The following is a 72089-nucleotide window of genomic DNA, read 5'->3' as shown; positions in this document are numbered from 1 at the left end:
AAACCAAAATGAAATTCAAAAGGTGCCACTACCTCTAATCCAAAGGCGAGCTGAAATGGCGAGTGTTGAGTTGTGGCTTTGAAATTAGTCCAATATACCCATGTAGGAGCACCCAAAACTATTGTTGGCCAAGATGTGGGGTGAAGGTGGGAGGTTTTGCAAAGTAAACATAGAAGTACTTTGTTAGTGCTTTCAGCCTGCTTGTTGGCTCGAGGGTAGAGTAGGAGCATGACTTCTTGTGAAAGATTTTGTACCTAGCAAAAAGGTTGGCCAACGGCTCATGACAAAGTGGGTGCCTTGATCACTAATAATTTCTAGAGGGCAACCAAACCTATAGAATATGTTTTCATACAAAAAATTTCCATTGTGGCTAATGTGTAGTCGGAAGTTGCCGCTACCTCTGCCCATTTGGTAGCATAGTTTGTAGCAACCAAAAGATACCTTTTATTCCCTGGTTGGCCAACCGTATTGATTGGCCCAAAAAAATCTATACCCCATCGTTCAAAGGGAAACTAGGCCAAATAGATCTACAAGGTGCGATTAGCCTGGTGAGTTGGTTTTGGAGCACACCGTTGGCAGGAATCAAAGGACCAAGCCTAGTGCACTGCATCACAAAACATGTATGGCCACCACAACCCAGTATGTAGAATGCAATGGGCAATGATGTGCCTTGGGTAGTTCCATCTATGCTACCAAAGTGAGAATCTTCTAGGATTTATTGAACTTCATGTGGTAGGACACAACGATGAAGAACTCCATCTAGATCACTTTTGTAGAGCATGTCCCCAATCATGGTATAGGGCTTACTTTTAATCAGCAGTCTCCTCTTTTGAAAACTTGACATATCTCATTGATAAGAACCTGTGGATAACAAATGCATACTATTATCCAACTACCAATATGTGACAATGTCCACCTGAAAAAGAAAATCGTATGGGAGGCTGTCTTCCACCCTTGTTGCTGGATCCCTTGACTCTAATCGAAAGAGATGGTTGTCCATCTAGTGCTCTTTGCCAAGGAAAATGAAAACCTCAAAATCAAATTTTTGGAAAAGCAATAGCTACCTCCAAACCCATCTGGCTACTTGAGGCTTGTTCAGAAGATACATGAGAACATGTATCTTCTGAAGATACATGAGAACATGGTGGTCAATTATTACTACAAAATGGATACCCAAAAGATAATACCTAAACTTTTGCAGAGTGTAGACAATGTCCAAACCCTCTCTTTCAGTGGTACTATAGTTTCTTTCTGCCTTGGTGAGTAGACGACTTGCATAGCAGATAGGCCGGTCTAACTTGTACGCCTTGCTAGGTTGGGTAAGGACTGCACCTACAGCTTGTGAGTGCGTGTGTGTGCGGTGCAGTGTGTGCCGGGAAGGCGAGAAGCAAGAGACCGTTACTGGTGGAGCAAACTCTGGAAGTAGTGTGAGTGAGGTGCTCCTTATTCATATATGTATAATGAATAAGGGCATGTACACATGGACGAGCAGCTGAACAAAGGACGTCCGGCCCGGGCAAAGGGCGTAGCGCCTTTACCTGAACAATATCCCACTTAAAGGTGATGCACGGATAAGTGAGACCTACTAGCTAACCTACTAGTATGTACAAGAAACTAGGTGAGAGACTCTCTCAACCTAAGCCCACTGACTCACTCTATCAATCTACATGCATTTGTATCGGCTCTGGTAGTAGGCAAGTCTGTGTACCCATGCTAGAGCGTGCATGTAAATCCTGTAGACAACTTTGTATGGTCTGCAAAGATCCACGAAGCATCATGCTAGTGTCGTACAACTGACTATCCCTGCTACAAATTCTCCCACTATAGCTGCTAGATCGGGCCTCGACACTAACAAGTTGAACATGAGACACCCAAACATTGACAAAATCTGTGCAAACCTTGCTATACTCACCTTCCCTGTGCTATCTGCAATCACTGCATCCTCAAGACTACCCATTGCGTATGGATGTGTCAACACTGACACTAGGGAAGCTACATCCCTCTCACCCATAGGCAAAACAGTGCATCCTGGTACCAGCTGATCAGCCTCTAACATGAGCATATAAAAAAACTCCATATTTGTCAGCTCTGTCTGTGTCTTAGGGCATACTTGTTCTACCTCTGCCTGCACAAAGTCTGACAACACTTGTTGTGTCTCACTAGAGCACTACTGCTCTATCTTTGTCTCTATAGTGTTTACTAACATGTCTTGCACAACCAAATGCTATGTCTCGTGAGCATGGTGGAGCTCACCCGTGAAGGAGACACGTCTTGTCTCTCGCTCAAAGCATGCGAGCAACAAAACCAAGAGTATGCCATCTCAAACCTCAAACACATGCATAGGATATACCATGCCACTTCGGGCTCCTCTGGAAATCACTAATGAGCCGCAATGCATTTGGAAAGATTGCTCTCTAAGCACTAGCTGACAACCAAAATCTGCTAACTATCTTACTGAGATTAAGCTCTGTCTCAACTGAGGAACATAGCACACACATTGCAGCGTGTATGACGCACCACTGGGCAATGAAAACAAATGTCTCCTGCACCCTCTATGTCAAACATTGAACCATTGGCGAAGTGCACATAGCCAAGTCTCCCACTAGAAAAAGTGATGAACTAGTCACGATGCTGTGTGACATGAAAAGCAACATTGCTATCTAGTAACCACTGTGGAGAAAGTGTGCTATCCATAAACAAACCTACAAGAGATACACTCCAAGCAAGCGTGACATCACTGTCCCTGGCATAGACAGCCACTAGAACTGCCTCTCTAACATGTGTCAAAGCCGTGTCTGCACTATGCATACATCTCCGTTGCTGTCTCATACGTTTGAAAAAATGGCGTTTAATGTGCCATGTGTGACTGCAATGCCAACAACATAAGTATTGGCAAGAATGAGACCACCATCCCTCAAAAGTCACCGTAGTGGACTCTACACTATCACACATATCTACAACCATAAGTGAATGGCTATGAACCAAAGTATGGCAAGAAATTTGGGAAAATACCGGCAGAATCTCCCCTATAAAGTGAGAAAAACCTCAAGTACAATCTCAACCATAAAACATGCCAAACTGGCAAAAAAAGTGGGAGGTAACTCGATGACTACATGATCATCAAAATCATGATCAATCGCATCAAAACTGACGCTCAAATATGCCTAAAAACAACTCCACAATCTGCATACTTTGCAAGAATAAATTGGGACAAACTGCTCAATCGAGCGTAAAGCCCATAACCATATACGCAAGTAGAGAGCAAACTATCTCAAAATGCATCCCACAAGAGAAACTGCCTTCAAAAATCTGCAAAAAAACTATGAAACCTGTGACTACCTGTCTGTAGCCACACAAGCATAGGCAATCCTCACTCCTGCTATAGTGGGTACAAGAACATCAAATTGTGTCCAAACTGACAAAACTTGTCAAAAGTGGGAGTCGCGCTCGACCACTAAACCATCAAAGAGCAAACTGCAAATATGCATAAACCATGGTTAGAATTTGGGAAAAAGCTGGTGGAGTTTCTCCTGAAAACTGAGCAAAAACTCAGAAATTTCACCAAATATGCATGGAAATAGACAGTGTCTCAGTAGCAAAATCCACAAATAAAATACATAGCAATGCCAAAACCCTGGCAAAATAGCTCACTCCTGATCAAGTGGCTCTATGGATGTATACCTGTCCAAAAACACCTGTAAACCTATGAACCTACTACCTGCAAGCTACACCTAGCTCAAGTTGTATCACATAAGCATACATAGTATGAAACTGCACAAGACTATGCAAAATCTACTCTCTAGTGCTCCACACAAGCTGCACTACAACCTGTGAGCAAAATCGATAGAAAAATGGCAACCACAACCTCATTAATCAGTAAACACGTCGACTGCAAAAACCTGCCAAGAGCTGTGTGAGCTCTAGGAAAACCCCGCTCCAGAATGGGCCATCGAAGCCAAAAATGTCGGTATGTGCCGTCAAAATTAGAAAAATCGAGAATGTCAAGGTCGATGCCATCTTTTGGTGTCGAGCAAAAGCGCCAAAACTACAGAGGGAACGCTTGATGTCAAAAATTCACTATCGATGTCTTCTTCCACCGCCAGGTGGAAGTGCGCTAGACGAGTAGTGTCGAAACCGATAACAAAATGGCTAATCGCCGATGCCAAGTCGATGTGAAGCACTGAGAAAAATGCTAAAGCCAAGCCACTAAATCAGTGTCGTAAACTAATGCAAATAGCCGATGCTTGAAGCCATCAAGGAGGAATGCAGAGACACTAAGAAAGGCTGCCATAAACGGTGTCGAAACCTGATGTCGAGGCCGCCTCCCATCACTGGGCGGGAGTCTCTCATGCTAAGGAGAACGTTGTGGAAATGGGCCGATGCTAGGTGATGCCCATGCTTACTCGCCACATGTGGTCAGACACACTGTGTCTACTCACATAGCTTGCTCTCTCTCTCTCTCTCTCTCTCTCTCTCTCTCTCTCTCTCTCTCTCTCTCTCTCTCTCTCTCTCTCTCTCTCTCTCTCTCTCTCTCTCTCGCTCTCTCAACTTACATGCTCGCTCTCTTTCACTTGTACTCTCTCATTTCCTGGTTGAGAGGAGTTCTTTCTCTCTCTCTCTTTCCTCGGGCTTGTGTGAGAGCTGAAGGGTCAAGGTGTTGAGGCAGGGGGGAGGGTTCGAGGGGCTTTGGTGGGAATGAGGCCCTGCACACACAAAGGTGTGTGGAGTCAAAATTTAAAAAAATTGATTTCTTGCACATTTTCGGACTGTCGACCGCACGTGCCTCTGTCAAATCCCTGCCAAAGCTACCGAATGCAAATGACGAGTGTGTGTGTGTGTGTCACTCCCCTGCTTGGTGCAGCTCACTATTGGTTTTCCTTCTCCCAGTGCTCCCCGATAGCTGCCCACTACTTGCTTGCCTTCGATTATGAGCTCAATTGAATGCAGCACTACTCACAACTCCCAGCATATACTTGGCTCAAGCCTTCAAGGCTTTGAAATTGAGTTTTGTTTGTGTGTGTGTGTAACCAAACAAGCTCCTCTACTCAGATTTGCAGGCCCGATCTGGCTCAAGTCAACTACCCAATAGCAACTTCTAGAAGTAGTGTGAGTGAGGTGCTCCTTATTCATATATGTATAATGAATAAGGGCATGTACACATGGGCGGGCGGCCGAACACAGGACGTCCGGCCCGAGAAAACGACGTAGCACCTTTACCCCAAAAATCTCCCACTTAAAGAAGATATGCCGATAAGTGAGACCTACTAGCTAAACTACTAGTATGTACAAGAAACTAGGTGAGAGACTCTCTCAATCTATGCCCCCTGGCTCACTCTGTCAATCTACACGCAGTCGTATCGGCTCTGGTGGTAGGTGAATATGCATACCCACACTAGAGCCTGCATATAAATATTACAGACAACTATGTATGGTATGCAAAGCTCCACAAATCATCATGCTAGTGTCAGTCATCGTACAATTGACTATCCTTGCTGCAAATGCTCCCAGTGCAGTTGCTAGAACGGGCCTCGACACTAACAAGTTGAACATAAGATGCCCAAATGCTGGCAAAATTTTCACAAACCTAGTTGTACTTGCCTCCCTTACGCTATCTGCAATCAGTGCATCCTCAAGACTACCCATCGTGTATGGATGTGTCAACACGGACACTGGGGAAGCTACGTCCCTCTCACCCATAGGCAAAACTGTGCATCCTAGTGCCAACTCGGTTGTCATACTAGCATCATTGTGCACATGACAAATGATTGACCAATCACGTGTGACTAAGATGGGAGACATGTTGAGGCATTTCTTTAGACAGTTAAAATATAGCTCTTCTGCAGAGGTTCATTGGAAGGGTTGGGTTGGACTAGTGAGGCAAGACAGAGGCCTAGAAATATCCGCATACATTCTAATAAACCTTTGGTGGTAGCCACTATGGACTATGAAGCTCTGCACTCCTTTAGTATTGATTGGCCTAGGCATGCATAAGATGGCTATAACTTTTTTTGGGTCAAGGGAAAGGCCTTTAGTATTATGACCTAACAGAGTGCTTTGGGTGACCATGAAATGACACTTATTAGGGTTGAGTTTTAGATTTACCTCTCTATAGCGAGCAAAAATGAGGGTCCAAGTGCTCCATGTGTTCTTGAAAACATTCCACTGAACTTTCCTAGCCTTGGCCCGAGAAGCAAGAAAATTTTTCCATGAAAATTGGTAGAAACTTGTTGAGGAAGGGCTCAAATACAATGTCAGTTTTTTTGTTCCAATAAGCTGGTGCATTCTTCAAGACAAAGGTTCATCTTCTTGAAGATGAAGACTCCCCATGGACTAATAAAAACTATTTTGATATTGTCATCTCCTAGAATGACCATTTGATTGTTGTGACCACTAAAACAGTCCATAGAAGTGAGTAGCACATGGCCGGCTACATCTTCTAACACTCTCTCAAAAAAGGGGGTATAGGAAATCTATCTCGGATAATGACCTTATTGAGTGCCCTAAACTCAACACAAACTCTAATCTTGTTTGGATTTTTCTTTGGGGCAATAACCAAGGGTGAGAGCCATCGTGTGTGTTCAATGGGCTCAATACCTGCATCCAACATCTTATTAATTTATTTCTTGACTCCTACTGTGTACTTAGGGTTGAGCTTGTATGCTCGGCCTTGCACAAGCTTGGCATTTTCCTATAGGGTATGGAGTGAACTCCCATAGCCGGTTCGGGGTCTGTGAGGTCCATGTATGACGAGGAAAAGACATAATTCCAGCTAGTAATAAATGAAATCGTCAAATTCACACAACTGTGGATGATCCCAAAGCCATGCAGTCAGCAACACTGGGTCGGGTTCTTTTGAAGTACTTAGGTTGCCTTCTTTGACTAGATCTTGGTAGTTTTCTGGATTCCACTCTTTAGCTACATCCTAGTCATCTTTGGTCAATGCTTCCACATCATGAGAAAGAGTCTGATCAATGGGAAATTCATGTGCCTGCTCCTATAACCATCCTTTAGGAAGTTCATCCAGAGGAAAGTCATATGTACTTTTCTTAGAGCTAGCCTGCTCACTCTCTGGTGGGTGGGGTTGGTCCTGGCCTTGCCCTTGGAAGGGAAGAATCATCTATGTCAGTTTCATGCTTTGAATCTTCTTCTTGCTGCACTTGCAGGGGAGACTTCTTACCGCACATGTGGTGAGTGACGGTTTCTCCTAGGCCAAGAGACTCTACTTCTTCTTTGGCCTTTGTGTCTCCTTGTGAGGATTGCAAAACAGTGAGGGTTGGGTGTCTCTTCTAGCCATTCCAAGATCTCACTTTCTTCACTAGGAACTATAGCCAAGACTACCTCTTCGTGTGGGGTCTTCTCTTGCCACTTTATCTTCTACCTTTTGGTCTTCATGTTGTGCATGCTGAGGGAAGGCCTTCTATTGGATGGGTCGGCTCCACTTTCCAGTTGGATATATCTATGCCCTATGCTTGGTGTGGTGATCCACATAGTATCATTACCCCAATCATGAGACCTCATGAGAGAGGTGGAAGGTGGTTTTTGAGAAGAGGTTGGAGAGGGAGATGATGGTGGAGATGGGAAAGGTGATCTTTGTGGCTGAGGGGAAGGCTTGGGTGAAGGTAGAGGTAATGGTGTGGGCAAGGTGATATAAGTGAGTACAAGTCATGAATCTTTATAGGTTTTCCTAGACGTGCTCCACTTGACTTAGAGTAACAAAAATGCATAGATGCAAAAAAGAGGTTTTCTAAATTTTAGGCTAAAATCTAAGGTAGGTGGTCAAAGCAACTATAGATGCCTATGGCACCTTAAAATGTGGCCACACTATTGGCTTGCCTCAACTAACTTCCCAGGTGACTTGGCTAGCTTGCAAGACCCAATAGAGGGTCCCATTAGGCATGCCAAAACTGAGAGCAGTTGTGGATGGAAATGGTGCATAGTTCTCTCTAGTAGTGGGGTGCTCTGGATGCAGTATGCATGCCGTCTCACAAGCTAGCTCAAAACAAACAGATAGTGCAAAAACTTGAAAAGAAAACTAAATAATGAACTGAATTGAAAGTGAAACAATATACCAAACAACCACAAGCCCTCCAAGGCAACACCCTGTACATAACCAAATGACCATACAAGACTAGTTTGGCTATGACCAACTCTACCTAGTCCATGACTACACAACAAGGTACATTGAGATTTAGAGGCTGATGTGCAATGGGTGCAACACAAGTGAAAATCACAATGTAACTAGATGAGAAGACTACAAGGCTCACATGCCGGACTATAGACAACCAAGGTGAAGTGCTCCAAAGTTTAAAGCCCAAGAGTGCAAGGCAAGTGCTCTTGATGGTGACACACACAACAATAAAATTATGGCAAGACTCACAAAACACTGGCTAGACTCTTGAAGATTGTGCTTGAATCTGCTATCCATGATGTATATATAATGGATTTTCCTAATTATTGGATTTTCACTTTTCTTTTTTGGTGCATTTTGTTATTTTCTTTGATTTTTCTAATAAATAGGTCAAAAATTAATAATAAATAGCAAAGGAGCTCAGATGGAAAAAACTGAAGACACGGTGGTGATAGAAAAGACAAGGCAGATAAGCACAAAAAATTTCAATCAAATCGGCAGATGGAAGCGGGAAGCCTAAATTAGGTGGCTAGACCTACTTTTACAGAATTCTTGCAGAATGAGCTACAGGAATCCGATTGGGGAAATTTTTGAGTCTAACATAGATTTCACGGCCTATAGGACTAGCAGGGGAACTTTGGGAAAAATGGTTCGTGAAGTCCAGGTCTAGATACCCAAGGTAGGCTAAAATCACCTCATTTCCACTTGTTGCCTTTGGAGAGAGAGCCTTTCGACCCTCTTCGCGCGTAATTTTTGGAGTCCACAGTCTTCTATTTTCAGCACCGTCTCACACAAGACATGAGGGGTAAGTTCTATACTTATCAATGATCCATTTTGTATGGCCGGTAGTTAGATTAAACCCCTGGAAAAAACCCTAGAATCCAAGTAGTGCACGAAGACCTACGACCAAAAATCGACCACCATAGCTTCCTGTCAGTTCAACCAAATCGGATGAGATTTGAACTGTAACATGGCCCAACATAATAGAACATTTCTATAGCAACAGTTGACCATTCGGCAAGGGTCGAGGGGGTCCCAAGTAGAAAAGTTAGGTTTTTGACAGATGCCAGAATTGGATTCTAACTCCACAGACAGCTTACGTACGAGGTCTATACACAATGTATATGATTGGTTTTATAAAACCAATCGAGCCAAGCCCTCAAAAAGCACAAAACGTTTCGAAGGCTACATAGCGTCAGATTCAAAATACGAGGTCAAACTAACTTTAAATGGGCCAAAATTGGTTGAGTTGCTTCACGACTATGTTGCGGACAAGTCCATAGCCTCAAAAGTGACTAACCAACTCTACAAGCCATGTAGTCAGAAAAATCGGTGATTTCAAAGTCGACAAAGCACGAAGTGATACCGGCAAGACCAAAGTTTACCAGATTCAATTTAGGACTTGTTTTAGGTGTATAGAATGTGTTTAGGTCAAAATTTTCAAGTTTTGCAAGAAAAAGTTGACTGTTGTAAATAATCACGATTATTTACTTTTGCAAGATTTTGGCTTCAAAATTTTCAAGTTTTGCAAGAAAAAGTTGATTGCTGTAAATAATCGCGATTATTTTCGCAAGATTTTGGCTTGAAAATTGTGTCATCACCTCACCTATCACTTTTACACACCTATTACATGCCAAATTTCAAGTATGAGCCAAAATGATCAAATATAACTTGGAAAATTGCAAAAAAATGCAAAGAATCCTTGCAAGCCAAATTCTGAGTTATGAGTCACATCTTTTGATCCAAATTACCTCATATCACATACAAGGGTCTACACCATGCCTAGAACCAAGCTGCACCAAAAATTATTCATTTTGATGAAAAAATTAATAATCACAATTATTTACTTTTTTGCCAAGATGGGAGGAATTTGCAACTTTGCCATCAGAGGACCAAAGTACATGATGTCCTAAGCCCACTAGCCAAGTTTGAACAAATTTGGAGCTCAAAATCTCAAAATTCCTTTACATCTACTATTTCAGAGACCTAAAGCCTAAATTTGGCACCATTGTCACCCGGTGCACCCAAATGAGCCCATATTTCACTCAGAGTATCCAATAATGCCAAATAATGCCTATAATGCCAAATTTGCAAAAAATTGATAAAATTACTCAGTTGTAAATAATCGCGATTATTTACTTTTGTTGCAATTTTTTGTTTGGACTTCATGGTTTTGATCTTTACATGTTTTTATGCATCTATGCATGTTAAAAAATTAATTTGAATCAAATTGGACTCAAATTGTCAGCATTTCAGATTGAAGGACATAATCTGTCAAATTGGCTAACTTTGCCACTCTATTCACTCAACAGGAGCCATGCAAGTTGCAGAGAAGGCCAAGAAGAAGCTCTCGCAAAAGGAGAAGCTGCAAGAGCTACCACCATACCAACTGGACCCCAGTTTAGTCAAGACTACCAAAGCAACCTACCTGTCGAAAGAACAGTTGGAGGAGAACAACACTACAATGTTCACAGCTAGATTCAAAAGCGAACAGGTAGAATTGCAACTTCTACCAAAAAAAGTCTATGATGTCGCCGCAAAGCCCGAGACAAAAGAAGCCAACAACCTTAGAGAGTTTTACGAACAAGAGCCATGTGGAGTGGATTTTCAAAAATCTTATGAGCTCTTGTCCACAATTAAAGAAGATGGAACCGCCCAAATCTTTGACCAGCAAGGGAACAAAGTTGAAGTGGTCATTACAAAAGAGATAGTGGCAGAAGCTCTCAAACTGCCAACAGAAGGAATGACCATGAGGGCAAGAGATAGAAAGACGGCAGGAACCTTCACCAAAGAAACCGTTGCTGCAACATTTGCTGATCTCATCAAGAAACAAGTGGAAGAACCTGCAAGATTATACCACCAACACTTCCACTTCCTTGCCAAGAGACCGCCAAGGTACACGACACCCAATCATGTGGTTGCAACCACTTTTACACAAGTTTCAAGTTGACAACCAGGCAACCAATCGACCACACCCAATACGTGTTGTCCACACTGAAAGGGACAAATAAAGAGGGTAAAATAACATACCTAGGAGCACCATAGGTACTCACAAGAATTGCCTACCATGCTATTGGCATGGCAGACAACTTTCCACCTGCCCCAGATCAGAACACTTGGATCGTGTCTGCACAACCTTCCACTCGTGCCACAAGATCTACTGAGAGAACATATAAATTTGATGAAGAATCTGCTGAGAGCTCTCCAGAATGGCATAGCAGTGAAAGGTCCGACAATGAGGAAAGAAGAGCATGAATCGCGGAAATGAAAAGAAAAGTAGTGGCAGCACATCAGGAGGAGCCACAAAAAAAACACGCCATGTTTGAAAGAGAAAAGCACTCCTATGAACGAAGCCGCCAAGCTCAAGGCAAGGACCCTGCAAAGTGGGTACCCACTAAACTGAAAGGACCAAGAACAAAGCACCATGCTAGGAAAGAGGCCGAAGACCCCACAGAGTTATTGGAAAAAATGTATCAGGAGGCAAAAGAATTGAAGCTGAAAGAAGCCCAAAAAGCAGAACGAAAAGCTAAAGATTCGGTGGAGCAGCAAAAACAAGCAGAAGAAGCAACCGCAGAAGGAGAAGCCTAGCATGAACAAGGTGACATGTCTCCCCGAACTTCTTCATCTGCTACAGAACAGCATGATCACCCCATGCCAACCCACCACCGTCACCAACAAATAGAACCATAGAAACTGAGCCTACAAAAGAAACAGAGCCTGAATAGAAAGAAGACACTACTTAGGACCAAGCCAAAGCACAGGAACCAGAGCCAAAAAAGGTAGCGAGTCCTGTACTAGAGTAGTCCACAATGTTTGAGCAAACACAAGAACATGGAACAGAGGAAACACCTTCTAACTCCACACAGCACGAAACGGCTGAGGCATCCACGAAGCCTCAGGATGACAAAGCAGAGGAAGGCCAACCACAACCTCAAGGGCAAGAATAACCAACCACCATGACGCAACCGAGAGAGTCACAAGAGACTACCGAGACATCTAGGCAGCTCACAAGAAATGAAGATTGGAAATCAATGATGAGGTAATCCTGCAAGTCAACAAATATGCAAGGCAAATGCAGGATATGACGGAAAGACTCCAATCAACAGCACTTAGCCGCAACACAAAGGCTAAAGAACTGGAGATGGTGATTGACGCTCTCCAAGGAGAGTTAGAAGACAGATTAAATATCATCACCGATCTACAAAAACAAGTGCAGGAAATGGAAGGTTAAACTGAACAACACTAGCTAGCACGAGACAAACAGCAGAAGGAGATGGAGGAGCTATGTGAATTGCTTATGAAGCTGACAGATCCTTGCAAAGCCAAAGATGAACAACTGATAGAGGTTACCAACGAGCTTCTAACTACAACTATGTTAGTTAGAAGATTCAAGTGCAGTTAGATGTAGCAAATGTCTCCCTGCAATATTCAGAGCAGAGAATAAATGATCAGGCAACTTTTTTGTGGCAAATACGAGAAAATCCCACAGTAGCCTCGATCGAAGGGATAGATGAAGTGTACAAAGCATTAGAGAAAAACAACAAAGACCTCAAGCTAGAGCTGAAGCTGGAGTAGTCTCAACATAGAGACCTGGCTTTAATGCGGGTGCAACGAGAAGAAGAGCTGCTAAAAAAAATAGCCGAGCTTAAAAGATTCAACCAACTGAGAGATGGATGACAAGAAACACATGAAGAAGCAAGAACTTCAGAACAACCACATATAGATTTTCCCTGAGTTTCTTTCGCTGATATGGTTGAACAAGAATCCAAGGTATCTGATTCTGTTCACAAGAGCACCTGCGGCACTTCAAAAGGATCCCACTTTTTATCCTGTACCAAGAGTAAGGACCTGGCAAGCACATGATGCAATAACAAAGAAGCGGCCAACCTCGATGAGCTACCCAAGATTGCCTGCTCCAAAAAAGGGACCATCGATAGAAGAATACATGGTGAAAACCCTAACGGGCGCCATGGCATTCTTCAAAAGTCTACTAATCTATCACGTGTGTTGCTTTATAAAATTTGCCAAATGCTGATCACCTGCATCGAAGTATTTCATGAGCTAGAGCAAGCAGGCACCCTATGGATGTCATACCTTGAGGGTAATAAAGGTTTATGCTACGATCTCAGTGGCCAACCTTCTGAAGAAGTCCTCTATGGCTTCTACGCCAGATGTATGTTTTTATCTTCTCACAATATGTTGGTGTTTAAGGAAGCGTTCTACACAGGGTTCTGCACTTGGCGAATGAAGATTTTTGGGCCAGTGATGATCAGCAACCTGACTTCGAGATTTGTAGGCTACTCTGTTGTTGAGCTTAAAAACAGAGTCACTATGGAGTTTTTGCAGGTGCCAGATAAAGAGAGAAAGATCAGATACGAAAAAGCTCTAAATGCAATTAAAGACTGCATCGTCAACCATCAACCTGAAGACTATTTTAGCCCATAAAGCTGTGTCAAGGGACGAGACAGACAAGGAGGGGAGGGAATGTTAGCAGCAAGCTAGCTCGGATATCATTTTTTGGAGCTCTCATTGTAAAAACACTAATTATTTTGATAAATTGGGAATATTGTAACTCCTATTTTACCGATAAACCTTGTAATGATGAGCCGGGGTTACAAGCTTCCAGATTGTATCAACCTGCCATTACCCATCTTTAGTTAGAGCTCCCAGATTATTAGTTTTGAGCACCAAAAAACTTGGCTAAGGTACAAAAGCCAATTTTTGTAAGTTAATTAAAAGTTTTTTGGATAATGAAATACACAGCGTGAGCTAACGGCGCTCACTTCCCTCCTTCTTGCGCTTCCTACTCCCTCCTCGGTTGTCACATTGCAGTTGTGTTTATTGCATTGCAACCGCAGGTAAGAGCTCTACGCATTGACGTAAACACTCCACGGTATTTCGTAGCTTTTGGCGTCGCCGACCCGCGGCCTAATTTCATCGTAAGTAGTAATTTACACTTCAAAATAAAAAACTAAGCATAGGCGGGGTATTGGGGCACCATTGCTAAGCATTTAGGTGCATTCTGGTCGAAAACGACTAGGTAAAAAATCCATTCTGTTAATAATCGTGGTTTTTTCACTTGACCTAAAGTGGGATTTGAGACCATAAGCATGTGTGGTTAGGTCTTATAAACATACCCTAGAAGTTTCGTTACGTTTGGATGTCATTTGATGCTGTAACAAATGTGATTTGTGAGCGATTGGCTTTTGAAGATTTCTGTCACTTGAGTGTAGCTTGAGTTAGATGCAAGTTGTTTGTTGTTTTCTGAGAGATGGAAAACCTCTTTTAGCGTCTATGCACTAGTCGAGCTAGCTTCGTCCCATGGATTGACAATTTAATCGTGGTTCTTGCTAAATCTGCAATAAGATAGGAGTGAGGTTAGACACCCGTCCCACATATATTGAATCTACCTTTGTACTTTCAATAGCACTAGGAGCTGTAACTTCCAAGCTAGGCAAGGTCCTAGGGGGAAGACCATGCAAAAATTTTACACCGACCTGGAATTTGCAAGTTTTGGTGGAGATAGTCTTGTCAAAATAAACCATTGATATTGTCACCAATAACAGGGAATATGCTTTGAGAATACTCTAGAACATATGTATCTCCATCTTATCTCCATAGAGATTTTTCATGTGCAAAGTGATCGAGAATTTTCCCTATGGAGAGCCTTGCCCCCTCTCCCCTTAGGGGTTGTGCCTATGCCCCCCCCACACCGATGTCCTCATGCTGCCTGTGATGGTGGCACTTCTCTCTCTCTCTCTCTCTCTCTCTCTCTCTCTCTCTCTCTCTCTCTCTTGTTGTCTCGTGAGGCTATCTCATAGCTCACTGCACATTGGTCAACATTGCAAAGGATGACACCTAGTTGGAGGGGCTATTGGAATCCCTCCCCCCTTTATATATAATAGTATAAGAAACCCAAAAATCAACCTTTTTTTAATAAAATCATTAAGACTTATATTAAAGAAATAATATTTCACAAGAATTAGATATAACAATAAAACTTGAATGTGGTGACAAAGGGAAAATTAACTCTATTTCTTAGGTTTGCGTTTACCAAAGAATATGGATGTGTATTTTTATCCACTATTGGAAGAGCTACAACAATTGTGGATATGCATAGAAGTGGTAGATATGAGCCGACATATAGGTCGATGCGATGCTTTGAATGGTAACAAAGGGAAAATTAGCTCTATTTCTTAGGTTTGTGTTGATCAAAGAATATGGATGTGTATCTCTGTCCACTATTGAAAGAGCTACAACAATTGTGGATAGCATAGAAGTGGTGGATGTGAGCGGACATATAGGTCGATGCAATGCTTTGATTAGAGGCATTATAATGTGGACAATGCATGACTATCCTGGGCTAACAAAGTGTGTAGGTGAGACTCAAACTTGTGTGACCGGATTTATTGTCATGTGTATGGGTGCAAGGCTTTAGTTGGTTTATTGTCATGTGTATGGGTGGGCAGGGTTTCAAACAAGAAGTTACAGTGCATGTGCCACATGTGGCATCAGCCATAATGCATGTCGAGTGCCCACACTCAAGAAGGAAATCTACAAAGGTCATTGAGTCCATCTTCCAGATAATAACGAGTTACAAGAGGGTTTCTTGGGAAGAGAACCGCCTAGGATGTCTGCTTGAGCATGGTTAGAGCAAAAGGAGACTTGTGAAGATAGTCTAGTCCTAGGGGTGATGAGATTCTCTCTATGGTATGAGTTGGCATAGTGGAAAAGACTCAAAATCAATCACTTGTTGGATCCAATGCACATATTCAAGAATGTGCATAATCTATTATGGGACCATCTTATCGCCAAGAAAGATACATTGGAAGCTAGAATTGACCTTAGGGAGGCTGGTTGAATGCAAGTCCACGACTGACATAAAATGTGTCAGGTAGTTAGAATTGAACTAGAGCAACATTAAATCTATTTTGCTAAATCTACTTTGATCCCAATGCTAAATATATTTTTTTGCAATTTATTTTGTCGATGACCATTGAGGGTTGTTTGTCCCCCAAAAAATCTACAAACTTGCAAAATTGGTGCAATGGATCACCCAGTAGGATATTGATGCAGTTTCTATACCATCCACCAAACAAAACACTGTGGAGGTCGTTTGCATGTTCGAGACACGCTTCCCTACTACCATGTTGACAATTCAAGTGCACCTTCTCATTCATGTAGTTAACAAGGTGGAAATAGCAGACACAGTGTATTCAGGTGGATGTTCTTTCTAGAACATTTCATGAAAACACTCAAGGGATATGTGCATCAAAAGGCACATCCAGAGGGTAGCATGGCAGAGAGCTGGCTTGTTTTAGAGCCCCTAGTGTACACTGGAGAGTGGCTCTCCAAGGCTGATCATGCAGGGGAGATGCTGGTGCACCATTGATTTTGAGTGCATATCTAGGATTGTGATATGCAATCTTAGTGTGGAAAAGAACATGAAAGAGGATCTAGAGTCTAAGATCAATCAATTTTTCATGCTTCACAACCCACTGATGAAAAAGTGGATTTCAAAGTACGAGGATGCAAAGCAAGAGCGACAAGCTGCACGACTTGATTGGAGATGGGGAAGACAACCATCGGTGAATTATTCGGCGGGTCTTGAGAGCCTACCAACATTCATGAGATTAATATGGTTACATAATGCCTTGAAAAGTGCACAACAGTGCAGGTAACAGGTGATTGAAGAAGAGTGGGAGTACTCACAAGGATACAGCCCCAAGGTATACTTGTAATCTTAGACCTGTGGCATGTTTTTTGTATTGACGGCCACTGATTATCTTTGTTGGTTGTAGTATAAGTCATACACGGCAACATGGTGTAAAGGTTGCCATTTTAGGGTACAACGGATCAACAAAAATCATTTTACACAAAATTGTGAAGTCATGGCAAAATTCAAATAATCAAGTCAACGACGGTCCTCTGATGCAGGTCCTGTGGTAGTGGAACTCACATACTTCGGCACGCTATAAGAAATTTTGAGGGTAGACTATAGAGGTTTTTAAATGGATTTGTTTGACATGTAATGGTTCAAGATAAACATGGAGGGCTGCAAAGCTAATGTGCACAAAGGAGAGTTGGGTTTTCCTTGATGTTGACTCAATCAAGAAGTGGACCGATGTAACATTTAATGGCCTAGTAGCTTGTGTGTATCGGAAAATAGCATAAACATAGTGAGAATTTTGTTAATAGATTTGTAATGAGCATAGCAAGAGTGCTTGGATGGAGAGAGAAACAAAAAGCATAACATCTAGTTAGATAGGCATGAACAATACTTCAAAAGAGAGAGCAATTAAGCTATTGGCAACAGTTGAGGACCGGATTTACATGGAGCCGGTCCCCCCTCCAAAAGGCTTTGTATTATAGGTTTCCCCCATCAAGGGAGACATTTTACAATACAATTCTTTGTGTTTCTTCAATACCTAGCTAGTGCAATGAAGATGGAAGCTTCAAGCACTAAGAAAACACTTATAAAACACAACATCAATTCCAACACGGTCTCAGACCCAAGACCTCACACACTTCGAACATGGTGAGAGCTAGCGGGGTATGATAGTAGATTGAGAGGAAGAAGTAGTAGTCTTACAAGAAATAAGTATATCTCTTCACACAATCACCCATAATAGCTTAGCATAGCTTAGTAATTAGCATGGTAGAGGATATGATCATGCATTGAAGCTTGGCTCTTGGTTGGATTTGCATCACAAAGCCAAGAGTTGTTGGTGTAGGCCTCCCTCTTCACAAGCTTGGAGTAGATGATAAGCTTTCCATTGAAGCTTGAGAAGGAGAGAGAGTCTTCTTGCTTCACACATGCGATTGTGTGAGTGTGTGTGTGATAATGCCTTGCCAAAATCAGCCCCCTATCTCTCTTGGTCAACCCCTCTTGCAAATTACACTCGCTAGCACTCCATTGGACCCTGCAAAGCTTAGCCAATGATAATTAAGAAGCATAAGTGATAGCCTTGTGATATGTGTTCCCCTTTCCCCTTTTGTGAGAGCTTTAGGTAATTAAATAATGCAACTAAACTCTCATTGGACCCCTTTGTCTTCTGGCCAATAGAAAGCAGGCAAGCCATTGGGCTGCTGAATGCTCACCGGACCCCTTGGGAGACTGTCCAATAGTCTTCTAAAGAGATTAATTATTATTGGTTCTTTTATCAAGCGTTTTTAAATGAATTAGACTAGATTTACTCTAGCCTAATCTCATTGGTCCACCTCTATGGCCATCCAATAGGATTTGAGTGCACCTTGTGGACAACTGGTCTAGGGAGCTGACATGTGTCCCCTATTCCCTTTGTGTAAAGGGAGCCTGTGAGTGTGTGTGTGTATGTGTCTATGTTCCTCTCGCATCCCCTACGTACAGGGCTTGCCCCCTCCTATGTAGGAGTCTTGAAGACTTTGTGTACACTCACAAAGCATCCAATTCCACTAAGCTTGACCATTTGGACTTACCTTTGAATTTTTGAAACTTAGCATTTTGGAAGTCTTAATGGGCTGAACCCTAAGGTCTTTGGAACCCATTGTTTTGCATTGCTCTTTTGCAAATGGCCCCCCCTTGGCATCCCTATTTTCCCTCCTTTGGATCCCTATTGTGGCCGGTCTACCATCTTAACCAATATTCTAGCTTTTCGTCCCCTAGCACTTCCCCATATTAAATGATCAATTTAACATGAGAAAATCATTTAGGAGAATTAGATATTAGTTATTATGACAACCAACCTTAGAGACACTTTTGTATTACCCAAGCATTGTGAACAAGTAAGTCGGTAAATTTTGCCTCATCCGACTTGAGAGGACTTGTGTGCCTTCATTACTCATGTAGGATATGTTGCTCTTGCAGGAAATATTCCATCCTATAAAGCTGCAACCAAACTAGCGGTATGTTATAAAGGTGTCCACTACGGGTCTTGGCCGCTTACGGCATTTACTCACTGGCGCGTTAGGTGACCGACACGGAGGATCTCTGCCAGTGATTCTACAGCTGGACTACACTTATAGTGCCAGCCTAGTACGCTTCTAGCGAGTTCACACTTAGTGACCGCATGTACATATGTGCTACTTTTCAGCTTTAGCACTTAGTCATTTTGTACTCTCTTTTCTGTGTAGAAGAAGAAGCTTTCCATCTCTGTGTGCTTTGTGCTTGTCTTGTGTAGCTCTCTTGAATCCTCATTCTTTACACTTGCTACCTTGTCCTTGATAAAACTTCTTTGCCTACACTCAAAGAGTTTGTTGGTCTAGCTCTCACTATTGCTGCCCCATCTGCAATGCATGAATAAAAACATGGACCAATAGATGATGCTTCAGCATGCCATTAAGAAGGTATAAAATATGAAGAGACATAGAGAGGATAAATATAGAAGGGTTCATAACCACATAGATAGTGATTGAAGGACTCATAGAGAGCATGATGATCACAAGGATAGATATAATAGATATAGAGAGGATGAATCTAAAAGGGTTCATAACCACATAGATGGTGATCGAAGGACTCATAGACAGCGTGATGATCACAAGGATAGATACTAGGATATGCTAAACAGTGGGTGATGATGATGATGAACGCAGAGATCAAAGCAAGAGGGATATAGATGATAGAAATCCTAGCTCCTCAAAAGAGCATCAATGACAGAAGCTGGAGCTATTCAATGTTTACCATGGTAGGGCTTCACATAGGTAATAGATCTAAGCTCATCAAAAGCTTGCTCACCAGCATTCATGTTGTTCTTCTCCTAAACGCTAGACTACACATGAGGGATCGACATGAGGTAATAGATCTAAGCTCATCAAAAGCTTGCTCACCAGCATTCATGTTGTTCTTCTCCTAAACGCTAGACTACACATGAGGGATCGACATGATCGACATGGTAGGGCTTCACATAGGTAATAGATCTAAGCTCATCAAAAGCTTGCTCACCAGCATTCATGTTGTTCTTCTCCTAAACGCTAGACTACACATGAGGGATCGACATGATATAAACCCTAGCTCTTCAAAAGGTTTTCAACCACATGAAAGCTAGACTACAGGAAGGATTGAGATGATGTAAACATAGATCTTCAAAAGGGTAGTAACCACATGAACCTGGTCTATTCAATATTTACCAACGTAGGGTTTGACGTGTCATGGAGCAGCTACTTTGTGTAGCTTGTGGACTTTCGTGATCAAAAGCAAGGGATTGTGCAAGTGTCTCAAATTGCCACACGTATGATGATTTCTAATACAAAAGGTGTTGTCAAGGGATATCAAGATATCTGGGTTAAGGTTATGGTGTTGAGCTTCTTGAGTACTACATCAAAAGTTCGCTGAACAACATTCCATGCTATTGTTTTCCCTAAAAGTAAGACCACACACAAGTAGAAACACGTGCTTTTTGTCCTCGATGACAAAGGAAGAATCAAAGGAGCTTGAGCATGAGGCTAATTTGAAAGAAGAGGAACAACACCAAAGTAATGGTTATGGTAGACATGATAGAAAAAGTGACACGATAATTGATACAAGGACAAAGTTAGTAGAAGATATGATGATGGAGATTGGGTTAGACATGATTAATGTGAGAGAAGTATAAAGACAAAGAGACCATGAAAAACATGGTAATTGATATAGAAGGAACAAACTCGTAGAGAGCATGATAGTTGCAAGGATATACATATATAATGGATATGATGGTTGTGACAACGATGATTTATAATGTAGAGACGGAATTAATAGGAGGGATTGAGATGATAGAACTTCAAAATGGCATCAACCACAGAGACTAAATTTGGTTTAATGTTTACTAAAGTTCTTCACGATCTTTCTATCCAAAATGTAGTCTCTTGGAACATGTTGATTACAAGTTCTCCTTAATATTGATGTGACAAGGACTTGAATACAAAATTAAAAAAAAAAATTCACATGGTCATGGCATCAACTTGAATATCAAATTATCATAGAGAAATTTAGGTTCATTATTTTGTTCTTGAATAGCATGACTATGTAGTAGGAAATGGACTACGGGGTAGGGCACTGCTTCCTTTCTAATATATTTTGAAGAGACACATTGTCAACTCTCCACACCATACTTCTATATGGCATGACTCACGTAGACCATGCATTATTTGCTTTTTTATATATTAAATTTTTCACGGCATGGAAAGTTTACTTTTGTTCTACTTTAATTGTTCAGAGTTCATCAAAAGCAAGCTTTTTGAAGTGCATACTTGTTCAAGTGAAACCACTACAAAAAAGGTGTTGTATCTTTATGTATACATTGTACTAGCATGTTACACACATTAAAAGAAAAAGCGTATTTAATTCTAACCTCAAAATTACAATTGATTTTCACATTAAAAGATATGTTTCATAAAAATCTTTTATGTACATCTTGATATGTTATTTGCTAAAAAACATTCTCCAACCCTCAGGACTAAGTGGCACGGGATCTTGAATGAAGACCTTGCCATGGGATCCACGGACAAAAACTGCAAGCACAAAAGTAGAGGTACGTCCGACCGTCGGATGCTTAAAAAGTAAACTCGGACATCCAAGGTGTAAACTCAGACAAGCATAAGTACACCTGAACACTCATTCATTTCACCGAAATGAACACACATGCCCGGTTAGCTCACCAACCTGCCACAACGCCCATCTGAGTTCGAAACCCCGAGGGTGATTCGCCGCCGTTTCTTTTCCATCGTCCAATCGCCTTAAGATTCCCCCCTTCTGCCGTCCGCCATTGATCCCATGGCGGGGTCTTCATTCAAGACCCTGTGCCATTTAGTCAGGGGGGGGGGGGGGGGGGGGGGGGGGGGGGGGGGGCAACACCAAAGTGGCAATAATTATCAGATTGCACCCCTTTCTCTTGGCTTGTGTAACTGTGTACTCTTAAGGTCACTAGCGAAACGGCGCCGCCTTCGGCCTCTCTCTCTCTCTCTCTCTCTCTCTCTCTCTCTCTATCCTTTGAATTCAAATTGTTGATCATGAGTGTAGAGAGAGAAATAATGCTGCACAGAGAGATAATGGAGTTTCTCATTGCTCTCACCTGGAGCTGGAGTGGGAGAAGCATCGGGGGGGGGGGGGAGAGAGAGAGAGAGAGAGAGAGAGAGAGAGAGAGAAACAATAAAGGAAGAGAGAGTGGGAGAGAGAGCATATCTGCAACCTTGGAGGATCTGCACTTTCTACTAGGCAACAAAGAATGTCCCCTCAATGATTAGAAGGGGAGATGACAAGACAAAAAGGGAGGAAAAAGAGAGAGAGTTGGCGCACGTTTTAGAGAGATAAAATAGTGAGAGAATGTGGAAAATGTGCTTTTTTGGTAGGGGACTGAAAAGTGTTTCTTTTAATGAGATCTAAGTGAGAGAGAGAGAGAGTGTAATATATGTTAGAGAGAGGAGAGGGGTGGGAAAAAGACATTTTAAAATTCATTTATCCACCTCTTTTTTGGGTTAGTCAATAGACTATTTTCAAATACAAAATATGAAAATGGCATTTTTTCAACTTCCAGCATAGGCCTTTTTGCCCTCTCTTTTAGGCTTAGTCAAACTTGGCTTAAGCTTTAAGCATTCCCTTAAACTACCAAATAAAGAGTCCCTCCTATACCCCATTCACTTCCTAATGGTGGTTTTTAATGTACATATTGATTCATTTGTACGCATGCTATCTATCTAGATAAAGAAAACATTGATCGCAAAGCCAATGTAGGAAAGCTGTTAAAGCCCTTGATAAGTAGTTGTCTTGTAAAGGATATAATTCATGGCAAAAGATTTAATGTATTGCTGCAAGATATGGTGAAACATTTTATTTTAGAGAATGTGGTGTCTACTGTAATGAAATACACAACACACTTGTCTCCCTTCGGGTGAGCAAGAGAGAGTATTCAACTATTCAACAATCTATCTCCTCCATATTTGTGAAGAAGGGGGTTTGCCAGCTCAAGGTGTAGAGCTCGACATCTCAACACTCCCCCTCGAGATCTGCATGTCGCAGAGTCCAAGCATAGTCCGAAAACATCGAAGCTTCTCAGCTCCGAGGGCCTTGGTAAAGATATCCGCTATCTGCTCCTCTGTGCTGACGTAGACCAAGTCGATGTCGCCCGCCAACACTCGTTCTCGAACGTAGTGGTAATGGACCTCTATGTGTTTGGTCCTGGCATGGAACACTGGGTTCCTAGCCAACTGCATGCTGCTGAGGTTGTCACAATGGATGAAAATCTGCTGGTCCACCTGCACTCCCAAGTCCTCAAGTAATGTGCGTAGCCAAGCTACCTCGCACGCCGCAACTGCTGCACCTCTGTACTCGGCCTTTGTGCTCGATAAAGCAACCGTAGGCTGCTTTTTGCTGCTCCAAGTAACAGCAGCACTCCCAAAAGAGAACATGAAGCCACTCGTAGATCTCCTATCAACAATGCTACCTGCCCAATCTGCATCTGTATACCCATACAATGCTAATGGTGCATCTGCTGCATAGAACAATGCGTAGTCAAGAGTACCTTGCACATACCTAAGTGTGCGTCGTACTCCATCCAAATGTGGCTTCCTCGAAAGCTACATGAACTGACTCTCCAAGCCTACTGTGTAGCTCAAGTCTGGCCTCGTGATAGTCTAGTAGATTAGACTACCCACAATCTTCCTGTACATGTTGACATCCTCAACAACATCACCCTTCTTTGCACTCAGCTTTGCATTCACATCCAAGGGAATAGAAATTGGCTTACAATCAGCCATACCATACTTTGACAACATGTCCAAAGCATACTGTCTCTGTGATAGCCATACACCCTCTGGAGTCCTGATCACCTCAATGCCAAGAAAGTAGCGCAACTCGCCTAAATCTTTCATTACAAACTCGTGTTTGAGAAGACCCTTCACATGGTCAATCTCCATAGCATTGTCACCAACAATAATAAGGTCATCTACATATATGGTAATGACCACAATCCCCACATCACTCTCACGTACATAGAGTGAATGATCAGCATGAGCTCTCCTAAAACCAATACTGACAAGATACTTGGCAATCCTGTCATACCATGCTCTAGAGCCCTGCTTCAAACCATACAAAGCTTTGAGAAGTCTGCATATATAATCTGGGTAACCTGGATCGACATAACCAGGTGGCTGATCCATATACACTTCCTCTTGCAACTCACCATTCAAGAAGGCATTCTTTACATCCATTTGATGCATAATCCATCCTCTAGATGCAGCCACTGCTATGATAGCTCTCACAGTCGTCATCTTTGCCACTGGAGCAAAGGTCTCCTCATAGTCTATGCCATACGTTTGTGCATAACCCTTTGAGACCAGCCTTGCCTTGTGACGCTCAATGTTACCATCAGCCTTATGCTTGGTTTTATACACCCATTTACAGCCAATAGCTTTCTTGCCACTTGGCAATGGCACCAACTCCCATGTGTCGTTTGCTTCCCATGCAGCCATCTCTTCATTCATTGCATCATCCCAATGCACATTTCCAAATGCATCCTCAAAACATGTGGGCTCCACATCGTGTATCACCTTAGCCATGTAGGCTTGGTGATGCGCTAGATACCCATCATAAGTCAATTTCTGAACTGGATTTGTGACTCTATTAGATCTGCGCGGTCCTGGGTCACTCCTTTGCCCTCTAGCATCTTCTTGTACTTTCCTTACACCAGGTGTCCTACCAGCCGGAATGCCCAATAACCTTTTCCCTTTAGGAAATTTTTTATTCTGAACTTCCATGCAGGGTAGTTATTTTTCTCAAGCTTCTCAGTAACAATCTGACTGAAACCGTCAGACATCTTGAAGCACTAAGACAAAATAGCTGCAATCTGCAAAAACCTGCAAATCTGCTGAACCTACTATCGTGGTACCTGTAACGCTTTCTACACTCAACGAGTGTCCACAATCAAGCGTACATACAACCACTGTACTTGTACAGTAAATCTCTGTATACTGCACTTTGGAGACTTGTTCAGAAACTTGTGCGAGAAACTTGGCTTCTGGTCGTGGATTGTGAACGAAGGGATTGTGATGCTCTTGCTCTCTTAGCCTCTCTTGCCTGCACCAGGTTCAGATACCATGTAAAGAATGAGGATGCAAGAGAGCTACACAAGACAAGCACAAAGCACACAGAGATGGAAAGCTTCTTCTTCTACACAGAAAAGAGAGTACAAAATGACTAAGTGCTAAAGCTGAAAAGTAGCACATATGTACATGCGGTCACTAAGTGTGAACTCGCTAGAAGCGTACTAGGCTGGCACTATAAGTGTAGTCCAGCTGTAGAATCACTGGCAGAGATCCTCCGTGTCAATCACCTAACGCGCCAGTGAGTAAATGCCGTAAGCGGCCAAGACCCGTAGTGGATGCCAGCTCAAGGTGTAGAGCTCGACATCTCAACAGCAAGTGGAATCATCAACCTAGAGAAGGACGCATTCTTGAATTAAGATTGCGTTACATGCAGGTCGGCAATAACAAAACACAGTTAGCAAGCCCATGTGTTAGGTTAAAACTTGTCATGGGTGAGCATAACCCAAAACAACTGGCAATTGCATGCCATTATCCCTGCTTGGATTTGAGTCCAACACTCCTCATTTACAATGACCATGGAAAAGCTATGGGGTATTGAGTGGCCATTTGGAATGCATGAGGTCCATCATTTTTAACTTTGTGAACAATCGGTTTGCTATAGGATAAGATGATAGAACCATCAAGATTTTGTATGTTGGTCGAAGAAAGTTGAAGCTCAGTTTAACTAGGCATACTCTTGCAGCTCATGATCTTATCATTGGGTCCACACATCCTCACTTGTTTTGTGCTAGTGTGGATAATCAAGTGAATCGTTGAGATCTGGTTGAATATGACAAAGCCATTTGGTCCGATCATAAGTGATATTTGAACGGATTCTATTGCCTGACACTCTACCTGACGTCGAAATTGAGGCTTTCAAAAATGTTTACTGCTTCTCACTCTTCTGAGCAAGGTAGATGATCAGCTTTGCTAACACTTTCTCAAAATAATTGATGTCGGATTTCAGGCTCTATGCATCATAAGATTATCAATGCAAGCTATTTATTCATTCCCATCACTGTTTCATTCCTAGAGGCAGTGTGATAAATTACAAGAGTGCACATGAGGGTGCCAATTTTTTTTGGAAAGTGTTATGTAGAAGAGATGAACGCAAGCACAATGAATTTAATCATGTGGTCCACAACTAAAATTAGGTGGGCTTCACCATCTCTATCTTTGCATCAAACATGAAAAGCCTAGTCTAGACTACCTTCTTTCACAAATCATGGTCCCTTGCCAATGGAGCTACTACCACAATCAACAGAAATCTACTCATGCTTGCCCAATCTCATCAATAGACTACAACAAGAGGGAAACACCATTCTATCTTTGCATAAGAATGCGAGAGAGAGGAACAAGAGGGAGGAGAGTCTAGAGAAACACAAGTGGCATATGTTTTGTGCAAGCTACTTCTCTCTCCATTTCCAATTCTTTCACAAGCTATCCTCTCTTCTCATCTCAAAATATTCCAAAATTCTATTTTTTACATTCCAAAGCACTGTCAACAACTCCTCACTAAGAATCAAGCATAAATTCTTTTTGCCCATGTTAGCGTCTTTCATAATGCCACATGCATTCAAGATATAAGCATAGCCTTCAAGACCAAAGCATAGGCTCAGGGGGCACCTAGTATAAACCTTGTGTATAACATATTCATAGGACATTAGAAAAACCCCTTTTTAAAATATTTCTTACATTTTATGTATCTCTTTTTAACTTTTGGAGCAAATATATGAACCCTTTTTGTAAACTTGAAATTTACATCTTTTAAAGTTGACCCCTTTTGTACTTTTCAAATTTGAACATGGAATATAGGTGGTGCATATTGCAATTTATAGCTGAAAGTTTCACTTTACACTCTAGAAACAATGGTTATATAGCAAGAATCCCAATGACATGATGCAAATGTTGCCTCTCAAGTGAGAATGAAGCACATGAAAAACCACGATTCTTGCAAACAAAGAATGCAATTAAAACATTTGTCAACCATGAGTCATGACAAGCATAGTCCTCAAACAAATATCAACTTGGAAAATCATACAAAACGACATACTTAGGGATGAATTTTTATTATTACCCTTTCTATAGTACCATCATTTCAGAGGAAAATACTACATTGTTATTAGAGCTCGTAAATAATAAAACAATAATATCCAATCCAACGGATGCAATATAGTTGGACATGTAAAAATTGAATGACTAATTAGTGACATACCATGCAAGAACCTTGAAGGTGTGTAGCACTGTACAAGTAAGTGTTGCCTTCCTCAATAAATTCATGATGAGGTTTCTAATAAGGGGCAAACATGTCAGGCTTTGAGGTGCTTTGATCATTATGCATGCCAAATATGGTGCCCTCATGAGAGCTCAAAATGTTCTAAATCAGCTCCCTGCCCAAGATGTCATCTCTTGGATTGTGTTGCATGCTGGACATGCCTAGCATAGCTGTGGCAAGGAAACTCTTGACAATGTGCTCACAAAATGCAAAGCCTCTCTATAGATGCATATCAGCTATGTATGCATCTTGAAGGCATGTGGCATTGTGCAAGACATTGCCATGGGAGAGAGAATTCACAATGTGATTGCTAGTCTAGGGCTATTGGAGATTGCATTTGAAGGTGCTTGGTTGATGTGTATGGAATATGTGATGCCCTCACAAAATTTGGAAAATCAGCTCCGTGCATCGATCGATTGTAGGATAGGCCGAACATGGCTGCGATAAAATCGCTCGATCAGCTTTGTGCACGAAATGTTGTCTCTTGGAGTGAATTTTCATTGTAGGACATGCCAACATGGCCCTGAATTGTTAATTCACAACATGCGAAGCAAAAATGGTCTTTCCAAATGCAACCACCTTGAATGCTGTGGGCAAGAGAATTCTCAATAAGGTTGCTAGTCAAGGGTTATTAGATCAACTCTATGCCCTTTTTGTCATCTCTTGGGGTGTGTTGATTAGAGAATATGCCCATCATGGCCATGGCGAGGAATCTTTGGACGTTTTCACCTCTCCTTATGCAATCACCTATGCATGCACCTTAGAGGCTTACATTGCTAGTTGCATTTGTTTTCACTGGATGCAAAGTGAAAAGGGCTCCTCTTTGTATGCAATCGCCTATGCATGCACCTTAAAGGCATGTTGCATTGGGAAAGACATATATGAGATTTCTAGACAGAGGCTATTGGAGAAATATGTCAAAGGTGTTTTGGTTGACATGTATGCCAAATGTGGCACCCTTACAAAAGCTCAAAAGTTTTGGATGAGCTCTTTGCCCGAGATGTTGTCTCTTGGAGTGCATTTATTACAAGATGTACAACATGCATGTGGCTAGGAAGCTATGGGCTGGTTTCACCAGATATGAGGCAAAAAGGGCCTCTGCGCATTTGCAATCACCTATGCATGCACCTTGAATGATTGTGGAATTGCGCAAGACGTAGATTAGATTGCTAGTGAAAGGCTATTGGAAAAATGTTGTGCTAGGACATGATATGGTCAATATATATATGCCAAATGTGGTGCCCTCACACTAGACTTGAGTGACTTGCTTGGCCATCCCTTGTTGAGCATCTCCTACTAGAAACTGTTGCCATATCCATGCTAGGCATATCCTTAAATTAGCAAATTAAATCACAAAATTCCCTATTATTACACAAAGTCAATGGTCCTCGTCAACCAAAAAAGAGACTACATGCATTGGGCATGGTATTAATGGTGTACACCCTCTACACCAAGCTAAGGAGATCACCACGAGGAGACGACCATGACTTATAGGGTACAAAACTCCTAGAATCTATGTCAGTAAGATCTACGAGGCCCAAAATTGATACTCCCATGTTGGTTAGGACAGATGAGATGAGCCCGGATGATGGAGAACCCAACATCATTTACAAGTGTCAATCTACGAGCTTACAAGCACAGAAAACTTGTTGAAAATCTCATTTGGCTATTTTTTCTTTGATTTTTTTGAAGTATTGTGGGAGGATGTGGGTTACAAGGAGGAAAATCTTGTAGCCTGCTTGTGTGTGCAGGACAATGCCACTACAAAGAATAATGGCCCTGTCTACCTCCATTCAAATCACCTACTTCAAGGGCTTGCCTACTTACAACGATTGTTCCGCCAACGATTGAAACCCTTATCCCGCCAAATTTTTGTGCATTTCGCTAAAGAGGGATTCCCTGGCCGACCCTCAGGACTAAGTGACATGGGTGCTATGGGGTGGGATCAAAGGTGGGAATTGATTAGGGGTTGGATCATGGAAAGGTGGCCGTTGATTTTGTTGGGAACCAAAAAAGAAATCTAGGAAACTTTTGTAATCTAGGGTACCCTAAATTATACTTTTTGGGAAAAAATGCATGGTTGAAAGTTTTGTCTTTAAGCATTAAATATGGGAGAATATAGGACCTATAAAGTAATTAGTGGAGCGTATTGCTAAATTTTTGTTATGCTCTATAGTGAAAGCCTATGGACTAATGTTATGCTCTATAGTGAAAGCCTATGGACTAATGTCCTTAAGCATGGCGGATGTCATATTTCTAAAAAATTTTAAAGACCTATAGTGAAAGACATTGGACTAATCTCATTAAGCATGGCCGATACCCAACCCTAAACTAGGGAACCCTAGTTTACTTTTGTGTAAAAAGTAAACTAAAAGTAAACTAGAGGGATTTCAACGAGTCTCCTTATTTCTCTAATTGATGTCTCCACAAATTGATGTCATGAATTACTTTTGCTCCATTTCTTGAACATCATTGATTAGTCTACAATGGATTGGTTGATTACAAGTGAAGATAGTGCAAGTGTTACAAGCAATCCGGAATTTAGCTTCGACAATGATGAAGTAGATTCTCAAGAATTACACGTTCGATGAACAAATCCTCTTGATTTTACATCCTTCACAGGGATTTTATTAACGTAATCACGATCGGGTGATTACGTAAATAACTCTAGTATTTACACAAAAAAATCATGTGATCACGTTAATTGTGAACGTGACTTTGATGATGACCTGCAAAAACCTATAGAGCCGGTTAACCCTCCGGGCTTTCACAATTTCCCTGCGGGAACCGTCGGGCTTTTTCGTTTTCTCGGCGGGGCCATCGGGGTACTGCATTAGCTCGGCGAGCCCGTCGGGAATATGAAAAAGCCTGGCGGGCGTAATTATATATAGTAAATAGTGTGCTAACCCCGGTCTTTTAGCTAGGCAAATCCTTGGGGAGTGTATCCGAGTGCCGGGTATTGTCATCTCCTTGTGATTTGACCTAAGGTTACAGAGTCACAGGTCCTTTTTTGGGCCGGACGTGATTCTTAATTCGATAACCACTTCTAAAAAAATTTAATTCGTTTACCGACATAAAGGTACGAAACCAAAACAACTAAAAACTTGGGGAATCATGATCATTGCGAAGAAGCCATTGGTCCAAATGAGGGTTGTAATTGGTTTTGAAAGATGAGCTTATGTAAATGACTATTCGATAGTCAAGGGTCAGATGTCCTCTACTAGTGTACCGGGCATATAAAGATCCTTGAAGTTTTATATTTGAGTTGATTTACAATATAAGAGCTATGATCCTTGATTGGGTTAAAATAACTTTTATATATTGAATTGGTTGCATGGGTGGGTTACAATCCTTCACTGGGTACAAGTAGTCCCCAATTGGGTGATTATATTGAAGATTTATTTGCGTTAGTTCATGCATTGGTTTATACAGAGATTGCATTATTTATTACGATAGATTATTAGTGTATGAAATGATCAATTATATATTTTATTGCTTTCGTTTGTTTTTGTAGAAAATGAAATTAGATGTGTCTTATTATTTGCAAATCAAAGTGGACATATAAATAATCATTATAATAATAATTGCATAGAGAGATTCATAGCATTGTTATGGTTATTACGCCATGTATAGATTACATTGCAATGTGTATGGTTGCTCACAATATAGGTGATCGATATGTGGATTGACTAGCGTGCATTGAAAATCTCATATTGTGCATCATGGTTACTTTCATATTGAATGGTTTTTAAATTATAATATATATTGAAAATAAAAAAATTGTTTTCAGTTTGTAACATCTTGTTCTTTTCTCTTCAGTTTTAATTTAAAAGCAATGGAGCAAAATGTGGGCACAAGTGGTACAAAGAAGCCAAAGAATAAAAAAGCTCCTGGCAAAGAGTGGGATTATGCTCACAACATATGCGGCCGATATATGGAGTGGCAATGTAAAGTTTGTCACACAACAAAATCTGGCGGTGCACCATGTATTAGGGATCATTTTCTGGGTAGCGCTAAAAACAATTGTAGAAAATGTGAAATTATCAGGCACCTACAGTTGCAAAGCGTTTGAGAGAAGAGATCGCCAAAAAGGGTGGCAAGAAACAACATATATATATAGCTCTGTGCCTTCAAATCAAGAGTTCCCAGAGCCAAATATTAACTTCGCAGATCCTGTAGTGACGCCAACTAACCTTGGAGAGCAACCTGCGCAAGGAGAGGAAATTCCAGGCAGTATTACTTTTAAACGTCACAATGAAGGTGGACTTTGTCAAATGCGTCAAAAATAATCACATCAAAGCTTTCGAGTGCAGTCTCTAGAAGAAGCACAAAAAACACTCGCCAAAGCAATATTCTTTACTGGAAGTGCTTTGGTCATGATAGACAGCAATCATTGGAAGGCTGCTTGGAAGAAAATCGATGAGTTTGGTCCAGGATTTTCAGTTCCTTCTTATCACACGATAAGAAATGTTTTCTTGGACAAATATTACATCGAACTCAAAGAGCGTGTTGGCAAAATAATACTTGGAAATATTTCACTTTCAGGGTGTACGATTGTGAGTGATGGCTGGTCAAATGTTCAGAGAAGACCGTTGATCAATGTAATGCTGGTTTGTCCAATGCGAGAAACGTTTATAAAGGCGATTGATAGTTTTGGTGCAATTAAAAGTGGCAAATACATTTCTGAGGTCTTGATTGATGTAATTAAAGAAATTGGTGCTGCACATGTTGTTCAAGTTGTGATGGACAACGCAAAGAATTGTAAAAACGCCAATAAATTAATAAAGAAGTGCTTTCCACACATTTTTGCCAATGGTTGTAATACGCACAGCTTGAACTTGGTGCTGAAAGATTGGTACACTAGCAAAGAAACCACATGGTTCGCCAAAATAATTGATACAACACATCAGGTTGTGAAATTTATCTTGAAACGACAGAGACTGCTCGATTTGTATAGGATACGCATGTCAGTGATGCTGAAACTTCCTGCTGAAACTCGATTCTGTACACACTTTTATACCTTGGAATCACTTCTCCGTAATAAATGTGCTGTGATTAACACATTCAGTTGCGCGTCCTTTGATGAATGGCAGCTTGAGCAGAAAGAAACAGTGAAGGATAAAATTACATGTCTACGTGGCAATGTAAACAAGGTTGATTGGTGGAGGAGTGTAATGGATGCATACCATGTAATGATGCCCGTTATGTTCGTGATCCGCAATCTTGATCAAAGGGCGCCAAACTTGGGCAAAGTGTGGATGACATGGTAGTCAGTCCAACAGAGTCTTGAAAATCCTGAAGAGCTGAAAGAGTCTGTAGTAGATAAGGAGTGGCGATTACCATTCTCTGGCAAACAGCAGAAAATTTTGGCTAAGTATTTTCATGCAAGGTGGAAGAGCGCTCATAGTCCACTCCATAGCGTGGCTTACATGCTCGATCCAGAGTATTGTAATTTAGATCTGATGTCCAATACAGAGGTGGTAGGCAATTTCTATCACGTGGTCAACACATTCTACTCCAACGTTCAGGACCGAATTGATTGCATCAAAGAAATGAGTGCATTTAGATTAAAAGAAGGTCCTTTTGCGAATGATTTTATACAGGTAATGGCAAAAGAGCAATCTGTATGGAAGTGGTGGATGATGAATGGTGGAGAGCATTACTCTACCTTACATCCTCTTGAAATGAAAGTACTTGCACAATGTGCAACAAATTCAAGTTCAGAGAGAAACTAGAGTATATACAAGTATGTTCACAGCACTATTCGCATTAGACTATTAGCAGATAGAGCAGAGAAATTAGTGTATATGTATTGCAATGAAAAGATACTGAATCACATCGAAAGTGCTGGCTACGAGGAGGAAATGCCAACCTGGTTGTATGATTGTCAAAACAAAAATGAAGAGTTTCAATGTTGGTGTATCTCAATGCACTGTAGACGAAATAGAAGAGAATTTGATAATAGATGTGGAGGTTGAATTACAAGGAGAACCACAACACTCAGACTTAGAACCAGATAACAACTCAACTGATTCAATATAGCTTGAGAGTAGAATGAGCAAATGTCAAAAACCATTGTAAAAGACCTTGTATTCAAATGTGTTTTGAGTAATTACAGATGACTCGTGTACTTCAAAAAATGAAAACGGACTTTGGTTAGGTTAGCCTATAGGTTAGGTTTAGGTTGTAGGTTATAGATTAGGTAAGGCTAGGTTAGGCTAGGTAGGTTAGATTATAGGCTAGGTTAGAGCTAGAGAACAAAAGTAGAAAAGATGCAAACGAACTTCGAAGATGACTCGTGTACTTCAAAAAACGCAAACGGACTTCGGTTAGGTTAGCCTATAGGTTAGTTTTAGGTTATAGGTTATGTTAGATTAGGTTAGGTTTAGGTTATAGGTTACGTGAGATTATAGGTTAGGTTAGAGCTAGCAACAAATGAATAGTAGAAAAAACGCAAACGGACTTCAAAGATGGCTCTTGTACTTCTAAACATGCAAACTGGCTTTAGTTAGCTTAGGTTATATGTTAGGTTTAGGTTATAGGTTAGTTTACATTAGGTTAGGTTACATTATAAGTTAGGTTCGGACGTGAGATTGTTAGAGCTCGAGCTAGCAGCAAATAGTTGAATGTGAGATTGTTAGAGCTCAATCTAGCAACAAATCAGACTTCAAAAGTGCACACAAACTTCAAGAACCTTGATATATAGTCACTTAACAATAAAGACAAGATTATTACCATGTGGTCCTAATCTCCGTGCACCTCTAGACCGAGGTGTGCGGGGATCGGGCCTGGTTAGAGAATGTGAGGTTGTAGAGCTAGCAGCAACAAGTAATTGAAAAAACACAATTGGACTTACAGAGTGCACACAGACTTCAAGAACCTTAATATATAGTCATTGAACAATAAAGACAATATTATTACCCTGTGGTCCTAATCTCCATGTACCTCTAGACCAAGGTGTGTGGGGATCGGGCCTGGCTAGAGAATGTGAGGTTGTCATGTATTGTCATGTACTTAGTAGTGTGTAGTTATAATAACTAGAGTGTTTTAATTATTTGTTTCATCATTGGTAGATAAAGTATGGACGATAGGATGGCGTGTCCTTGTGCGCATTGCAAGCATCAGATCTTTCAAAAACAAAAAATCTGCGACCAACACATACGCAATCACGGTCTCTTTCCGATTGAGCAACTACAAGACCTGTGTTATCAATCTCATGGTCTAGAGACTGAAGGTCAAACTCCACAAGTAGACATTGCTCCAACTTCATCCCAAAGAAGACAATTTTCAAACGAGCAGCCATCGATTGAATCCTCCCAACCAATACCAGATGTGGCATTTCAATATGTAGAGATGGAGCAGATGTTGGACGCGTTCTTTGACATGGATCCCATCATTGAAAACATAGAAGACAACAACATTGAACGCAATAATGCGGACCACCAACCTCAGTTATCCCGTTCATAATGACGGCATGATAACAACGATAAAGAGGGTGAGATGATGCAAAGTCTTGCACGCATGCCGCTTTATAGTGGTGCAAAAATCTCACTTCTCCGTACCACGTTGGTAATGCTTAATTTGCAGTCTATCTACGATCGGTCTGACGCCTCAGTCTCACAGAGCTTTCAGGTAAATACATTGTATTCTAAGCATGATGAAGTGAAAATTACAGTTCAATAATGTGATCAAGAGCCTGACTTGTTCATGTAACGACAGGTTTCTCAATGAGCAAATCTTGCAAGAAGGGAATCACATGCTCCCTACCCGTCCAAAAATCTTCTTACTAATTTGGGCTTGGATTATCACAAAATACATGCATGTCCTAATGATCGTATACTTTTTTGCAATGAGTATGAAAATTTGGAACAGTGTTCCAATTATGGATCAAACAGGTATAGGGAGGGGAGGACACACAAGGAAAATTTATCCCTGCAAAGGTCCTTCGACACTTTTCTATCATTCCAAGAATACAGAGCATGTTCAAGTGCAAGTCCATAGCTGCTTTTATGACATGGCACTCAAATACTAGATCAACAGATGATGTGATGCGGGTACCTGCTGACTCTTGTGCATGGAAGCACATAGAGTAAAGTTGGCCTACATTTAAGAACGAGCCTCGATGTATACGCTTTGGTTTGGCAATGGACGGAGAAAACCCATTTGGATTACGGAGTTAGTCATGGAGCACATGGCCTATTTGTCCGGTTAATTATAATCTTCCACCATGGCTCACTATCAAGAAGGGACATGTGTTGTTGTCATTGATCGTCCCAGGAAAGTACAAAGCAAAGAACATGGATCTCTATCTCGCACCACTTATAGAAGAGCTTCAAATCTTGTGGATAGGAATCGATTTCGTTGCTATGACCCAACCAATCTGATAATGGAATGTACATGTGCAAGGCATTCTCATGTGGACCATGCATGATTGGCAGGCTTCGGTGAGTGCTCAGGTAAGTGCCTTTGAAACCCTCACACACATGTGATTCCTGGCTATGACAACGCTTTTATATTTTAATTTTGTGATGTTTCAGGCTTGAGTTACTTGAGTTATCATGCATGTCTGAAATGTGGTCCTCGACTTGGCTTCCGCCGCTTTGAACATTTGAGCAAGACAGTTTACGAGGAGCATGGTAGATTTTTGCCTGAAGGACATGAGCTATGTGGACCAAACATATGCAAACATGACATGCATCCACTGAAAGCGAGCAATTGAAAAAACATGTGGTTGGAGCTCGGGACGATTGGATGCCACCTAGAATGAAAGACTTTTTATTTTCCATGAGCTTTCTTATTGGAGTGACCTGCTGATTAATCATTTGCTTGACCCAATGCACATCTTCAAGAATGGGGGGTAGATCATATGGAAAACCAACACTGGAAAAAGGGAGAGCAAGGCCCAAAGAGATGACCTGCAGGTTGTGGGTCTAATGCCAAAGATGTGGCCTCGACTTAAACCCAATGGAAAGTTTGCTATACCAAAAGGTCCATGGCTTCTGAGTTGTGCAAAAGAGCAACAAGTGAAGAAGACTATATCTTCATTCAAGACTCCCACATGTGCATGCAATGTTTGAAAACGGCTTTTAGAGAGATGAAAATCTCAGTGGTCTTAAGTCCCACGATTGGCACAAATTTTTACAGTTCATCATACCAATTGCCATAAAGAATTGTTTGATAGAGGACATTAGAAGAACAATCTACAAATCAGTGAGTTGGTACGTTGGATCAGCTCAAAAGAGATAAGAGAAGACAACATTGATGCAGCACGCTTAAATTCTATTGAAGTAGTGTGCATGGTGGAGAATTAATTTCCAATAAACATTCTTACCATCCAAATGCATGTACTTGTGCATGTGGTCGATGAAGTTGGAGTTGCTGAGGTGGTCCATAGCAAGTGGATGTTCTTCTTGGAGAGATTAATGAAGACTTTAAAGGGGTTTGTTCGTCAAAGGGCTCACCCCGAGTGTAGCATGGCTGAAGATGGCTTGTACAAGAGTATCTTGTCCTCATCAGTGAATTTTTGATCTCAATTGATCCAGAGATGCCCCGAATGTTGACTACTGAGGTCAATGTTAAGGTGACAGGGGACGAGCCAAGGGGACAAGGCATCGTTAGGAATATGGACATCACAATCCGAGAAAAGGTTATGAGATTTTTCCTTCTCAACTCAGACATCATGCAAAAGTGGCTAGAGAGGTACGAAGGGGAAAAGCAACAATGCTTGATAGATCGCCTTCAATTCAAGTGCAACCATGCCACTAGAAACCTTCATTTTCCTGATCATCTTCAAAAATTTCCTGACTTTCCAACTGGGCGGTGGTTAGATGCGACAATATTAGAGGCAAAGAGGAATGGAGTGTTAATTATTGAAGAGGAAGAGGAGATGTCAAGGGGTTGCGATTGGCATGTATATTTCACAACTTCCTTTTTGAGCTCCACATGATCACATTGCTGTAATAACTTTTAGTATGTTTCAATTTTGCGACTGCATTATCACAAATATGGAGCTTTGTGGTCGCATGGGAAACACTTCAGAGTGCAACGGGTCGACGAAAAAAGGGTCACTTTCAACAGTGGTGTTAGGGCTAGCTTCATCCAAGAAAGTAGGAGTAGTGCTAGGGATGAGAATACAGAGACTAGCCAACTTGAATACTTTGGCTACATTTAAGAAATCTTGAAGATTAGCTTTAAAAAGTTTGATATGTTTATCTTTGATGTCAAGTGGTTCAAAGTTATTACCCGTGACCCTAATGCAGCTGTGCATAAATACAAGAGTGGATTGATTCAAATGAACTCTAGGTGGGTGTGGAAAGATGCGAGGGATACATTTGTACTTCCGCAGCATTGTCAACAAGTTGAATTCATACACAATCCACTATGGACAAAAAATGATGAGAATGCTTTGTCTAAACCCTACTGGCTCTATGTCGTTCAAGTTGCTCCTCGTAGCAAGCAAGTGTGTGAAGGATTGGACGTTGAGGTCAAAGAGGTGATTCATGAACAAAGCACAGGACGACGAGAACTTCAAGTTTAGATTTTGAGGTGTATGTCAGCAGTAAACAATTGTCTGAACCTAGAGATGACGTGATAAATATTGAAGCTGGTGCGGAGAGCGACGAAGAAGTAGAGTTGGATGATGAAGATGCAGAAGTACAGATTGAGATAGACATCTTTGGTGCATCAAATCTCATAGAGGATGAGAGATTGACTAGTGATTTTTGCTAGGAACTCTTTTGTAAAACTCTTTACTAGTCTAAAATACATTTTAGATTCATTCATTTTTGTAGCAACCTCGTTGATTTGTTATTTGTATTGATTAAGCATTTCTTCTGCAAACTAACGTATTTTGTGGGTGTTGTTTGTGTATGATTAGCCATGGCCAATGACGATGATCCATACTCTCCTAGTTTTAGTTTTCTTGTTACTCTGGCCGGAATGTCACCTGAGCAGATGGGATCCTTTTTGTCTTGATTCACACCAGAGAGAATGGCGATGGCACAACGCCTTTGGGCAGAAGGTCCCTCTAGACCTACTATGTCCGAATCTATGCCCGGGACTAGTGTGGTCCTTACACCGAGCGGCCCCACACCTCAGTCTAGTGTGCCTCCTATACCTAGGACTTGTGTGCCCCCTACACCGACGGGTTGTTCATCCTCGAGACGAGGTAGGCATCATTCTGGAGGTGGTGGTTGCTGTGGTAGCGGCTTTACGAATGCGTCCACACCATCGAGAGAGCGTCCACCAACCTCTTCAGTAGATAGTTCACCGATTGGAATACCATGTACACCTTGGGGATCATACGAGCATGATCTTAGCAAGATGTACAAGAGCAGGGATGGGGTTCTTGTGGCGGATAGGTCGGAAAGGCCATGCGACAAAGGATTCAACAGCTTTGTATGATTTATTTTTGGTCACTCTGTGATGGAGGTTTGGGATAACCTTGATGTTGAAATAAATAATTACGTCATCGAGGCCATTCACAGAGAGTACATGTCGGCAAAGGGGTACGATCCAGTCTCAAGCCCCTAGATTTTGAGCGTGGCAAAGTCCACAATGTCACACCGTTGGTCAGAGGCAAGAGATAGGTACAATGACGACAGTCCCAAGCTGGCATGGTTGGATGCAGAGGAGTGGGCGGGGATTACACGAGACACAAAACAATCCTAAGAATTTTCAGCAGTAGAGAGATGCAGCCAGAGCACGTTTGGAGTCTGTTGGAGCGTCACATCTTGGGAGTGGAGGCTACGATACACTTCAACATGAGTTTGTAAGTATTATATGTATGCTTTAAATTATTAAAAATATATGTGTTTTTTGAAGATTTAGCTAATGATTAAACCATAATTTTGCAAGAAGTTACCATGAAGCGCTCTCCAACACGTCGAGACGACAAGTATGGGTACAAGCATGGACTTGTGGCCCTTTTAACCCAACTGCAAGAGGAGGGAGAGGACGTCGATTGGGAGGCTTTGGCATGAGGGTCTTCTCACTCAGTGATTGTTTGCATATGTACATTTTTGTAGTGCTTGCTTATGTTTATGGTTTATGGTTATGTTTATGGTATGGCACATATTTTATGGTTAAGTTTTGGCAGTCAAGTTAAGGTTATGGTTTTGCTATGATGGTATGCAATCATGAGATGTTTATGGTTATGGTTATGTTTATGGTTATGGTTATGGTTATGGTTATGGTTATGGTTGTGCAATGATGGTATGGTTGTTATGGTTATGGTATGACAAACAAGTTATGGTAATGGTTATGGTATGGCAAACACGTTATGTTTATGGTTTTGCAGTTTTTGACTCATGTTTTAATTATGGTTATAAAATCTTTATGCCGTTATGCCATGATCAAGCTTTTGATTTTGTGGTTATGTTATTCTTATAATTTTGCTAATTTCCATTCACTCACTCTTTAGTGTCAGCTTGTAGGTGGAGTGTGGTTGCTTGTGCACTCTTCCTTTGGGTAGGCGGGGCTGTTTTCTTTTGTTGTAGTACATGCAACATCAGTTCCTAGCCCTCTCTGCCCAAAACAAATTTGCAGGTTTGGTCGTCGATACATAGTATGGTATAGGCGTCGGTACATACTTTGATAGATGCGTCGCAATATGCTATAGTATTACCGGCAGTTATTTAATTGCGTATTATGATGCCGGCACCAGAGGGAAACACCAGAGAACCAAGGGGAAACACCAGAGCACCGAGGGGAAACACCAAAGAAGGGGGGAAGGGGAAACGACGCTAGAGCAAACACAAAAAAGGCTTCACCATTGCTCAAACACTCTTTACAACTCATTTACATCAAAAGGCGCACCCACATGGTCCCCAAAGAAGAAAACACGCACTTGAGGCTTTGCAGGCACACACCTCTGCACAAAAAAGCCAACCCAAGAACTCACAAACACTCTCTATCTTGGCTCTGTGTAGGCTCACCGGCTCAAGCCCCCGGCAAGAAACCTACTCTGGCAAAAAGCATGAAAAATGGCCCAAAAATGGTTTATATGGGGGTGCCCCTTTCAATTTGGGCATCTAGGCTCTGATTGGTCCACTTTGCATCCACATTTGGTAAATTTGGGAGGAGGTAGCCACCTTTGGATTCATCTGCTCTCTTTCTCTTTCCTTTGCACTTGAGGGGGGGGAGGGGGGGTGCATTAGTGACATCGCTAATGCCCCTTGGCATTTTTTAGTTTTATTTTTTACCCCATTGGGGAGCTTAGGCTTGATTTTCCCTTCAACCACCTCTGTTCGGCTCCCACCAGTCCTCTTCTCTCTCTTTTTTTTCCCTCACTCTTCATTTTGGTCGCACCATGCCCGGCCTTCCCTTCCTTGCCCTTTTTCTTTGCTTGCCCTTGCTTGGTCGGATTTGAAATGGGCCCCGCCTTCTTCTTATAAACATGACAGACTCTTTGAGCTCCTTCTCTCTCTCTCTCTCTCTCTCTCTCTCTCTCTCTCTCTCTCTCTCTCTCTCTCTCTGTCTCAGTGGCTGTGGGACTACTCCCTGATTATGCACCGGGGAGGGGGGCATTAGTGAGGTTGCTATTGCCTCCCCCTTTGCCTCCAAAAAGTGGGGCCTCCAAGGGCCGACCACGGGAATGGGCATACTGCCACATCATCAGTTACCTTGAGGTGCCACCGCGACCTCTTGGACAACAGAGAGGTGCCAACCCGTTGCCATGAACATTGTCGCACCACCATTGGCTCAGCCAAAACACCACTGAGCAACACTGTGCGCCACCGTGCACAATGCCCCCATGAGGTCCACCATTGCCACACGGAATGAGGAGCTCCCTCTTCCCTCGCTTCACACTATGAGAGGGTCATTGGCCCCGTATATATACACCGACCGCCTGTCGTTCTCTTATGCATGTGGGTTAAACCCTACCACATATCAGCACGAGAGGGAACCCCTCCTTAGAATAGCGTCCAATGCCTCAAAAAAAATACCTTTGAAAAAAACCCTCCTATTAAAATTTCCCCCCCACTTCATAAACTGGAAATCTTTCGGTCCGGGGTCGGATTTCCAAGCCGCAATGCCTGCCGGCCAAGACTATGTTGTGCCGACTCCACCACGGGCAAGCTTCATTTCCTTAGGTCTCCTTCGAGCTCGCTATCCAAGGCCACAAAAAAGGTAAAAAACATCTGCCAATCCCCTGCTTAGCATTAGCTCTCGACTTCATGCTGCTATATCCTGTTGATCAAGCATCCGATAGACAAACTGTCAACTTGTGCTATCTTCACATGGTGCACACTATCACCCAGAACCTTGGCAAGGCCAAAAAGATGCCAGATGGCGCATTCTCCGATGCGATCGACTTGGCCCATAACTGGCCCCCGAAAAAACTTCTAATGGCCATAACTTGCTATCCAGAGCTCTGATTTGCAATCTGAGAAGATAGGCATGCTCCATAATTTGATCTCTATGCATTTATCCACTAACATCAGCTTGGGCCACCCGTCCCCTAGCTGTCTTGCCTGTTGGGGATCTGCAACACCTTCTATCTTTGAACTTCAATAACTTGCACACCGGGGCTTTGTTTGATGAGCCATTTGGATTGGATTTTCGAGCACATTGAACACTACATTTGAGAGAATTGACTTGGCACTTTGGGTACTTTGATCTCTCATCCCATCTAGATCATCCTCTAGCTCTCTTGGCCTAAGAAACCGTTTAAGACATACATTTTCGCTCCCCTTTGGCTGCCCAGGACCTTGGTACCTGCCGTAGCCTTCTACACTGCACGTGCCTGCAGCCTTTGCCTGGCATAGACCACTTTCTAGCTCGGACCAGCTTTGGCTGCACCATCATTGCCCACCCCCTCGTTGAACATTTATGTTCAATAACATACAGGCTTATTGCACTAAAAAACACACACCAGAAACAAACTCTCTGCACACCACAAAGCACCATATGTACAAAATTGACACCTGTGACCCGCCGCTATTGCTCAAGCGAGTTTCCCAGCCCCGTGCTTTACATGTAGTCACCCACCAGGGTCAAACGTCTTACATTGGTCTCTTACGTCCACCTGTAACACCCTTGCATAGTGCCACACCAAAGTACACAGCCAACCACATACCCAAACCATCAGCAACATACCTCTACCACTCCAAGCACTCATTGGCAAATTGCTCACTTGTAATAAAGCACCTCCTGTTAAGTATGGAGCCTGATTTACCCTTGTAATTTTCTGTGGTAAAAGCGCACATTTGTAAGGCCCCCATTATGAGGAGAAGCCATCGTGCGTGAAGGAAAATCACTCACCGGAAACCAAAATTTTCATGGACAAGAATGAAGGGCAACTTTAGAATCAGGGGCAACTTTCGCCGGAATATTCCTTTTCGCCAGAATATTATGGCCGGACGGCGACCGGAAAGTGGTCGGAAAACAACCGGTCGGTTGGCCGGTGGCCGGTAGTCAATGGCCGATGGCCGGTGGTCGGAAGTCAATGGCCGGTGGCCGAATTCAAAAGCGGACTTGTCTTCTCAAGGGCGGCCACACATGGGCGGATTGGAGGGTCCGATTTGGACTTATTCACACAAGGGCGGCTACACATGGCTGTCTCTCATAAGAGAGGACAGCCCTTTTGGCCTATAAAAGGAGGCCATTTCTACACACATTTCATGGTGTGAAGTTGATGCAACAAGGTGAGTGTGAGGTGGTGAGAGTGAAGCAAGGCGGGAGCTCTATCAAGGGTTTAATCCCTTTGTAAACTACTTCTTCTTTTGAAGTGCTAAAACCATTGAGTGGCTGCTTTCCCGTGGACGTAGCCCACATTGGGTGAACCACGTATATCGTGTGTACTCTCTCTCTCTCTCTACTCTATAATCTCTTGTGTGTGTAATCTATCTCTCTCCATTAAGTAATCTACTCAAAAATTTATTTAGCTACGTCTTATTTCCTAACACCTCCAAGAATACCAAATAGAGCACCATCATGCTCATCATCCAAAAACATACCTGCACCATCTCTCACACGAAATAGACCTGACATTACCCTCCCATCCATGTAAAGCTAGATCCTCCTCTAGTAGATCTTGTACCTCTTCAATGGCCCAATGCACAACTGCCTTTATCAGCATCCCTTTCAACCACCACTCACAGACTTCCTTGGAAATCTTTTACATCACCTTGGAACCCGTATCACCTATCATAGAGTTCACTGACTGCATAGGAAGCACCTCTATTTTTGATTCTGTACATCCCTTCTCACCTACTATGCAGTCAATTCTATCATCGTCGAGCTCTTCCTCTTCAACTGGCCCTTCAAGGTCGATAAGCCCAATTTCTTTGTCCGTTGCAGTCACCTGCTCTTCTACCACTACATTATCAAGTTCTGCCAAGGAAGAGAGAAACTTGTTCTCTATCACATCATCCTCATCTTCCTCCATAGGCACGGCCGCTCTATCCCTTTTGGCAATACTTCTGCACCTGTTGCACCACCATGGCACATTCCACAGCTACCTTCACCAACATCGTCATTAGCACGGCATTGCACACCAGCTTTACGTGCACATCATCACTTGTAGTTCTGGACCGCTCCACTTGGATTCCACTAGGCATCTCGGCTTGCACTTCATGCTTCTCCTTGCACATATTCACTAACTCTCCGCTCACATGTAAGAGGTCAAACTCATCATACCTGGATTGAGATGACTCTGTCTCCCAGCTCGTATTTGCATCCATAGAGCTACTGTCACACGAGTCAATCTCCTCTTCTATCTTGAGCTCAAGAATCTCCTCTAGCTTAACCGCTTTGACCTTGTCTGCAAACTGCACTGTATGGTCTTTACCGCACTTCAATGGAGCTTCTACACCCGCAATTGAACTTGGAAGCACATCCTTTTTCCACTCTGGAACGACCTGCACTTCCTCCGCAATTGGAACCACTCTAGCCAGCATCTTCGGCATAGGAACCATCCTATCTCTTTGTAGCCAAAGAACCCTTGGTTCTTCTCGCACTTGCATTTCTCTTTGCACCACATGTGGCTCGGCTACCACCACATCACACTGCTTTGACATCACTGCACCTTTCAAAAACCACGTAGCCTCACGCTTCTTCATAATGTTTTTGGTATGCCCCTTCACTAGAGCTATTGCCTCTTCATACGACAACGGCCCATCTATTGATGGGGAGGAGCTGGGAGCACAACGGAAGAAGAATACTCACGCACACACTCACACACTCGCACACACACAAACCACCATAGCCACACACAGGTTGAAGGGGGAGAGCCAACGTACTATATGCCCCCTTTCTTTCTTCTCTTATCTTATATACTAAGGCACAATACACATTGTACTTAGTGTTAGTGGCTCACACAAGTGTATAGCTGTACACTTAGGGCTGGTGTACACTGCTCCAACCCAAGATCTTTCACTAGGCGAGCAAGCCAAATAGATTCTTTGCATGCTTCACTCAATGCAACATACTCTGTCTCTGTGGTAGAAATGGATGTACAATCTTGAAGAACAGATCTCCAAGAAATAGTAGAACCAGCAACTGTGTAAATCCAACCTGTTGTTGATTTACGATTGTCAACACAGCTTGCATAGTCACTGTCTACAAATTCCTGAATGGATGACTCTCCATGACCATAGCATAACTGTCTATCTGCAGTGCCACTCAAATATCTGAGAATCGACTTGACAGCATCCCAATGCTTTTTACCAGGGTTAGACATAAATCTCCTGACAACTCCCATTGCATGTGCAATGTTAGGTCTTGTAGCCACCACCATGGCATACATGAGACTACCACAAGCAGAAGCATAAGGAATTTTAGCCATCGCATCTTTTTCCTCAGCAAATTTGGGACAATAGTTCTTGCTAAGTTTCAAATATGCAGGCAATGGAGTACTCAAGGCCTTCCCCTTCTGCATGTTGAAACGTGCACATACTCTTTTTGAGAAAGGTACAACAACCTCTTCTTACGATCACGAGTAATGCGCATACCCAAAATGTGATTGGATTCACCCAAATCTTTCATGTCGAATTGACTTTTCAGCTTGGTTTTCAAGTCAGCAATGTGCTTCTTAGAATGACCAGCAATAAGCATGTCATCTACATAAAGGATAAGCATAATAAGCTGTCCATTTGGTTGTCTTTTCATGTAAAGACATGGATCCTCATTACTACCATTATAGCAGGCCATGAGACTCTTTGAGATCTCCTCGGATGATGAGAGCTATCTGTACAGGAGGTGATACATCAAAAAACGTCACTTTCCGGAATTCAACCTCTTTTGTTGGCTGCCTATGCATCTTGGTCTCATTGAAGACAACATCACTGCTACGGATTACTGATCGACTTTCCGGAGCCCATAAACGATAGCCAAATTGACCATCTACACCATAGCCAATAAAGATGCATTTCCTGGACTTAGGGTCAAGCTTAGCACGCAACTCCTTGGGTACATGTGCATAAGCTTCGTAGCCAAATGTATGGAGTTTTTCATAAGACAACTTATGTCCTGACCATAACTCCAAAGGTACATGAAACTGTAATGAAGCATGTGGTGATCTATTGATCAAATACACAGCAGTGTATAATGCTTCAGCCCAAAACGCTTGCGGTAAATTAGCCTGTGATAGCATAGAAATAATCCTCTCTTGGATGGTCCTTTTCATTCGTTCGGCAACACCATTTTGTGCAAAGGTATAAGGAGCTGTAAACTCGCGCTTAATTCCCCTACTTGAACAGAAGTCTGCAAACTCTTTGGAGAAATATTATCCACCATTTTCTGAGTGTAAAGCTTTCAACTTATGTTCAGACTGAGTTTCCACACTAGATAAGAACTTTTTGAAACAAGAAAAAGTCTCATCTTTAGACTTCATGGCATAAACCCAAACATGTCGTGTTGCATCGTCAATGAATGTGACATAATAAGACGCACCACCATGGGATTTAGAAGGCATAGGCCCACATAAATCACTATGCACAAGCTCTAAGAGCTTTCTTTCTTTGTCAAAAGACTGTGTACGATGTTCTCGTGTTTGCTTACCATATTGACAGTGTTCACAAAAGGGAAAATAAGAAAATGATAAAGATGGTAAGTAGCCTAAACGAGAAAGAGCTTCCATTCCCTTCTTTGACATATGACCTAACCGGCTATGCCACAAAGCAACAGTTGGCAGCTCGGTTACAGAAAGAACACTGTTCTTGTCAGATACATAAAAAGGATAAAGTGTACCAACTTTAGAACCATGGGCTAAAATAAGATGACCTTTCGCAATACGCCAAGACTGCTGATGAAAAGTGACTTTGTAACCCAAGTCATCAAGACGTCCAACCGAAATCAAATTTCGTGTCAAAGCTAGAACATGACGCACATTATGTATGGTAAACCTCACCCCATTTTCCATAACCATTGCAATATCACCTATGCCCACAATGTCACAAGAGTAGCTGTCACCTAGCGTAACAGTGCCAATGGTTTCCTCATATGTAGTAAACCAATGTCTATGAGGTGTGACATGCAACGAAGCGCCCGAATCAAGAATCCATGTATGGGACACTTCACCACTAACAAGTAGCTCTGCTGGCATAGAACTCTGCAAAGATAGAGTTTCTTGTGCATCATAAAATACATCATTATTTTCAGTCAACATATTGATGTCTTGTGCATCACAATCATCTTGCACTATGTTTAGTTCTTCAATCTTAACCGAACTCTTTGGTTTCTCCTCTTTATCATCATTGTCTTTGCCTTTGCCTTTACCTTTGTCATGCTTCCAAGCATAACAATCCTTCTTTATGTGACCAAACTTATCGCAATAATGGCATTGAACATTGTGAAGACTAGGAGACTTTGATCTACCCTTTGAAGCATCTCTATTGCCCTCTTTCTTGTATTCACGATTCCAAGAACGACCTTTACGCTGTTTTCCATCCTTTTGCACATAATGAGCTTCACCATGATGCGAGCTATCCATAACCTTGCGACGCATTTCCTCTGACAAAAGAGAACTAGTGACATCAATGTACACTAGCGTACCATTAGGAGCAGAGTTATTGACAGCTGTGCAAAAGATATCCCATGAGGGTGGCAACGAACAAAGTAAGAAGATTGCTTTCATCTCGTCATCAATATTGATCCGTTGTGCACGAATCTGAGCAAATAGAGAATCAAAGTCATTAATATGACTGGCAACACTAGCTGACTCCTTCATGTGAAGGTTAAACAATTTTCGCATCATGAAAACCTTATTACTTGCCGTATCTTTTTCATAAGTGTTGCATAACTTTTGCCATAAAGCATAGGCATATTCACATTCTAGCACTGAAAAGTACACTGACTCAGCAAGGTGCAATTTAATAGTCGATCTGCATAGCTCATCAAGCTCCTCTCACTGAAACTGAGTCAAAGTCATCTCTTTAGTCCATGTCGCATAAATAATAGGCAATTTCTGTTTCTTTTGGACAAGCACATCTTGCATCTGATTCTTCCAAAGCTGAAAATTAGTGCCATCAAACTTCTTCATGTCATAAATGTCACAGTCTTTGCTAGTAGACATGGTGACAAAACTACCAAAAGATTATTGGAAAATTTCAGCAGAGTCTCCTTTGTATTTGGGACTATGTCAACCAAAATACGAGACAAAATGACCAAGTATGTCACTCACAAAGCATAGAAGAGAGCAATGCCTCTCAAAATCACACTGTATAGAGACCAACTGAGGTGCATAAACAGTCAAACTGACTATAGACTGCCAACTCGGCATCAAAAGCACCTATACCAATCTATACATATCCTATGGCGGGGCCTCGTTAGGGATGCTCCAGCTACTTGTATCACCGAAGGTATCTCCACATTTGAGAATACCCCAGCTCAATGAAAACCTCACACTATTGACCCTCAATAACGTAGGTTATGCAGCAAAAAATGTATAGGCAAGTCTCAGAAATGGCCGGGACTGCCGTACTAGCCAAAAGATGGCTCCACAAAAGCGTACAATGGCAGTATCCACAAAGATGTACAAGTATGTCAAGACGCTCAAACAGGCATCAAAAGCATGTGCCTGCAACTAAACATCCCTGCGGGGAGTTAATCCACTCTCAAAAGAGCTCAAACACTGTCAAAAGTGTCAACATATGCATGTACGCATAAACAACTGCTCCCACTAGAACCATAATATCGCAAGCACTGAAACCGGTAGCATGTACCTGTACCTGTAGTCGAAGAAGACAATGCTGTCAAGATCCCACTCTATGTGTGTGTATGAGGCCACTCGGAAAGAGGCTACACACTCCTGAATGAGCCGTGGGCTCTCGTAGATGGAAGAGACTGCAACAAAGGTACCTGTGACTGGCTATGGAAGCACTGCAACACAAATTACCTTAAGAGGGCTGAAAATTTCAGCTCCTGAACCATAGCTCGAATGGGGTTTCTGATGGCTCGAATGGCTCCGAAAGGGGGGTAAAACCCCAAGACGCCCGGTGGAAACGCTCTCGGGAAGCTGAACTTGCCAATGGCAAAATCAGAATCCTGTTTGCACTCTTGAAAGTGTGCGCGCACATGGAAACGATTCGGGAATGAAACCGCTCTGATACCAGATGATGGGGAGGAGCTGGGAGCACAACGGAAGAAGAATACGCACGCACACACTCACACACACACCACCATAGCCACACACAGGTTGAAGGGGGAGAGCCAACGTACTGTATGCCCCCTTTCTTTCTTCTCTTATCTTATACAATAAGACAGAATACACATTGTACTTAGTGTTAGTGTCTCACACAAGTGTATAGCTGTACACTTAGGGTTAGCGGCAGTTAGTGATGGGCGGTCGGCCACATGGCCATTAAACCTAACATCTATCTCCACCTTATCACACACTTCTCATTCAAGCAATTCATGAACTTACTCAACTTTAAAAAACTGGCATTTTCTGCAGTAGCTACCTTGATCAATTTCCCCCAAAGGGCTTCGAAATCCCACTCAAACGCTTGAAAATCACCCTCCAAGCTTTGCTTCAACCCGTCCAGCTTTCGCTTTACTTCATCCAGTTGTGCATCAGCTACAAATCTGCTTCAAAAAGCCGCCTCTAGGGCTTTGCAATCTGCCTTTTCTTTGTCACCAAGGCTATCGAACCATAGCCTTTCTTTACCATGAACCAGGAGCGGGAACACCTGTACCACAACACCGTCTTCTCTTGATAGACCGTTTTCCAACACGAACAATCCATAATATTGGAGCTTGGTTTCCGCATCTTCGACCCCAGTGAAAATGGGAAATCCCATCCAACCATCATTAGCATCACCTGCTTTTCAAAGGTCGCACCTTTGGCATCACTAAAATCACCGCTTCGACATCAACTGGGAGCATCAATATGCTCCTCCCCGGGGGCACCATAAGATGGAGAGGGGGAATGGGGGAACACGCCCGGCACAAACACAAGGGCCTCTCTATAGCTCAGGGTATCCACAACACCCCTATCCTCTCAGAAAACACCTTCAAAAACACACTTCTCCCTAGCAAACCATTGCTTGCTCAATTTCCACTGCTCACACGCTCCACGAATCCACCAGACAACGCACACTTACCGCCACGATCTGTTTCCAGCCTTACACACACTCAACCACTCAATCTCACTCTCTCACACAAAACACCATCAGTCCAGGGGGGCACACACTTCCACAGTGCCATCACAGAGGGGAAACACCAGAGCAAACACAATGGAGGATTCACCACCACTGCTCAAACACTCTTTACAACTCATTTACATCAAGCGGTACACCCTCATGGTCGCCGAGCAAGAAAACACACACTTGAGGCTTTGCAGGCACACACCTCTGCACAAAAAATCCAACCCAAGAACTCACACACTCTCTCTATCTTGGCTCTCTATAGGCTCACCGGCTCAAGGCCTTGGTAAGAAGCCTACTCTGGCAAAAAGCATGATAAATGGCCTAAACATGGTTTATATGGGGGTGCCCCTTTCAATTTGGGCATCTGGGCTCTGATTGGTCCACTTTGCATCCACATTTGGTAACTTTAGGAGGAGGTAGCCGCCTTTGGCTTCATCTGCTCTCTTTCTCTTTCCTTTGCACTTGAGGGGGGGTGCATTAGCAACATCGCTAATGCCCCTTGGCATTTTTTTATTTTTTTTCTTTATTTTTTACCCCTTTGGGGAGCTTAGCCTACAATCTCTTTTTGATTTTTCCCTTTGACCACCTCTGTCCGGCTCCCACTAGTCCTCTTCTCTCTCTCTTTTTTTCCCTCACTCTTCATTTCGGTCTCGACGTGCCCGGCCTTCCCTTCCTTGCCCTTTGCCTTTGATTGCCCTTGTTTGGCCAGCTTTGAAACGGGCCCCGCCTTCTTCTTATACACATGACGGACTATTTGGGCTAGGCGAGCTTTGAGCTCCTTCTCTCTCTCTCTCTCTCTCTCTCTCTCTCTCTCTCTCTCTCTCTCTCTCTCTCTCTCTCTCTCTCTCTCTCTCTCTCTCTCTCTCTCTCTCTCTCTCGCTCACTGGCTGCGGGACTACTCCCTTTCTATGCACCAAGGAGGGGGGCATTACCGAGGTCGCTATTGCCTGCCCCTTTGCCTCCAAAAAGTGGGGACTCCAAGGGCCAACTGCGGGAACATGCATACTACCACGTCATCAGTTACCATGAGGTGCCGCCGCGACCTATTGGACAACACAGCGGTGCCAACCTGCTGCTGTGAAAACTATGGTGCTGCCATTGGCTCGGCCAAAACATCGTTGAGCAACACCGTGTGCCACCACGCACAACCAACACAGTGGCCCCCATTGCCACACGGAATTGGGAGCTCCCTCTTCCCTCGCTTCACACTATGAGAGGGTCTTGACTCCGTATATATACACAAGACTCCCGGCCTTCTCTTGCGCATGTGGGTTAAACCATACTACGTGTCAGCATGACAAGGCACCCCTCCTTAGGATAGCCTCCAATGCCTCAAAAAAAAATCCCTTAAAGAAAAACCCTCCTATTAAAATTTCCCCTCCACTTCATAAATTGGCAATCTTTCGGTTTGGGGTCGGATTTCCAAGCCGCAAAGCCCTCCGGCCGAGACTTTGTTGTACTGAATCCACCACGAGCAAGCTTCATTGCCTTGGGTCTCCTTTGAGCTCTCTATCCAAGTCCGCAAAAAAAAGGTAAAAAAAATCTGTCAATTCCCTGCTTAACATTAGCTCTCCACTTCATCCTGCTATATCCTATTGACCGAGCATCCGATGGACAAACCGTCAACTTGTCCTATCTTCACATGGTGCACATTATCACTGAGAACCTTGGCAAGGCCAAAAAGATGCCAAATGGTGCATCCTCCGATGCGGGTGACGTGGCCCATAAGTGGCCCCTAGAAAAACTTCTAATGGCCATAACTTGCTATCTTGAGCTTTGATTTGCAATCCAAGAAGATAGGCATGCTCCATAATTCAAGCTCTACGCATTTATCCACTAACATCAGCCTACACCAACTGTCCCCCAACTGTCCTATCCATCGGGGATCTCCAACACGTTCTATCTTTGAACTTCAATAACTTGCACATCGGGGCTCCATTTGACCAGCCGTTTAGACTCGCTTTTAGAGCACATTGAACAGTACATTTAAGAGCACTGACTTGGCACTTTGGGTGCCTTGATATCTCTTCCCATCTAGACCATCCTTTAGCTCTCTTGGCCTAAAAACCGTTTAGACATACATTTTCGCTACCCTTTGGCTGCCCGGGACCTTGGTACCTTCCTAGCCTTTTGTACTACACCTGCCTACAGCCTTTGCCTGGCATAGACCACTTTCTAGCTCGGACCAACTTTGGCTGCACCACCGGTACTTATATCGACGTCACAATACTGGCGTCTCTTCTGAGGCCTATTTCAACGCTTTTTAGTTTGAAAACTAACTTTATTTTGTTGATATTTGTGCCAATTTTTGCGAGCCGTGTTGTAGTGCATTGACTTCTTTATCAATTATTATCCCTCTGTGTGTATTTCCTTCCATTCCTATAGTCTCTCTCTCTCTCTCTCTCTCTCTTCTCTCTCTTGATGAATCCAATTTTAACTTTCTTCGAGTATTAGACTTAGAACAAGAGCAAGAAACGTACTAAGACTGATAGGGTGTCAATACATCTGTTACCATATACATGTGATAGTGATGTGTGTGAACACATTTAGAACTGTCAGGGCATTTTTCCCCTCACTAGGAGGTTTTTGCCCCGTGCATTGTATAGACACCCATCACTCTAGGGCTATCTTATTTTTCCATTGCACACTAATGCATGGGTATCTTTGCTTAAAGCGAAGTCCGAAGTATTTATGTGCTTCAAATAATTTTTGGCTATGGATGACAATGTCTCAAAATGTACAATGGGCACCCTTCATTTCGATCAAGGGGGGGAGTATACGTCTCATGAATTTAATGCATTTCTGCTAGTCATGCAATAACACATCAATGTATAGTGCCGTATACACCTAAGAAAAATGGTTTTGCTAAGAGGAAGAATAGGTCACTTATTACGAAAATGGCACGAGGTATGGTCAAAATTCAAGCTTTGTGGCATTCATTTTGGCTTGAGGCCATCATGTGTGCCACTTGTGTACTTAACATGTGTCATACAAAAGCTTTGTAGTCTATGAATTCATATAAAGCATGGCATGATAGAAAGCCTTCTATTGAACATATGCGTGTTTTTGGCTGTTTGGCTTATGCTTTGGTGCCACTTGAAGACAGCACAAAAAGTTGGATGATAAGGCTATCAAGGGAATTTTTGTTGGTTATAGTGCTGAAAGCAAAGGTTACAGGTTATATCATCCACAAACAAAGCTTATCTTGGTTTCTCGGGATGTTGTGTTTGTGGAAGATTCTGTTCAGTCCTTGCCATTAGGAAAAATATGGACTCTCCTAGGGCCCTTTTGATTAGGGAAGGGTTAGTGGAGGACGAATGAAAGGGCTCTTGGGATATCACCTATAGCCTAAGGAGAGATAGGGGGGCAGCCTATTTGTCCCCCTCTTCAATGCTTGATTCCTAGAGAGAAAGGGGAGGTGGACTGAGGGGGGGGGGGAAAGAGGTGTCATAAAGCCTAGAGCGGGACCCTTGACAAAAAGGGACCCCAAAAGAAAAACGCGCAGGTCAAAAAACCCTAAAAATTTGAAATTTTTGAAAAGTCTAAAAAATGACCATTTTCCCTCCAAAATTGCCCAAAACATAACCAAACATCAAAAAGTCACTTTTTCTCTTCAAATTCCCTCTCTCTATCTCTCCCCTGCCCCCTCCCCTCCCCTCACTCTCTCTCTGCAGTCAACCCCACCATAGCCAAAAGCTCACTCTCCATCTTCTCTAGCTCTCCCTCCCCTCCCCCCTCCATTCTCTCTGTGTTGTGCAACCCACCATAGCCCAAAGCTCATCACTATCCTCCTCTTCAGTTGTCCCCTCTCCCTCTCCTCACTCTCTCTACAGTCAACCCCACCATAGCCAAATGCTCACTCTCCATCCTCTCTAGCTCTCCCTCCCCTCACCCCTCCATTCTCCATAATGCAACCCACCATAGCCCAAAGCTCATCACTATCCAACCATAGCCAAAAGCTCACTCTCCATCCTCTCTATCTCTCCCTTTCTCCCCTTCATTCTCTCTGTACTATGTAGACCTCACTATCCTTCTCTCCAACCCTCACTCCCCTCCCCCTTCCCAATCTCTCTCTACTGTGTGGCCACCCGACCTCTTCCCAAGAATGTCCACCCATACCACGCATAGAAAACCCAAGTTGGAGATACAAAATGTCATACTACACAACACAAAGAGCTCGAAGGTGGAATGGATCCCACAGGTATTTAGCAAGGCTCATGGGTCTACATGCAACCGTTCAGTGTTGGTCCTCATGGAGTACAATGTCAAGGCATACTGGAACGCCATTGGAAGTGAAGACTAATGGCTTTCAAAACAAAACCTGGAATGGTGGCCATCACTCAACATGTGTATAGTGTAGCTGAGATCCACTTGTAGAGATCTTCAAACCAATTTTCACCTCATTGTAAGTCTAATGCTAAGTCATCTTATGGGTATGTCCTCTTTAATTTGCATGTGTTCATATTTTTTGACAACGGTATTTTTGAACGTATTTTTTAATCCAGCTTACTTGCAAAGCAACCGCTTGAATGCCTCTCAGGTACCTTTATGGTTGTGCATGCTATAGATAAGAACTAATCTATATAACTCAACAATGTATATTAATTTAAACTATAGTAGCTAACACTATATTTGTTGTATTACAGGATGTTACTGCAGTGGATGCTTGGGCTCAACTTGGTTTGGTGTCAAGTGAAAAGTGCGACTTCTCCAATCAGAAGATCATTCTAAATAGTCTTTGTTTGGTGTGTATACTTGTGGATATGGAGGTCCATGGAGTTATCAATGATGAGACAAGCCTTGCTAAGAGCAAAGCAATTGCCTCAGTCTATATTCCATTCAATGTATTTGATCCAGTACATAACATCACAAGCTATTATTGTAGCCAAGCTACACACTTTGTAATGAAGCTACTTGAATAGAAAGCACTCTTGTTTCATTACATTTTTGTCCACTCTAGTTAATCTTCAACTATATGATGTTGTGCTTGTGATCAATTTTTGTTTCATCTAATCTTGTATGGGTATTGTGCTTCCTGCCAAATTTTTGGTGCTCATAAGTGAATTGATCAAGTAAATTGATTTTTTGGTAGCAAGTACACCTTTTCAATGTGCCTGCATGTAGATCTAGTAAGCCATCTAATCTCAAAGGTCAGGTTTGATTCATTTTCTGTTGTATGAGCACTTAAAGTTTATCTCAAAATGGTGGCAAGCTTTAAATTCTTAGAAGAATCCCATACTCAAGACTAATCTAAGCAAGATAGAGCAATCATATTTCCTTGTGTTGCAGGCATAGACATGAACCTCCTTTGGCATTGAACAAACATTTAGTTCATGAGCACTTAGAGTTTATCTCAATATATTTGGTAGGCTTCAAATTTTTGAAAGAACACACTCAAACCTAATCCAAGAAAGATACAGCAATCATATTCCCTCATGTTTGCAAGCACACACATGAATCTCCTCTTGGCATTGTGCAAACACTTCGTTCTACCTTTGCCATGAATAATGCAATGGCATGCTATTATGTTGTATTTGATATGAATTTGTGTAAGTTCAACCATAAGCTTGTGTTCTTTGAAATCCCCAAGGAACACAGACTATGAAATCAAAATAAAAGCGAACAAACAAGATAGAGATAGGGGATATACATATATATATTGTACATAGATAGATGGAGGATAAACAGACAAACAGATATAGATAAATTCATTAATAGATATATAGATGGATAGATAATTTGATAGATAGATAGATACACATGTAGATAAAAAACACAAAGAGAGAGAGAGAGAGAGAGAGAGAGAGAGAGAGAGAGAGAGAGAGAGAGAGAGAGAGAGAGAGAGAGAGAGAGAGAGACCCTTTTGGAACTCAAGGGCATTGCCCCTTTATTGAGGATACACTCTTATGATGGATAAATGACATGATACATGGATCAAACCCAAGACAAGTTACTCCTTGGATTGCTTGCTAATTGAGTATGCATCATGTATACTTTGAGCCATTTGTATAGCAGAGAATGAGTAGAGAATGCATGGGGGCACATGGTGAGCCATCTATATCCATTTGTAGTAGAGGATGAGTTTTCTTTTTCTAGATATATCATATGAGCTATAGTTTTGTAAAATGCTTCTTTGGATGGATGTTCATGGGGTTATCCTGTAGGCCCAAGGCCACCATGCCCAAAACTAAGAAAGCACAAAGAGTAGGAGGCAAGGCAGGGGGTGCATAGGCCTTGGGAGGCCCAAAATTTGGGCCTTCCATAGACCTATGGAAGGCCCAAATGCGCTCCCTTGTGGCAGGCTTTTTTGGGGCCTCCCAAGGCCTATTCATCCCTTGCCTTGCCTTCTATCTGTGCCAGCTTGCTTTGGCATGGTTGACATGGTCCTACAGGATGTTCAAACTTCACTCAACCATGCAATAATAGCTATCTCATACCATGGCGCGTTGCAAGCCCCCCTTGATTTTCAGGATAGTGCCCCATAGTGTGTATGCTCTAGTTCTGGTCTCTAAAGAAAAAGGGGGTGCTTTTCTTGGTTGTACAAGACACTTTTTAGTCTCACAAAGGCCTACTAGCGAAAGAGAGTTGAAGAAAATGGCCATAACATGCACAAAAAGGAGAGATACAGAGAGAGATAATTGATTCTTAAAGAAGCTACCCATAAAGGATCCAATATTCTATTAATACAAAACACTACTCTATAAGTTTATGCAAAAAATAATTGATCATACATGGCTAGCTAGCTGAAAGCAAAGAGATATGGGGGAGAGAGAGAGAGAGAGAGAGAGAGAGAGAGAGAGAGAGAGAGAGAGAGAGAGAGAGAGAGAGAGAGAGAGAGAGAGAGATAATAAAGGTTTTCTAAACCCATCCCATGCCTCTTTTCCATCCAATGCATGAATAAGCACCCTTGCCTCCTCTCCTAAACTAACCAACTAGTCCCTACCTTTGAAGCATTGGTTGATATAGTTTTGCAGCCTCAGAAATGCTACCATGATGCAATTACATGGCCCATCTTGATGCAGGCTTATGAGTGATGGGTAATCCTCCCCACTAGCATAATTCTTAACATTGGTTCAACACTTTCTATATTAGTTATGAAACCCTAGTATTCACCAATAATTTACCGTATTCATGTGACACACTTGTATAAGCATGTAACCCCTCAGTAAGAATCAAATATTCAAAGAAATTGCTACATGGAAACTAATTTGCAAGATCAAAGATTTCATATATTAAAGCCATAGCGCTTGTTTCTACAAAACCATGTCCATTGCAGACCACCTCAAACATGATTTTATGAGATTACAAAGTAAAAGTTATGTCGATAGCTTTGGGCATTATGGATACATGATCGGCATGTATAGAGTACAGATCTAAATTCTTCAAATGTTGCCTCAAATACACTCAGGTTTGAAACCAGTGCCCTTGTGTAAAGTAACATCACCATTGCTTGACATACTTGACCTTCCTATGCTTGGGATCCATCTCTGTCTCATGGCTATGGAGTTTCCACCTGTGGTCCAGGGGCACCCTTCTGTGTCCTTCCAACTAGAAAGTTTGTGATGTGACTCCACCTTACATGAAAAATAAATATTCTATTCCATAGCTTGCAAGAAGTTGGGTATGCTAGAGTCTTTTCCATAGCTTGTAGAAGTTGGGTATTAGTGTTGTGGGATGCAATAGAGGCAAAGGTGGATGTGAAGACAACTACATTAGCTTGTAATCAGGGTGGGCTTGGTTGATAGGGGAAGTTGAGTGGGAGGGAAGGGTTAGGGTCAGGGGAGGGGACGTTGACATTGAAATGGAAGATTGAGGAGGTAGATGAAGAGGTAGTTGCTGTAGATCTTGGCTTACGGTAGACTTGGTATTTTTGAGGGAGGACAGTGAACAATGGAAGAGGGTATAGGGATAGAAAGAAGAGAGGAGAGAGGAATGTGACAGTGAGAGGAAGTGTTTAGTAGGTAGATGAAGAGGTAGATCCAGGAGTGTGTGAGAATGAGAGGGAGGGTTTAGCAGGTAGATGGAGAGGGAGATGCAAAATTGTGTAAGAGTGAGAAGGAGGATTTAGCATTTAGATGAAGAGGGAGATGCAACAGGTCCTAGCTATGGTGGGCATGGCTACTTTGAGGAAGGGGAGTGAGAGAGACCAAGAGGAGACATGGAGAGAGAGAAAGGGATTTTGGAGGCAAAAATTGATTGTTTGATATTAGAATAGGTTTGGGGTCACTTTTTGGGGGGAAATGACTACTTTTGAAATTTCAATAAATTTCAAATTTTTAGGGTTTATTTTTGGCTGAGTTTTTAGAAAAAAATGAAAGGTGGGGTTCTCTTTTTGTACAAGGGTCCGTCTCCCTCTTTATGACAACCCCCTTTTCTCTAGGAGATGCTGAAAAGCTAGAGAGAGAAGGTAGCCTCCTAGTCACTACTTACCCCACCTTTTCTAGGCTTGAAGGCTAGAAAATGACCTACCAAAATAGCCCCCATCATTTCCTTTGTCTCCCTTAATTACAACATACTTCCTTAAAATTAGGGATTCTTACAAGGCCCATGGAGAGTCCATATTTTTCCTAATGCTATCATGCGCTAGAGAAAGTAATGTAAGCTCACATGACATTTATGACAATTTGTTGCCTCTTTTTAGTGGTGGAAGTTTGAATGTAAATTCAAATGAGGCAAATATACAACCGATGGGGTTTTTGAAAATGTTACAGATCAGCCTATTACTGATGCAGATATATATGATGTACTTGATGAGGAAAGGGAAGAAAATTAGCAGGCTAGAGATACGCCAAAATGGATGGTGCATACTTTGCGTGACACTAAATTTGATGCACCTTTGTCTAGTCATACTCATTCAGCTTCTTGCCATGCATCTTATGCATCAAATTTTTATGCTTTGAGTGTGTCTAGCGTATGTGATGCTGGCAAGCCTATGTCTTTTGATGAAGCACATAATTCACAAAATTAGATAGCTACCATGCAATCTGAATATGACGCACTTGTAGAAAATGACACATGGACTTTATGTGATTTGACTTCTGGCAAAAGGCCATTGGTACCAAGTGGGTTTACAAGTTGAAATGCAAGTTGGATGGTGAGATTGATCTCTATAAGGCTTGACTTGTTGGAAAGGGTTATGCACAACAAAAAGGTATAGATTATAAAGAGACTTTTTCTCCCACTTGTCGTATGACTACTATGCACTTTCTATGTGCTTGGCATCTCATTTTGGTTGGGATGTACATGAGTTAGACATTGTTACTACTTTCTTGAATGGTGACATATTTGAGGAAGCTATGTAATGCAACCTCACGATTTTGTTCAAAAAGGACAAGAGGATAAAGTGCAATACTTGCATTCTAGTGCTAGACTAGCATATTCAAATGAGTCTTGAACTTAGGCTCAAGCCTAAGGTGCAACCTGTGGGGCCTCAACTCAAACTTGGTGTTAACAACTCTCACCCTATAGCTCAAAAAACAGGGAGGGTATGGTCTTTGAGCAAGCCCGAACTGCAATGAGGACCTCCAGACGCGTGAAGGTCCCATCCATATGGCAGTTGCTGGTTCGAGAGGTGCAAGCCACTCAGGTGCTGGTGCTACCTCTCTGATGTCTTGATACATGCTCTGCACCCCTCTCATGCCATGTACCTGGATGCTTTGCATCTCCTCTGACAAGCCTGAGAATTGTAGACAATCACCTAAAGTGCGGGACCCTCTTCCATGGGACCCCAAGAAACATGAGGCCTACTACCAATCAAGTGGCATCTCTGAGTGCTAACCATGGGGTTCCAAACAACGGGCTGTCAAAGGTGCTCCTCCGTGGAATTAGGTTGGTGTTAGCAGTAGCTAACACATGCTACACCGATTACGCACCAAGCTAGAGCTGTGCTATGGATGTGCACAATATTACCTATTCACATTGTATAAGGTCTTGGGATCATTTGGGAGTTCCAAATTGTATATGCTAGAGGGCTCAACTTAATCCCATAGTAGAAATCCTTATGGTGCATGCCTTTATAAGAAGGCCTCTTATGCAAAGAGGCTTCATTCTTGAGTATCCGTTCTTGAGAGCTCACTCTTGAGTGTTCATTCTATGGATAGCCTATCCTTGAGCTCAATGCCCATTCTTAGAAGGATAGTCCTAATCCTTTGTAATTAGGGAAGCTCTTCTTGATTAATCTAATCTCTACTTTCTTCATTAATCTTAATTCTTCTGTATTCCATTATGTCATGAATTAGTTTCACCTTCTCATTATTCTAGATTTGAGTGTGTGGTGATGACTTTTTTCTTATGGACCACTCCTATCATTATATGAGTACTCAATTTATGATATTTAACATCTCTAATTAGGTTGATTAAGTAGGTTCTTAATCTTGTGATTAGATTATGTGCCCTATTGTTTGCTCATGTGTGGATGGGTTTAATGAGACTTGAGCACCATTCACCCTTGTGTGTGTAGCTTTTGATTAAGTACCTTGATTGGCATGTGGTGATTGGAGAGGCCAACACCAATGCAATTAGTGTGTGCTTGTGAAGAGAGTGCTTTGAGCTTCAAGTCTATGGTAAGTTGGACTTTGATGCGCTTAATGTGTGTAGGTGATGCTTGATTGATGACTATGGTGTGATTAGAGTTAGTGATTCATGGCTAATCTCTATTGCATTGGAAGAGCATTCTCTTGAATCCTCTCATTCAATACATCCAATGATGCTCATGCCTACAAGCTCTAACTGGATTCCCGATCCATGGATTGATAATTTCCTTGGTCTTCGGTTGTGGTTAGGTGTGCTACAATGACCCCCAACATTTGGCGTTGTTGCCGGGGATCGATAACCTAAGCCAATGAGTAGGGGATGTTTAGAACAGAGTAATGGTGCTACTAATTTCATTGGTTTTGAGTGTGTGTAACTCAATTTTGGTTTAATTTGATTGTGTGTGCAAGCAATGGAAGATAATTTTTGAGTTATGAATATCCCAAACTCCCAATTCCACCCCCAATTTCACTAATTTCTCACTAACCATTACTAACATCGCTTCATTTCCATGCTAATTGTACTAATTTCATGATAATTTTTACTAATTTTTTTACTAACTTCATTAACTTAACCATTTACATTGATGTGTAATGTATGTTCAATCCCCTTATAAGAGGTGGAATTAACACTTTTTATCAAGCTTCTTTGTGTTAATCCACGCCTAATTTGTTGATTTGAGTGTTGATTTTTGGCCATTAATTGGCCAAATTTTGAGCTAAATTGGAGATGCACACACTTGTGTGTGAAATGAAGTGTCTTCACATGGAGAAAAGGAATAGCTTGGAGTGTGATTACGATGTTAGTGCACTCACTTGCTCATGTCAATTCTTGATTCATTAAGGTGGTTCATTGTGTTCTAATCACTTGCTAAAATTAGGTGTGTAAGTCAATTGACCTACACTTTGTACCTAATTTGATTCACTTGGAGTGATATTGATGGTTAATTATGACTAATGAATCACTGTGCGTAACAAGATAATGCTTAATTTTCAAGAATTCATGTGTGTGCATAAAAATCATTGTGTGTGTAATGCACCAAAAGGAAAAAAACTACCAAAAATTTTAAGTGTGTGTGCACCAAATATTGATTGTGTGCACGGATAGAAATCTACAGAATTGATGATATGTGAGTGTACAATCATGTAATTGATGTGAATGTTAGGCAATTATAATCATTGGTTATGCCTTTTGGCCAAAACATTGGGCAAAATTTGAGTGTGTGCGCCCAATTGAAGGCCACTTGATTTAATGAGTGATGGTCAATTGGGACACCCAAATTATTTTCAATTGAGCTAAATTTGGATTTTTGTACTTAATTTGGGAGTGTGTGCATTGGTTGATTTGGGAAAATTAAGATTGATTTTGAGAGATTGAGCATGCTTGCATTTGTTTATGCTTGATTGAGCTTGCAATTTGGGTATTGAAATGAGGAATTGATGGATTTCTTTCGTATGATTTTGGTCTAAACTTGGGTGTGTACACCAATCAATGGCATATGCAATCCAATTTGTGGATGAATAATTGCTACTTTTGACCAATTATGATGATGAATTTTCCTAAAAAATTTGATGTGTGTATCAAAAATTGAGATAGATCGTTCAATTGTGGAGATTTTTAGTGTAATACCATACTAATGATTGAGCAATGTTATGAACATGGAATTGTTACATTGCTGTGTGTGCATAGTCGTACTCAAAATTCAAATATGTGTGTAATCACAAACCAAAACGACAAATCCAATTGGATTTGAGTGTTTATGGTAGTGGATATGAGAAATTATTACTATTAATTTTAGAATGGACCATGAGGGAATATATGCATAAAAAATTTCTTAAGTGTGCTACCCAAATGGAAAATCAAATTTCATCAATTTTTGAAGCCTATCCTTTTATGTATGCATGATTTCCAATTGCCTCATTTTATGTTATGAATGAATGATCCATGGGCTCAATTGTGGATCATGATGGTTAGATTGAGGCCAAAAAAGCCTTTCATGTTTCATTGATTGAATATGGCACTCATTGTGAGAGAAAATGAGGCTGTAATTTGAAGCTTGCATGACAATCAATCGCAAAAGTAGGATAAAGTTAAACATAATTTCTACCAAGATTGTATGCTTTGATCCATCATTGACAACATGAGCTTGTTCTTATTCTTAAATTTCAGAGAGTGTGCATGGGAATTGATGGCTTTAGGTATTGTTATTGAAAAAAACATTGAACCTTAGCATCCACAGTTGCTCTTCAACCCTTCTCTCAACTGTTGAATTTTTGTAATAAGCTCACTCTCTCTCATTAGTTAGCCACGGTCGGGTTCACCCACAAATACCTTTGGCCCTATGGGAACACCCCTCGCAGGTAGCTTTTTCCAAAAAAGAACATACTTGTGCACACACCCATTTCTCGGCGCATGACAAAAGCGAGCCCACTTGCTCCCACACACCCCACCCACCTGCAATGGTCAACCAACCTATATCTAGCTGGCTGCAGTCGATGTAGTAACTTGTCAACACACTTCCTCTCCGATCTTCTTGCTCACATGCCGCATTGTTATGCATGCGAGGAACGCGTGCACACACACACACACACCCACACATCCACACACACACACACTCAGTTTGCACCTGCCCCACCTCATTTTGTGCTGCAGATTCTCTATTCGAACCCAATGCTCACCCCACAATCACTGGCCGGTTCTGTCCACCTATTCCCCGCTCGGGGCCGCCATGCTATGGTTGCTTGTGGCTTGTCAAGATGAAGTTTAGAGCTGGTCCACTTTCAAAATTGAACACATGCACACCCACATTAATGCTGCCATAGATCGCGCAATCTATTGTTGCAGAGTGCTGAGAATCTAAGAGCATAAAACACACATCTTACCTTTCTTGGCCTACTCTCCAGAGATGCCAATGTGCCATCACTTATCTCTTTTCCTCCAAGCCATATTTGGTGCAACCATTGGCTGCTTTTCCTGTCTCATAATGGCCCACCCATTAACGTTCGTCTTGGGCTATGTAATCAAAAGCAATTTTTTAAACATTGCTCAGTGGTCACACAAGAAACTCTTCCCTCTCTACCCTGTCCTCTCCTACCTTCGAGGCACTGCTTTGTTGACCCAGAGCCAACACCTCCACGTTGTCGCATGCTACCTGTGCTACATCAACTCCGCCCCACTCATATTCTGTGCAAGGTCCATATCAGCACTTGCAAAAAATAGATGGGCTGACGTCACTAAGGCTACGCAGAGACAAGAAGAAGAAATAGGTTTTTTATTTTTTATTTTAAAATTTTAATTTTTGTAGGTTCAAATCAAGTGTCGAGTTGAGTCTCATTGTGTGGTGTCGTCAAGTTCTTGACTTGTGATTGATTCTTTTAGTGCTTCATTTGAATGACGCAATGATTTTAAGCACTAATAACCAAACTTCAGGTTGAAAGATTGGAGACATTTTAGCCTTTATTGTTCAAGAGGTAGGTATTGTAAATATGGATCACAAAATTTGTCTATTAAAGGTCGACATTTCAGTAAATGATAAATTCTTCTTAACTGCATGGAACGTTCATTGTATGCACATCAGTTGTGATGGTTTCTATGCAAAAATGACCTTACTTGCACTAAAAATTTGACTTGTGCTAGTTTCGTGTAGCATTTGCATTACGCTAAACAAAAAATTCTTTTTGGGATGCATGCAAGCATCATTTGAAGAGATACATTGATGACGAGTCTTACCGTGTGGTGAGCGAGATTTTTGAGCGAAGGAAAATCCAAGCAAATGAATAAAGAAACCAAATGGGCTTTGTTAAGAAAGATTAATGAAGATCCTACTTAAGGACTAAGTGATAGCAATAACATTGTTCAAAATGAGAATCTTTTCTTGAATCCTTAAGTAATCGTAGCAATAGCATTGTTCAAAATTAGACTCTAGATTCTTTTTTGCAGTTGAGGGTTGACGTCGAGAAATGAGAAACCCCAGCGAGCGAGTAACAAAGTTATTACAAACCCTGTAATGATCCACGATTACATTCAACACCATAATTTTAATTTTAACTTTAAATTTTAAGGAGCAATCTAATGCAAGTCAACAATGCTCAATTACATCTACAAAGTTTCTAAACTATATTAAGAGACAATCACCATATCTTATACCAAAAAAAGAGAGATTTCTTTAGAATTGTAAGATAACAAGTGGAATATTGAGTGGAATATAGAGAACAGCATGTCGTGCCTCTACACTCTAACAACAACAAGAAATGCTATGGTTCTATCTCGTGACTATGAAGAGTCACACTCATCATCAATAAAGACATTGCACCTTTGACACTTCTTGTGGGTGTCAAAATCGTATCGTATATCAGCAGCCATGGTTTTTGCAATCCCCTCAGCATAATCTGGCAACACACTTCCATACAAAAAGAAAAATATACACAATCCACATGTAAGTAATACAGAACCTACATCATAGAAACACAAGAAATCTCAAATTGTTGTTTTGAATCATTATCCATAATTTCCAAATATTGCACAATGATATCAAAAAGTGACAAAATAGCATAAAAGTATGATGGAAACATAAAATAGGGGGGGAAATGAAGTTTAAGGTGGACTCTCACTAGTCATCAAAGGCGTTGACACGCAAAGGCATGTCACCCACATCATCAACATTAAGAGAGGTGGAGGCCCCCTCTTTGCGTAGCTTTTTAGGGCAAAATAATGGTTGCACATAGCCTGAAATCAAAGTGTCATCACTATTGAGTGCTGCACACACCCGCCTTGTGCCTAAGAATGCTGCCAATACGGGCGTTGTACCACATCGCAACTCCAAACAAAGACCTCCAGGCCTATAAAGAATCTCCACAAAACATGCAATAAAAGGATGACTTTGTTGTAAGCCACCAAGATCTCCATGCTGGAGGACTATAATGCAACGATGAATATCCATCTCCGATGCACGACAACATCTCTGAACCCAGCCAATGGTATCTCGTGCAAGAGGCTTCAAAAGTCAAATTAGAAAACACACAACATAAATATAGACAAGTATTGTATATAATTATGAGTGAAGCACAGACCTGCCATAGAGACCATGATCAACAACCACCCAGAGTCTGACAAAGTCAAATATGAAATTTGCATGCCTGCACGAACATGATCCTCGCTACAAATATCCCAAAGGGGCACAACAGGGGAGGCTAAGTGGGAACCACCAAGGAAAGATCCAAAAAAGTAAAATTAGCAACCCATTCGAGTGCTCTCTCACCACCCACGCACAAGGTCCCATCAAAGCGTGCACATCCCATGTGCTTATGAACATGAATCCATGCCAAATATCGAACACCGGCCCTAAAATAGCCATGCATTGTGAGTCAGACAATGAAGACAAGAGAATATCAACGTCGATGTAGACAAAAGAAATGGTTTCCCTTGCAACAATCTCCCTAGTAGATACTGTGATACAAGAGGCTAAACAAAGTCAATTAACTCCAATAAATGAACAAAACAAACGACTGCATTGCAAGTGATTTTCTTGCGGTTTTGCCTACGGCTTGCCATACGTGCTATTGACTTTTCCTATAGCTTACCTAATCAACTATGTATGGTTTGGGCAAGTGTTGAAGCCGTTTCCAAAGTCCCTTTGCGTTTTTCATAGAAAAACGCGAACGGACTTCAGAAACGGTTTGTATATTTAGCATTTCTTCTTGTGTTTTTGTCTACGGTTTTCCATACGCACTCTTGACTTTGCCTAAAGCTTACCTAATCAACTATGGATGGTTTAGGCAAGCGTACAAGTCATTTAGAAGTCCGTTTGCATTTTTTTTGTAGAGAAACGCGGACGAAATTCAAAAACGGCTTGTATATGTTGAACCGGAGGGAGAGAGCGCATGTAGACAAGAGGAGAGAGACACGACACCAACATGTATAAGTCCCAAAAGTGTGTATACTGATCACACGAGATGCGTTTATATAAAGGGGACAAGGGTGCTATATATAGAGATACTATATATACCTCAACACCCCCACTCAAATGAAGGTCCCTAACTGTGGATGAAAAAACCCTTGGGTGCTCAAGGGAAAAACCCACAGCTCTGTATTACCCATTGTTATATTAAAATATTTTAAATATACATTTGCAATGTTCAAAGGAGCTACATCACTCTTGTTTTACAATGTGCCCTTTCAAGGGTCTTTAACAACTCTATATATACAGTTGAATTGATGAAAATTCTTCAATATCTTTGAAAACCTTCAATATCTTTGAGTATCTTGAATATCTTTGAGCCTCCATACACGTTGCTTGATGTGACTTTCATCTTGTAAACAATATCAACTCAAGAAACATATCAAGACGTGAAGGTTAGAAATAACCACATCACATTGTCCTTACAGACGGTGCGCGAAGCCACTCTGGAGACGACATAGAAATAAACATAATGCCGATGCAATCACATGTGCAGACGACATAGAAACAAATGTAATATCAATATAATCACATGTGCACACATATATATACAAAGCCGAGATGTAATGTACATATTGGGGTCCCCAAGATCTCAACAACTGGCAGTTGTCATCATCATGGCTTTACATACCATGGCATCACGGTATTCACCATGGCATAAGAGACACTAAGAAAAGCTGCTTCAAAATAGCAATCATCATGGTTTTACGTACCATGGCATCATAGACGTTTTCTTTAAATAATAAAAACTATAAAAGAGTAATCATCATCATGGTTTTACATACCATGGCATCACGGTATTCACCATGGCATTAGAGACTCTCTCCCTCTATTCTCTTTTCCTCTCTCTATCTCTCTCTTTATCTATTCTCTCTCTCTTTCCCTCCCTCTCCCTCTCTACCTCTCTTTCTCTCTCCCTCTTATCTATCTCTCTTTCTCCCTACCTCTCTACCTCTCCCTCCCTCTCTCTCTCTCTCTCTCTCTCTCTCTCTCTCTCTCTCTCTCTCTTTCCCTCCCTCTTTCTCTCAATCTCTCTCTTTTACTCCCTCTATCTCTCTCTTTCTCTCCCTCTCCCTCTCTACCTCTTTTCCTCTCTCCCTCTATATATTTCCCTTTGTCTCTACGTCTCTCTTTTTTTCTCCCTCTATCTCCCTATCTTTCTCTCTACCTCTCTTTCTCTCTACCTCTATCTTTCCCTCCCTCCCTCTATCTCTCTCTTTCTCTATGTCTCTCTTTTTTCCTCCCTCTATCTCCCTATCTTTCTCTCTACCTCTATCTTTCCCTCCCTCCCTCTATCTCTCTCTTTCCCTCCCTCACCCTCTATAAGTCTCTTTCTCTCTCCCTCTATCTGTCTCTCTTTCTCTCTACCTCTCTTTCTTTCTTTCCCTCTATCTCTCTCTCTTTTCCTCCCTCTATCTCCCTATCTTTGTCTCTACCTCTCTTTCTCTCTACCTCTATCTTTCCCTCCCTCCCTCTATCTCTCTCTTTCTCTATTCTCTCTCTTTCCCTCCCTCTCCCTCTCTACCTCTCTTTCTCTCTCCTCTACCTATTTAAAATATTTGGACTCCCTCCAGTATTCCCGATGCACATACCGACGCCCGCTATTGATGTCGGTAAGTTGGCATAGGTATTCAAGTAATCTCAAATGGTGAAAAGGCGTAGCGCCTTTATCCAAACACACGCATCACAAGCAAGAGGGCTTACTGTACTTGATCAACATTAGCGGTAGCATCATCTTGGATGACGAAGGCAAGAAGGTGATCTCATCCATGCATGACCTTTGCTCTGAAGTGTTTTGACACTACATACTAAACACCTAGAGTGAAGTGCTGAATGAATTAAAAGACAAAGTCATTAGCATGTTGCATGACAAGTTTCCCATGTCAAATCGGGATGAGTTCTGTGTCAAAAATACTAAACACTTGGAGTGAAGTGCTTAATGAATTAAAGGACAAAGTCATCAGCATGTTGCATGACAAGTTTCCCATGTCAAATTGTGATGAGTTCTTCAATGAAGACTTGCTAAAAGGTGCAAATGCATGAGTACTGCAAGGAGAAGTGCAGAAAGCAATAAAGCATGGGTGGAGCAGACCAGATTGGCTGGCCAAAGAAGATCGGAATAATGTAAAGCAAGAAGCACGTGAGAATGCTATTAAGCAGAAGCAACAAAAGGAGGTAGCCATAGCACGAGTAGAAGCAGGGAGCTTGCACCACTTGGGGAGCGGTGGATGGACGTCATTTGAGGCCGACATTGTAAGTGTTATTGCATCATGGGTATTTGTAATTTTAAATTCTAACATAACGTTTTCTTTGTATGTTTTGAACAGTGGTGGTCGATGGTTGGACATGACACCACACCATACAAGCGGGAGTATGTTGACAGAAAGGGCTTAAATGTCCTTATGGAAATTTAAGCCCTGAATGTCCTTATGGACATTCATAGTTCTTTCTCTGACTTGGTTAGTATCTAACCTTACAATCTTACATTTTTTATATTTTAACAATAAGCTAAAACTTAGATTTTTTTGTAATTATATATTTATACTTACATAAAGTCTTATTGTTTCATTTTTTTTGCAACATCCAAAAGATACGCCGCTGGGACGCGATGAGACATCAGATTAGTCGACGTCAAAGTAGTTGTAGCTAGATAACACTAGTTTTTTTTTTCACAGCATGTATTAGGAGATGATGTGTGTATGTCAATTTTGTAATTATTGGCCAACAATGTATTTTTTCAATAATTAATGACAATTGTGTTGTACCTAGTATATTTTAATCAAAGCCTAAAAATCAAGTGATTTTGCCTATGATGTGTATAATTTTTTCAATTTATTACTTTGTCAATTCACTTTTCGATATACTTTTGTCAGTTTTGCATCTTCATTTTGGAAACTTTATGTTCAAAATGGTTGATGGGGTGGCAGGGTAATGTAAGCCCTGCCACCAAAAAAGTTTATTCTCGGGCGTTGCTATATACGTCACTATTTTTTTGGACTTGTAGCATTGCTATATGCATCTCTATTTGCATCTCTATTCGCGTCGCTATATGCATCTCTATTTGTGTCTATATCCGTCTCTATTTGCGTCTCTATATTTGTCTCTATATAACGACGCATATAGAGACGCAAATAAGGATGTTCTCTTTGCAACGGGCATAGTGACGCTTATAGTGACGCCGGGGTAAAAATATCCCCGTGTATTTTCATCGCTAAGGCCGTCACAAGTGTGAAGAACCTCTTGTAGTGATTTTATTAGAGAGAACTTGAAGATTTGGTTTTTTAGAAAGGTCAATTTCAAACTCTTTATGTCCCGGGGGATTCACTCTATATACAAAATGGGATGCCACCTGTGAGCGGACAACTTTGATAAAACCCCTATATACAACTCATATTAGGGAATATGACCCCCCTTTCTACGCTTATACGATAATCAATGAAGAAAACTATCATACCCCTATCTTACATATAAAATGTAGATCTCACATGATCTAACTAAGTAAACCTAGTCAAAGAGTGTGTAGCAAATTGATTGGTAATGTAATAAGGAACCACTTATATTGATAACTAGATGTACCCTCAATGTGTCTTAGTTTGACTTTAAACTATGTGCCCAATCAGCATGCACTTTGGCTACTCGTCCAATCCTGACCCATCCAAATCTAGTGTAAATCAACCCTTGACCCGCTCCAAATCAACCCTTATCTATGACCGGCTTGATGCAAAATTTGATGTGTGACCTGATAAAAAACTTCCCCTAAATTCATCTGAGTTGTAATGCACACCGGTGACCAATCGTTACAAGTAATCGACTCGGGTTAGGTACCCCCCCCCCCCAAATAAATATGATACCCCCCTCCCTTATTTTTAATCTTGGGAGATTAATTATTCAGGGCCCGCCCCTAACTTATACGCTTATGTAGCTTGTAAAAAAACCCCCCTCCCTTGCACTTACATGGTGCGGTAAGTTTTCCATGGTGAATCCCTCGGGCTTTATGTATGTCAACCCATATTGGGTACCATGAAGAAAGAAGGTCCTCTACAAAATAGATAATCATCGACAGAAAAGCATACTCAACAACTATTTATGAGAACAACAAAAAACGCCCTAGAAACAGACAGTAGGAAAAATCATAACGAAATGAAATACCTGTCACGTAAGCTGCATCGTTCTTGCAATTCCAAATTGAAACAATAAAAGATTATTTTTCTTGCATGTATCCCTCCTTTGCAAAAGAAGCTTTCCATCCACTAACATCACCTCTTAAACCTCTCACCCTTTCATAGGGGATCAATCAACATAAAGGAATTGGTGGACAATAAAAAACAACTAAAGATGCAAGTACATTGAAGAATATCTTGTCCTCTATGCATGTAAAGCTTGTGCTCATCCCCTGTCTTAGTATCTACTGCTACTTCGTCTCTTACGACATAAGGCACTATTTGTAAACATGCCTCTTTTAAGGAGCGAAACCCCAAGTCTTGAGTTTGCATCTCCTCCTCCTGTGTTTCCAAACATTCTGTCACTCCTGACAGAGACTGCACTTATTTGATCACTTCTCTCTAAGATACTAGAAGCTTGAGTTTAAGAAAGTTGTCTCCCTCTACGATCTCATCCACGAATTGAAGGAGTTGCAAAACACAACCAAAACCAATATATTTACTTCACTAAAATTTCCTCTAGGTGTCCACGTCGACGCGTATGCCTAGAGGCAATTCAAAAAATAAAATACTTTATCTTATTGAACATCCAGCTAAGCATCCATGTCGACGTGGATTGCTAGAGGGAGCTTACAGATTTTTAAAAAGCTTGACCAATTATTAAAATTTATCTTGAGAAATTCCTTCTAGCCATCCATGTCGGTGTGGATGGCTTGAGGGAGCTTATTGAGTTTCATAAAGCATGACTAAAATCACAGCGAGAATGAATCACTGCCAAAAAACAATGTCTTAAGAAACTCCTTCTAGCCATCCACGCTGGCGTGGATGGCTTGAGAGAGCCAATAGAACTCTGCAAATCTCTAGAGAGATATTTTATATAGATAAATTCTTACATTCAAAAATTCATTCTAGCCATCCATGCTCCATGCTAGCATGGATGGCTATAGATAGTTCTTAGAGAAGCTATGAGACATCATAAATCACAAAAGCAAAATTGGTACTATTGTAGTTTTGTTTATCCAAGGGTTTAGGCCTAGAATCGCATCTTTGTTGTAGTTTACTTTATCCTTCTGCAATCGTTAGAAATCCTTACGAAAGGTTTTTGTATTCTTTAAAAGGCTTAATGATGATTTAAATTATATCCATAATCCTTACAAAACATTATCTTAAAGATTAGAAAACAAAACTACCTGTAGCCATCCATGCTGGCATGGATGGCTACAGGGAGTTTATAAAGGTACCTAGCAGGAGGCTTTCCAGTCGAGGATGTCTCCCTTCTCCCCATGAAGGATTGTATTCAAATCTCCACGCTTGTTGAGGGCTTCATTAGCGCTAATTGTTGAGGGATTGAGAGAGGCACATGACAAATACTAACAAGCTTAACATAGGTATAGGGCATGCTTGCAGTTGAAGAGCATGC

Source organism: Adiantum capillus-veneris, chromosome 1, assembly GCF_014529385.1.
Source record: "Adiantum capillus-veneris isolate H3 chromosome 1, ASM1452938v2, whole genome shotgun sequence".
NCBI classification, from domain to species: Eukaryota; Viridiplantae; Streptophyta; class Polypodiopsida; order Polypodiales; family Pteridaceae; genus Adiantum; species Adiantum capillus-veneris.
Note: the sequence above shows the minus strand (reverse complement) of the source record.